At 36.1% G+C, this 62650-nt stretch overlaps 2 protein-coding genes across 2 annotated transcripts; one reads left to right on the top strand and one right to left on the bottom strand.

The window, feature by feature from the left end:
- Positions 1 to 4956: 4956 nt before the first annotated feature.
- Positions 4957 to 10761, top strand: rnf146 (ring finger protein 146). Its single transcript, XM_088908037.1, has 3 exons — positions 4957 to 5043; positions 7365 to 7425; positions 8824 to 10761. The coding sequence occupies exon 3, from the start codon at positions 8825 to 8827 to the stop codon at positions 9920 to 9922; it is 1098 nt and encodes a 365-aa protein (XP_088764163.1). The 5' UTR covers positions 4957 to 5043; positions 7365 to 7425; position 8824; the 3' UTR covers positions 9923 to 10761.
- A 5562-nt stretch (positions 10762 to 16323) lies between these two features.
- echdc1 (enoyl CoA hydratase domain containing 1) lies at positions 16324 to 32875 on the bottom strand. Its single transcript, XM_088909497.1, has 6 exons — positions 32828 to 32875; positions 29039 to 29268; positions 28459 to 28601; positions 20936 to 20988; positions 20318 to 20398; positions 16324 to 19139 (listed from the first exon to the last, which is right to left on the bottom strand). Exons 2-6 carry the CDS (start codon positions 29265 to 29267, stop codon positions 18734 to 18736), a joined length of 912 nt encoding a protein of 303 aa, XP_088765623.1. The 5' UTR covers position 29268; positions 32828 to 32875; the 3' UTR covers positions 16324 to 18733.
- Between the last annotated feature and the right edge of the window lie 29775 nt (positions 32876 to 62650).

Raw genomic sequence — 62650 nt, 5'->3', positions numbered from 1 at the left:
TCTGATGTATGAGAGACCACCGAAACTAAAATTATTCTGCAGCTAGGATCATACCTTCTCCCTTCCCTTAACGACAGACTACTGTTCTTTTAAATTTTCTCCATTCATTGGAAGTTTCATTTCACACCTCTCTGCACCCATTCTGACTTCACACCTCTTGATTGGCCTCTCTTTCTGTCCCCTGCTCCCGCCTCTCACTCCTCCTCCCTCCCAACCTTTGTTCTCCCGCTACTTTACCTTTGCCTACTGCCCTGTCTCTCTCACACCTGAAGAAGGCTCCATGGCCGAAACGTTGTGTTCTCTTTCTTCTTTTTTTTCAGCATGGAATAAACCTATTACTTGTTAAATTTAATTTAATCACATTAAATGTACTGGAGGGTGGCATGATGGAGCAGTAGCTAGCATTGATGCCTTAGAGCACTATGGCCCTGGGTTCTAAACCTTACCTTTTCTGAGTTTGTATGTTCTCCCATTTTCAACGTCAGCTTTTGCCAAGTGCTCCAGTTTCATCCAACAATCCAAAGATATCCATCTATCCATTTTCTAGCCACTTCCATCAATTCAGAGTCGTGGGGGAGCTGGAACCCATCCCGGCAAGCAACGTTTACAAGGCAGGGTACACCCTGGATGGGACGAGGGGCACACAAAGACACAGACATGCACACTCTCACACCACATTCAATTTTCCCATTCCGTCCAGGGTCTATCCTGCCTTGCGCCTGTTGCCTGCTGTGATAAGACTCTGGCTCTCCCATGACCCTGAATTGAAGGAAGTGGCTAGAAAATGTACTGGAGATCCTGTATATACTGTATATAAGTAAAGACATTTTCTTTCTAAACTGTTTAACCTTTTTTCTACAAATGTCCTGAGCAAATACAAGCTGCACATCTGTGATGCATATTTTGCTCTAGATAGAAGATGTTGTGGGATTCTGTCTTTTTATAAACAAATGTATGGACTGACACGTGCCTCTTTATTCACTTCATTACAAATGCTCCACTAGAGCCCAGGTATGACATGCAAGGGAATTCATGGCATAACTGCCATACTTTCATGAGGACATGTGCTGTCTTGCTGTCCTTGATTCATCCCTAAAGTGGACTTGACTCTGTTGAGTCAGTCTGAAGTATTGCTCCAACACATGTATGACACAAAGACATTCTCTTGATAAGCATATTGGTTAAAATACTTTTCTTTCTTGATTTTCACTAAGATCACAGTCAGTCATGAATTATCAGTTTATCAAAATGACACCAAACATTTTCTCCATCTTCAATAACCTTATTTTTCTAAAAATATACATGCAGACATTGAGTGAAAACAATTAAACATTTTGATGATCTTTAGTATAGACTGAATATTTAATTCAGAGTATTATGCACAGGTAGAAAAAACATAAGTTACTGTATATATGCTGTAAAATTGGAAATCACTAAGTTTGAAGAGGTTAGTGAAGATAAGACTTCATGAAAAAGGTGTCCATGGTGACATATTATTTATGTTTTCTAGACATTGTGGAGAAGAAATAAAAGATAAACAAATATGAATTAAAGGACGCAAGTGCAAACTACACAGATGTTTATTTTAAACAGAACAGGAAGCACTTCGCATTATGAGTTTTGGGAGTATGTAAAAAGCTATATACAGTAGTACAGTATGATGTTGAATGTAATTTCCTGGCTACTTTCAAGAAATGCCTGAATGAGATCTTTGGACCAGATAGCTAATAACTACTAAGTGGGCTACATGGCTCAATTATCAAATTGCCTTTAAGAACTTTATGTTCTTATCTTTTTCCTCTTCTTCGCATTTCCCCACTTATGTGGGGTCTGCTTGTTTGCACCGATTTTTCCACTTCGTATGGTCTGTGGCGTCTCGGCAGGTGACTTTTGTGAGGCGCATGTCGTCTTTCAGCCGATCCAGCCAGCGTGTAAATGATCGTCCACGGGGCCGGCGGTCTTCCACATTTAATTCGAGGGCGGTCTTTGTCATTGATGTGTCATTGCTGCGGAGCACGTGTCCATACCATCGCAAGCGCGATTCCCTCATTTTCTCAGTGATTGGGGCGACTTTGAGTGTTTTTCGCACCTCTTCGTTCATGGCATGGTCTAGTCTTGTCAAGCCTAGGGTCCATCGCAGCATCTTCATTTTCCATCGTATGGAGTGCCTGTTCATGTTTCTTTGTCGTTGGCCAGCATTCAGTTCCATATAACTTTATGTTCTTATAAATTCCTTTATATAATCTGTCTATATATTGTTATGACTATCAAGGTTTGTCAGGGCCTATAGTAGAAACAATGGACAGAGGTCAAGGCAGTTGCTGAGCTCTATGGGGTCTGAGAGACATTGATCAAAATGAATCGTTTACCTTGGTTAATTTACATTAAGAGTCTTCCACACTCCAGAAACACAGGATAAAAGACAAGCAGAAACAAAAAGAAACACAGAAAAAGGAACAGACAGAGGAGACGAAACATGCTACAGTAGGTGACTTACTTTGTTCAAATGTGTCTTAACGACCAGATTCTAGAAAAAAGTATTTGAACTTTTTTTCAGAGAGCTTGTCATTCTGTTATTTTAAATAACTCTAATTTCCTAAAAAACAAGAGGAATTTTCCTAAACATTCCTTGCATTCCTTTTCCCAGGCTGTTCTCTTCTGGTTAATACTGTATATTCTGTACATGTTTTAGAACAGGGAGGTAGATTCCCATTCACTCTGGGAGCTTTCTAATCTATGGCAAGATAAATTTAGCTTTGGGTTGTAATCTGTTTTATTTAGGATGCAGGTTTATCTCTTGTGTTGGTCTGATATAGGTATGATAGAGAATTTCTGAATACAGGGTTAGCAGTTTGGGTTTTTCTAGTTGGTCAGGATGCAGACCTCTGAAAGGCCTTGTTTGTTAATAGGGTAACTTGTATTTTCTATGTTGTATGTGTTGTCTAGTTATTGTTATTGTTAATAAATATTAGTTCATAGCTGTTTGCCTCTTATTCATTACTCTTTAACCAGGAGTGTGTAAGAGAAGAAACACATTAGGTGCCTCTTACTATACGAACTGCTTGGGTATATTCTTGGCATATTTTTACAATATAATAATAACAATAATTGATTGGTTACACGTATACAGCGCTTTTCTGGACACTCCACTCAAAGCACTTTACAGGTACTGGGGACTCCCTTCTACTACCACCAATAGTGCGACGGCAGCCATAGTGTGCCAGAACGCTCAACACATACTGTATCAGCTATCAGTGGGGAGGAGAACAGAGTAATGAAGCCAATTCATAGATGGGGATTATTAGGAGGCCATGATTGATAAAGACTAGTGGGAAATTTGGCCAGGAAACCCAGGTAACACTCCTACTCTTCTTAAGAAAAGCCCTGGGATTTTTAATGACCACTAAGAGTAAGGACCTTGGTTTTACGTCTCATTTGAAGGATGGTGCATTTTAACAGTATAATTTACAGGGGGTGACCGCCCCTGCTGGCCCCATTAACACCTCTTCCAGCAGAACCTTAGTTTTTCCCAGGAGTTCTCCCATCTAGGTACTAACCAAGCTCAAACCTGCTTAGCTTCAGTGAGTTGCCAGGTGTGAGTTGCAGGGTGATCTGGCTGCTTGGATTATATAATCTTGGAAAGTTCATATGCTCAGGCCTCACAAGACAGCTAAAGACAGGATGACCTATCACAATTATTTTTAAGAGAATGATATTATAGAAGTTGTATAGCTCAAAGGTACTGCAACTGTTCAGCTAATATCATTGTAATACTCAAAATGGTGTTTTATATGGTAATGAGTGAGATGCACAAACAGAATGTTTACATAGACTGTACTGCATGTATTGATTTATGCATGGCACTTACTTTTGTTTACGACACCAAGTTATTACACAAAAGTCCTGTGTATAGTGCTATGGTGTTAAAGAATAATGTAAAAAAGAAACAAGGCGCTGTGGACTGTGTCAAATCAATTCTACTGGTAGGCATCAGAGGACAGTTTATGTCTCCTCTCTCCTGAGCCGTAAATGAGTCACTGCTGGAGTGTTAAGTCCTAAAATGTCAATGATTAAAATATTTCAAGGAGATAAAAGCTAAACTGAAAAAAAATAGGTAAATGTAAAAATAATGTCTTAAAATAAATCAGGATGTACATCAGTCTTCTTCCTTTTTGTGATTACAAGGCTCATTTAGGCCTCATTGTTGCAATGTAGTTTAAAAATACAGCCTTTTAGTGCTCTGGAAAAGCTAAACCCTACTTCTATTGACTCAACATACATGAGAATGAACGTGACAACAAACTCTGTAATATGCAGTACAAATGTTTATCATATAAAATGGTTTTATCTTTTTATTCAAGATGCATTTTTTTAATAAAACATGTTTATTTCATTCTTTATGTAGATGACACCCTAAACATTCCTACGTCAGAACTCTTCTATTACATTTGCGATCGTTACTTTTATCAACGTATTACTAAACCATAAAACAACTTAACGTTCGCTTTTTTAAATAAGTACTAATTCAAACAGTAAATAAACATTATTTACTTATCAAATGGATCAGTGTTCACCTTTAAAAGTATATAGCGAACGGGAAAGAGAACAAAAATAATGGATTATGTAGTTCAGGTGGGTAGCTGCGTTAGTATGCGTAGGCTGCAAAGGATCAAGCACAACAGGACAATGCTTCCTGTACGTTATCAATTATGTTAATACAAAACTCATTAATTAAAAATATCCAAACCAAACTCACGAAATGTTTAAGCGTTTCAACCCCCCCCAAAAAAAAAAAAAACACTGAAATATTTCAGAGACTACCACACAATAAGCACAACTTTTCTTTCGCCTTTTATTTCCAGGTGACTTTTTTAAATTTTATTTTATTTCCAGGTGACTGGAACACCCGGATGCTCCGCCTTTATGCATTCTGTATCTACGTAATGACGTCAAAACGCCCTAATCGTCAGCACGCTGAGGATGATGCGTATTGTTGGTGGCTTCGGCGTCTTGTGAAGGAGCTGGAGGAGAAAAAAAGGGCCGGTGAGCGTTTTGAGAAATCTGTAAATAGGGCAAATGATAATTTTGAATTTGTTATAAGATGGTGGGGCGTTGTTTTAGACAGAATTGCTCAGCCGATGAGTAGAAGCCCTTTGATTTACGGTCTTGGAAGCGGCCGGGCGAAGGCTATGGTCTGCGCTGCTTGGCCGGGCTATTACCAGCGGCTGTCATCACCCTGACCAGACAACATATCTTATTGTTGTTGTGGTGGGCCCTGGGAGTGGTCGTTGGACGATATCTAGCAATCCTAAACGACACCTGTCTTTTTAACCACTTCTGCCTTCCCGATGATACTACCCGCCTGCGTGAAGGCCTCATGAAATGTAATTATTTCAAGTTTAACCTGTCGGGCCTCCGTCGTGTTTAATGGTCAGCCTACGGTTTCCTCACGTCCTTTTGTAGCCACCTTAAAAAATGAAGAGTGTCGGCGAGCCTTTGAATCTCACGGGCAGTGGCTTCAGAGAGAATGCAGTTTAGTCCTTCAAGCTGTCGGGAACTGGGTGGCTGAGTTCTGTTGAAAATCCGTTGTTGTTAGGGAAGACCTCGTTACTGTAAAGATTGTGTTTGTAACAGCGTAGTTTACGTTTTAATAACAATGCTGAGCCTGAGTCTCGATTCTGTGTATATATAAATGCAGATCGTTACCGTAGGGTGTGAACACATTAAGAAATGGAGCAGCACAGTAGTGATAGATAATTCTGCACATATCCGATTGATAGCTAGAGAACGTGGTATTAACTCCGCTACCGTTTGGTGTGGGAACTAAAAATACAGGTGGTTGAGCTCATCCTAAACAACTTAATTTGCAAAACACAGTATTCCTTATAAAGAGGACTTGAAAGAAACTGCTTTGGTTTACCAACTTAAAAAGAATGTTGAAACAATGACGTATTTACTTTTAACTATTCTATATAATTGATAAAATACATGTTTTGTGGAAATTACGTTTTTAATGTTCTGTTGATAGAGTGTGTAAAGATAACATGTTTTATTTAATATTCAGATATGAAATATTCAAAGTTACAGACAATTCATTTCTGTAGGAAGAAAACAGTTTAAACAGTTTCACATTTCCTCTGAATGCTTTTCTCCCTCCTCATAAGAAGAACTTACAGTGCTTAGGAACAAGTAATAGATTTATACCATGCTGAAAAAAAAGAAGAAAGAGAACACAACGTTTCGGCCGTGGAGCCTTCTTCAGGTGTGCTGAAGAAGCCTGAAGAAGGCTCCATGGCCGAAACGTTGTGTTCTCTTTCTTCTTTATTTCAGCATAGAATAAACCTATTACTTGTTCCTTTGCAGCCTACACATGCTGACGCAGCTACCCACCTGAACTTATAGTTCTTATACATGTATATCATATAGTAGGTTTGATAGTGGTGATTAGATTAATTTACTTGTTCATCTATATATGACCTCTTTGTTACTACATTTAGTAAAGTCCTCTAAAACGGGCGTCACGAATTTGAAGAAAATGTAGTTATATATTAAGAAAATGACACCATGCAGACAGTTACTACAGAATGTGTTAATATGCAGGGCAGAAAAAAAAAAACATTGTATGGCCTTATCAGTACATACATGTATATTTAATTAAGTTCTGTTAGGTTAATGCTTGGGTGAAACAGAGTATATTCTTTTCTGTCAGGTACACATTTGTACCCAGTGAATGCTAGATGAGTAAAACCTAAACAAAGGAAGGCCTATTTTAGTAATTTTTAAAGCAATTTCTTAAGTGGGGTAGCACCTTGAGAGAAACTGAAGATAGTGACACTACATGTGGAATGTTTAGTAAGAAATAAACATACCCAAGATCAGGGATTCCAAGGTATTCATATCTGTGTGACAGATGTTAATTTGCATGTACAGCAGGAGGCAATGGAGAAAAAAAAACTAATTTGTTTAATATCATGAACTAAGTAGTGGGAGATGATTGATAAAGAATAACTTGCAGGTTTATGAAAAATATTAATAACCTGAAAGATTATTGAAAGGTGTTAGTTTTCTTCACCAATGTGTTTCTAAACATAATACACCATGATAATTGTCTAAACTTTTTCATTTTGATTTTTTGTTTCAGATAGGTGTCGATAGGCTTGATTATTGTTTAGCCTACCATTTTTTATGTGATAAGGATTTTAAAAGGGTGGATTGATAATTGCTTATATTTGTGTATATACATGCATTTCATATCTTTATATAGTTATCCTTGGTTTAGAGGGTAGGTCTCAAGTTGTCTAACTAGTGGGATGCATGAAAAAATCAGTTTCATGTTATAGGTTTTAACATTTTTCTTTTATCAGGGAGAATCTTAAAGAAGAAAAATATCCTCTTGATGAAAGTGCTGTAACTACCGTGTATATCGTAAGTTCTGCATCTGTCTTTCTTTAGTCATATTTTATGGGATATTATGCTCTTTACATGAAAAAAATCAACAATTTGCTTCATAAGTAAAAAAACAAAACATTGCATATTACGAAATGAACAAAAAGAAATCAAGTCAGTTTCAATACATAAAAATTAACAATTTTGACATTATTAAAGTTATTAATCACTTTTAGCATCCTAACCCATGGCATTGTAAGCCCCCAAACATATGCAAACATTTATATATTTGTGAGGTAAATAAAATATGGACTATGATTTGGGCATACCAAGATTAACAATTTGGAATTTAATTAACTAGAAGAAAACACCAGGCATAATTACAAATAAGACAAAACCAGGTTGGCCAAGGGAATCATCTGCAGCTGATAACACAAAAATGATCAGTACTGTATAAGAAAATCCTACAAGAGCTGGTAGTGAAATCATCATCAACTTTTAGATGGTGGGACCAAGTTTAATCTTTTCATTACGCTGGTAGAACTTTTAAGTGTGGAGAAAGGAACTGCAAATGTTTTAAAGAATATCACCTTATCTGTGAAGCGTGGTGGAGATGAAGACATGTCCTCCTCTTCTGCAACCGGCTCAATGAAATGTATTGTTGATGTATCTAATAATAAGAAAAGCAGAATGAATTCTGAAGTTTACAGAAACACACTTAATGGACCATCACTTTACCATGCAGTTTAATGGTCACCCAAAATATATGGCCAATGCAACCAAGTTTATTAGGAAAGAAATTGAAAATCATAGATTAGACAAATCAAACTCCAGATTAAGATCCACTTCAGCATGTATTTTACATGCTGAATAAAAAAAACCCAAGAATATTCAAGAAAGTGCAGTTACTGTGATGAAGCATCTCTGATAATTACACCATTATTGGTGAGCTCAGTGTGTCGCAAATTATTAAGCATTGTTTTAAAAGCATATTCAGTCTAGTACTGACATTTCTCTCTAAGGTTTACTGAATGTGTTCCAGTATATACAGTCAACTCAAAATAGAGTTGAATGCCAAATATGTTATTGTTCTTTATGATGAAATGTTTATATTGAATTACTTAAAATAAAACATGTTGTTTCTAACGTATGTATTAGTGCAATGATAACAAATATCAATTGCTTGACTGTAATGCAAAAAATATATTCCTATTTTAAAATGTAAATACATTTGAAGGGCACCTATAACATCTGTCTATGACAAAGCTTTGTTTTCTCATCACAGAATTGAACAGTAGAGGAAAAATCTAGATGAAAATGAGAGTGAAGCAATCTTCATAACAAATGCCTGTTATTCAGTTTTGTTTATGTGTGAGAAAGCAGTTTTCAATGTGTCTGTGCTTTTTTATGTCTTTTTTTATTTGTTTTTTTCTGCAGGATGGCTAGCTGTGGTGAGGTTGACCATACATTGAATATGCTTCCCTCTAACAGGAAGGTGAATGAGCCTTGTTCAAGTACATCCCCTGCGCTCTCAGTCCCTGAATGTGCTATATGCTTACAAACCTGTGTTCATCCTGTCCGACTCCCTTGTAGACATATTTTTTGTTATCTTTGTGTAAAAGGAGCATCTTGGCAAAGCAAGCGCTGTGCGCTGTGTCGACAAGAAATTCCTGAAGACTTTCTTGAAAAGCCTACTCTGCTGTCCCCAGAGGAGCTCAAAGCAGCAGGAAGAGGCAATGGAGAGTATGCTTGGTACTATGAAGGTAGGAATGGCTGGTGGCAGTATGATGAGCGCACAAGCAGAGAGCTAGAAGATGCTTTTTCAAAAGGTAAAAAGACTACCGAGATGCTCATAGCAGGATTTTTGTATGTGGCAGACTTGGAGAATATGGTTCAGTACAGAAGAAATGAGCATGGGCGCCGCAGAAAAATGAAAAGAGACATTGCTGATATCCCCAAAAAGGGTGTTGCTGGACTTCGGTTGGACACTGACTCCAGTGCTTTGGCTGTGGCTCGTGAAAATTCAGCAGATGGGGCTGATACAACAGCAGTTCAGGGGGCTGCATCTGCATCTATACGTACAGCCAATTCTGTGAGGCCTCCTACATCTCTTGGTGGCCAGCCAACAAGTCCTTCAACCCCATCTCCTGATGCCAGCAGCTCTATAGAGAACTCCTTTGCCCAAATGCAGATTAGTCATCAAAGCAGTGATGACAGAGGGCAAAATGGAGAGGGGGAGGAGGTGGAAGAGGATACAGCACTGTCTCATGGTTCATCTGCTCCAAACACATCTGTGGATGAATCAGACTCAGAATCCAGTAGTGAAGAGGAAGAGGAGGAAGGAGGGGATGATGCAGACGAAGTGACTGGTGACCAGCTGCAGTATGTGTCACGTACAAGGCAAAGACTCCTTCCACATGACCGGGTTAGGGAGAGCCAGGCACAGAGGCCATCTCCAGGAGGTGAGTCTGCCAGTAGCAGCAACAGTGTGAGATCAAGAAGGCCTGATGGACAGTGTACAGTTACTGAAGTTTAAACTGAGCTTTTTTTTTTTTATTTGTACTGGAATAGGAGCTGAGGTTCTCGGCCAATATTGCACTCAGAACTAGATCATTTCTCATTTCTATCTTTATTGGTAAATTTGAAGGGCACTCAATTTGCAGTGGAAAAAAACATCTGGAGGCCTGGTCTGGATGTAGCTTACCTCCCAACAAAATATAAAATTTATTAATAAGGCTGATTTTATCAGCTTTTTTCTATAAAACACTGAAAAAAAGATATTTTCCCCGATTACTTGTTCAGGCCCAAATAAGCATTCTAAATTGGTGTGTTTCATAATCAGAGCATGGTCTTTCAGTGTTAAATTCATATTTCATCATAATATGCTTGTCTTTACCATTACTTGTGCATGTGTTATTGTAAGAGAGGGTACTAAACACTAATGTCAGAAAGATGAAAAGTTTTGGTTTTAGAATTAGTTTGGTTAACTTTATTGGCGTCTTTTTGTGTACCTAGCAGACTGTTTTTTTGCAAAATGACAAGGTCAGATGTCATGTACAGGCTGCTTAACTGAAACATTATGGGTTGTCTCTTGCATTTCAGTGTAATGACTTTTACATTCATCAGATTTCATTGTCATGTGTCCCTTTCATTCTGCTTTTTAAAACTTTTAAAAATCTTAACATTTTTTGCTGTATTTTGCTTTATTGTAATTTGTTACAGGATTTGTAAGTTAAAAATAAAGTATTTGTCAATTTATCAACCCAAAATAAAAGATTTCTAGCCTCTTTAAGATGTAATTTAAAAGTGTAATAAGCATAACATTGTGATCACTTTCATTTGGGTGCCAAGGCATTAATAAATTCTTTATCATAATATCTATAGTAGAGTGTATGCTGTTTATCTAGACTTTTGTCAAGGCTGGTATCAACTTTTTCACAGCATGTCAAATGAATAATGTAATTAATTTAAACAATATAAGGAATGGACTACTGAAAATTTTGTTTGTGAAGTGTTAAATCCTGATGGTATTTTTCCCACAAATATGTAGGGCTATAATCAAGAAGGATAAGAAATTGTGAAAAATATTGCAATAATTAGGTAAAACGTATTACTCATGAAGAAAGCTGCTGATAAAGTACTTTGCAGATGTTTTGTGAGTTATACCAACTAAAAGTATACTCTTATAGGAGTTAGAGGAAAGAAGCACAATTTGTGGACTCTTGCATTACCTCTTTCAGATAATTTTCCTAAACTATTTTGTCAATTCATTGTATTACAAATATTGTACTTTTGCTGATAGGTAATCTAAATATTCCCTTTTCCCAAAGACGTGCTGTTAGGTTAATTGGTATCTCTCAATTGTCCTTTTGTCGGTGTGTACCAGGGATACAATCCTGATCTTAGACGGCTGGTGTGCCATGCAGGTTTTCCAGATGTCTTAAAAACACTATTACCTGAATAAGTGGTAACAATATAGGTTAAGAGCTGAGCTGAAATGGAAAACCTTCACATTCAGTGACCCATGAGGACCAGGATTGCCAAAGCCTGGTGTGTGTGCTATAGTGGATAAGCATCCCATCCATCGTGTAGTCCCGTCTTGCATCCTGTGCTTGTAGATTGTTGCACTTGTTACTAGGAATCAGCAGAATTCTGATACTGGATGATGTACTGTATATGTAGTTCATTAAAGCAAAATTCCAGTCTTAAAACTGTCCTTAAAATTTTCCGTTCTAAAAGTTACAAAATGTCATGTAAAAGTCAGTCGTGCTGGTCTGAACACTCAAAACACTTTACAGGTAATGGGGATTCTCCTCCACTGCCACCAATGTGCAGCATCCAGCTGCAGTCACAGTGTTCCAGTACGCTCACCATACATCAGCTGTCAGTGGAGATGAAGCCAGTTAATAGATCGGGATTATTAGGAGGCCATGATTGATTGGTAAAGGCCAATGGGAAATTTGGCCAGGATGCCAGGGTAACACCCCTACTCTTCTTGAGAAACACTCTGGGATTTTTAATGACAACAGAGTCGGGACCTTGGTTTTATATCTCATCCAAAGGACGGTGGCTTTTCACAGTATAGTTTCCCTGTGACTGTACTGGTGCATTAGGACCCACGGGGACTGCATGATAAGTGGCCCTTCTCGTTCCAATACCACTTTCAGCAGCAACCTTAGGTTTTCCTAAGAGGTCTCTCATCCAGGTACTGACCAGGCTCAAATCTACTTAACTTCACTGGGTTTTCAGTTGAGTTGCGGGGTTATATGGCTGCTATAAATGCATATAACTGCAGCACAACTGTATTGTAACAGATTATTCCAGCACAGTTATAACAGACAAGAAAGTAAATTAATGGTACAGAATTTCACATACAATAAAATTCGAGACATCTTGCATCCAGGGGCTGGTCATAAAAGACGTTTTGTTGGATGGAGATGGGGGGTGGGGTGGGAATTGAGAGGTACCAGTAGCTACTCCCTTCCTATTCTAGCATTTCACTCTCCTGTGGTTTGTTTAATTATCTTTCTTATAATTTCTTATGTTACCTTTTCTGCAAAACAAAAACTTTACACCTTTATAACTTTAGTGATCACATAGGTTTTTTTTTAAACTTATTTCACAGCACAACATTCACATACAGGCATTACTCATTACTTCATATATGGCAAATTACACTCAGGAAAAAAACAGGATAATAGGTAATATTTAAGAAAAATGGAAAAGTCATGATTATGTACAGTACTTACTCAAACCATTTGCTGTGGTAAATACAAATTTAGATATACAAAGTTACTTCAGTAGGCCACACAATTACTTGAGGGCCCCTTTGGAGTAAGTGTTTTTATTCTGAAATTACAAGGTTGCGAGGTTCCTAGCAAGCAAAACCTCTATCACAAAGACTAAGGAGCTTGCAATGGAAGCCAGGGAGAATTCATTGAAAAGCACAGAGCAGGAGAAGGATCCAAACATCCCTGACCATCCCCGTGAGCACAGCCTACTTAATCATTAAGTAATGGAAGGTGTATTGTACTAACCAGACACTGCTTAGTGACTCCAGATTGAACAGCCAGGTAAGGCAGCAACTGGTGATGGATGCCACTGTGGGGTCAAAGACTTCTAATGATCAAGCAGGAAAGCTTGCTAAGATTGAAGAAAAAAATGGTCTATGCAAATAGAGGAAATTCAGTTTCAGTCTGCTGTACACATGAAACGGGGGTGAAAATTCAGCATTCAGAAGGACAATTATCCAAACCATAAAGCCAAAGCTGCCTTGAGTGGCTTAAGAATAAGAAAGAATGTCCTTAAGTGGCCCAGTCAAAGTCTTGACTTAAATCCTATTGGGAATCTATGCAAAGACTTGAAAACCACTTTCCATAAGTGATTCCCAAGCTTTAGAGAGCTTGAAATTCTTCAAATAGAGTTCACATGGTTTTAAAACTTAAACAATCAACATATTTCATTTATTCTACTTAGCTTTGGTTGATACTGTCACTTCTTGCACTTTCAAGTCTTTAGTTTGAGCATTCAGGTTTTGAATAAAGTTTAAAAACGTGTTTACATTATTTTGGTATTTTATTAAATGGGACAACATAGGATGGGAATAATTGTTGTAGGCACTATAGATCTGAATCATATATGCAGAGACTGCATTATGCAATTCAGTCCTGTTTTACTACAAGTTTTTTTAGAAACTTGCCAGATTTACTAACAGGACAGAATGGATGTATTTCCTAGTACATTTTTAATTTGTATTCCAGGCATGTACAGTTCAACAGAAACTGCATTCATTGCCATTTTCATTTATTCCAGAACTAGTGCCTGATGTGCTGCCAAGGTCTTAAATGACCTTTGCTGCTGGAAAGACAGATAAAAGAGCAGACGTTCTTCAAAACTGTAGCTTCACTCTAAAAATCCATTTTTTTTTGCAGACAATCCAAGCTGCATAAGTAATGATGAATGAGCATTAAATGGTTGACTTTTAGCAATCACAAAATAAAAGTGCTGATTATGATTGCCATGATTTTAAACCAGTATGCACAATCATTTTTTATTCATATTTCTTTGCATGCGAAATACATTTAAATCTCTCCCTAACCCAGCTGACATAAAATGAATAGGACCCTGTCTCCCTATTTTAAAATGTACCCACAAAGCAGAAGTTGCAGTTTTAAACCAAGGGATACCTCACTCAAGAACTCCAACTTCCTTAAAAGCAGCAGAATAGCAAGTTCTTAGCAAGTAGGAAATATGTAACTCTAGATTTTCTAGACAATCATTAAGAAGGGACTCTTGCCTAGTACCAGCTTCAAGTTCCATGTGTTCCAGTTGTTTCTCTCCTCTCTCTCATCTAGTCTGAACATATTTTTCCCTTTAATCTCTTATTCATTTTTTCATCTGACTGAGCCTGTAACAATGCCTACTCATGTAATATTATTAATATCTGAATTAATGAATTGTAAAAGATTGAAGATATTTTACATGCTAAACTATCTTTATTTTTGTGTTTAAAACTAAAGAAAATAAGTTTAGCCAAACTTTACTGGAAATTATAATGATCACATGAAAACAAATCAATAATTGCATATTTTCTATGTCATTTCAGAAAGAGGTTGAAAAAAAAAGCAATGGCACAAAACTGAAACCCATTCCCACTAGATGCATTGAAAATACCTGTTTACAGGTATTAAACTTGATTCTGAGTGATTGGGAGTCAGTTGCGGACTTCTTTGAACCCAGTTTTCTAAAGCAGGGATTTGGAAATTTGTTTCAACAGTGTCCGAGGTAGGGTTAGGGTTAGTGTTGCAGCAACACCCAGACATTTTCTAATGCATCTGCCATGCTTTAGGATGTATTTGCAGTGCAGGAAAGGTGTGGTTTTGTTGTTTCCGTGAAAAACAAATTTGGACCAATTTTGACGTTTTTGCTAATCCGCGTGGCTGTCAAAAATGATGGGAAATCAAAATTCTGAAACTACACTTTCTATGTGACAAACTTTCTTCTTTTCTGTGTTTAAAACTAAAGGAAATAAGTTTAGCCAAACTTTACTGGAAATTGTAATGCTCACATGAAAACAAATCAATACTTCCAGGGTGGGTCAGCCTGTGGAGGCCTCAGAAGGCCAAACCTAACCCCACCTCAAGGTTTATTTATAGAGATGGGAAAAACCACATGCATGTGAAGAGAGGGCAATGTTATTGTTTGTATTGTTTATTTCTGTATTGTTTATTTGAACCAGGATCAAAAGAACTGTGTTGTTAAGATATGTGATGTTCTTTGGTTAGAAAGGAATTAATTATGAATGTATAATTTGTGAAATTATAAATTTGGATAAATGGTTTGTTCCAGAGGGGGAGGGGCTTACATGCTATTTAAACTGGCTCCTCAGCCTTGGTGGGAGTTGTTGTTGATGGTTGGTGAGTCATGTAGTGTGACTTAAATCAGAGAGAAAGTAATAAGAAAAGGAGGACTGGTCTATTTGAAGAATTATTTTTGTTCCTTTTTTGGGGTTTTGTTTTTCTGGTGTGTGGGACTGGGAGCATTGTAAATAAGCTGCACTTATTATACTTGAGTGCTTTGCAGTGGAGGCATTCTTTTATAAAACATACCTACTTTGGCCTTCCTCAGGCCATTGTGTGACAGGGTTAGTGTTGGAACAACACCTACACATTTTATAATGAATTTGCTGTGCTTTAGGATGTATTCACAGTGCAGGAAAGGTATTGTTTTACTGTTTCCTTGAAAAACTAATTCGGACATACTGTATTTTGCCGTTTTTACTATGTGTGCCTGTAAAAAATGGTAGAAAAATACAAATTTTCAAACCACACTTTCTACGTGCTATTTGCTACCCTATTCCTTGCTTGTGTATTTTCTTCTGTATTACCCTTTTTGCCATAATCGTGCAATTATTTCACTTGTGTTGTGTTATTGTTAACTGTGAACTTGTTGTACACCAGGGGAAAAGGTATAGGTAAGGTTTGTTTCTGTCTTGACACACTGGCTTAGGGGCGAGTGCCACCTTTGTATTTCTCTGGTTCTGGTTAGTCAGTGTAGGGAAGTTAGGGCATGTGAAGACCTTTTGTTTTGTGGTTTTGGTTAGTTAGGTCAGATCTCACCGTCACTCTATTAACTGGTGCAGTTTTGTTACTTTTCTTTTCTTTGGCACCACTCAATTTCCTTTTCCCTGTGTGTTCTTTGTGTCCTGTTATACGTACCAGTCACTTATTCACTTTTTTATTTTGTAAATAAATCACTTTTGCCCTGAAATTTTGTTGTCACACTTCCCAAGTCCCTCACCTGAAACCCACCTGCATCCAAACCCATCCTGAATGTTACACCCCTTTACCCCTAGACACCTGGGGTCGTAACAATATTGAAAAGAATGTCAGTGTCAATGTCACATAATTAAATAAATACACATAATGCACACAGATTTAATATCAACTGATTATAAGGATCATCATTTAACTGTTTTTAATCTGATATTTTTTTTCATTATTATTTTAAGAACCACATTGTGAAAATACTCTTCTAAGGTTGAAATGAGAAGCCTAGATAATCAGAAATGTGTTGGAAAAGCAGCTGATTAAATAGTGTTTCTAACTCTGTACTACAGATTGCAAAATATGAACACATCTGTATCAAGGTCCTGCCAACTACCAATAAAGTGAATAAACTTCATCAAACATCTTGAGAAAGCATATTGAGGAGCTGTGAGCAGTCACTGTTCTTTTTTCACAGCCTTTGATAAATGTTGGCAGTCAACTTCAAAGGGTGAAGCTGTTGTTTCATTAAATGCTTTCAACATTGATTTTTACAGCTACATTCTAGACATCATCTTTATTAAAATCAACATTAATATCCTTTAGTTGTTTTATCATTATTTAAATAATCAATACACAGAAACATTAATACTTGATTTGCAATAACTGCTTCACACGCCTTCAAAGATGTTTAAGTTATCTATAGTGGAGCTAGAAAGTTTGTGAATCCTTTAGAATTGTCTAAATTTCTGCATACATTTTACATAAAATGTGATCAGATCTTCATCAAAGTCATAAAAATAGAGAACCCAATAAAACAAATATTACACAAAAGGATATACTTTTTCATTCACTTATTGATCAAAATGATCCAGCATTAAATGTGTTTGTCTGAAAAAGTATGTGAACCTCTAGGATGATCAGTTCAGTTAAGGGGATAATTAGAATCAGAAGTGTCAATTAATGGGATGACAATCAGGTGTGAGTTTGGGTGGCCCTGCCCTATTTAAAAAAAAAATAAACCTGTCTTCATTTCCAAAGTCTGGTCTTCACCACACAGGTTTGTGAACGCATGCCATGCCTCGATCAAAGGAAATTTCTGAGGACCTCAGAAAAAAAGTTGTTGATGGTCATCAGGCTGGAAAAAGGTTACAAAACGATTTCTAAAGACTTTGGGCTTCACCAATCCACTGTCGTTGCAGATAGTGTACAAATGGAGAAAATTTAACACCATTGTTTCTCTCTCCAGAAGTGTTCATCCAACACAAATCACTCCAAGAGCAAGGCGTATAATTTTCCGGGAGATCACAAAGAACCCTGGAGTAATGTCTAAGGATCTGCAGGCCTCTTGCACTGGCTAATGTTGGTGTTCAAAGGTCCACCATCAGGCACTGAACAAGAACAGTGTGCATGGTAGGAGAGCAAGGAGGAAGCCACTACTCCCAAAGAAGAACATTGCTGCCCATATAAAGTTTGTTAAAGACCACCTGGATGAGCCAGAAGACTACTGGAAGAATGTTCTATGGACGGATGAGTCAAAAATAGAACCTTTTGGCTTAAATGAGAAATGTTATGTTTCAAGAAAACCAAATACTGCACATTCCAACATAAGAACCTCATCCCAACCGTGAAACACGGTGGTGGCAGTATCATGGTTTGGGGCCGTTTTGCTGCCATGGGACCAGGACGGCTTGCCATCATTGACAGAACTATGAATTCTGAATTGTACCAGCAAATTCTACAGGAGAATGTCAGAGTATCTGTCCGTGAACTAAAGCTCAACAGAAGGTGGGTCTTTCTACCAAAGAAAGGCTGAAGCAGAAGTCAAAGTCCAGACCTTAATCCAATAGAAATGTTGTGGCAGGACATGAAGCGGGGAGTTCATGCAAGAAAGCCCACCAGTATCACTGAGTTAAAACAGTGCTGTAAGGAGGAATGCCAAAGGAGGACAAAATTCCTCCAAGCTGATGTGCAGGACTGATCAACAGTTACCGTAAACGTTTGGTTGAAGTAATTGCTGCTCAAGGGGGTCACACCAGTTACTGAAAGCATAGGTTCACATACTTTTTCTGACAAAGACATTTAATGTTGGATCATTTTGATCAACAAATGAATGAAAAAGTATTTTCTTTTGTGTGTTATTTATTTTATTCGGTTCTCTTCATCTATTTTTATGACTTAGATGAATATCTGATCACATTTTAGGTCACATTTATGCAGAAATTCAGAAAATTCTAAAGGGTTCACAAACTTTCTAGCACCACTGTATGCTGACAACAATATAGATACTGTATACAAATGTTTAATATTTTTAATACAAGGGCCAGTAATAGGGTCAGTAGGTTTCATTGAATGATGACACAGGTCCACTTTCCCGATACGGAATACAGAGCAGAGAAGAAAGAGGGTACACAGAGAGCACATTTCAGGTGAGTTTTCCATTGTGTTTTATGATTTCAACTAGATGGGTATCACATCTTTTGCCTTACTACAACACATTATTTCCTTTATCAAAGCCAAAATAAATTCAATTCCAGAGCACTTAAATATTTGTCAAGCTGGTTTTAATCATTTGGTTCATGTCACTTGTGTTTTGGACGTTGTGCTAAAGCTTCAAGGTTGGCAGGTCCACCCCACACACTTCCAAAGACCTCTTTTTCTGTTTTTAAGGCCTCATCACTGGTCAGTTCTCTCCCAGACAGCACCACTTTTTTAACTGATCTGATCACAGCTGCTGGTCCCTTGGTGAAATCACTTAACCACTTCAATGCATCTTCCAAGGGTCTTCCCTCTTCATTAGATACCAGAATTCCATCTGCTAATCTTGTCTGAAGTGCCAAATCTGGATCCACTTTACATGCCGTACTCAACATTTTTAGGGCATTTTGGCTTCCAACAATGCGGACTAACCTAGCTCCTCCTCCCCAGCCAGGGACTAAACCCATGTGCTTATGAACAAATCGAATTTCACTCCTGGGTGCCATCAGCCTATGAAAGAAAACATTGGGTCCATTATAAAAAAAAATATACCAACATATTTTAATTTTCTATATTACCACTATGCTCTACTGTACAAAATAAACTAAATGCACACATTAATTTTCAAATACTACTGATATTCACAAAAAACAAAGTTATCTATTGAACAGCACTATATAATGATACTTAATGAGAATTATACTATAGTATTAGTACTTAATTCTGTGAAATGTTTCTCTTTTGATAAGTTCAAACAAACTTTTTAGAAACAGTAAAAAACCCTTACAGTACCTAGTATAACAGTTTAAAATCAGAGATTTACTAAAGTTCATGCAAGTGTTACCAACTTTAACCAATCAAAGTGCCTCCTGTTCTCATTTTTAAAAGTACTTCTCGTACTTTCCAATAGAAATGCTGATGAGAATGGAATTCAAAAGGATTTAACAGACATCCAAATCACTGTTTCCCATTTTATATTTGTGCTACCTTCTTGTAACACTCTGTGCCTGCCTATATTAAACCACAATTAAAACATCCATCAGGTGTTTTCTTGGTCTTAAATTTTGCATTTTTTAATTTCTATTGCAGCTTCTCCAGTGTTTGCCAATCATCCTGTTTTGGTTTCATCTGCACACTTCACCAGTTTATTGGTTGCATCAGAAAAATCAATATATATTAGCAAGAACGTTTTTTTAATGGTCTATAAATATTTATATATTTTTTGTTTAATTGGTAAAATATCATCAATTAATCTTAAGTGTTTCTAGTAGCTCTGCCTCTCTAATGCAAATATTATGCAAGTTAGAGTTTTGTCTTTCTTTAGACTGAAAGTGTTAACAAAATCTTCTTTCGTGAGTGAAATATTTAACACATCAGCCTTTTCTTTCTCAATATCTAAAACTTCCCATAATTATCTCTGAGACACTTCATCAAAGGAGGTTTTACTAAGTAATGTCTGACTTAGTACCACCTGACTTGCCCAAACTTTTGAACATGCCACATTCACTCTTTTATTTTTTCAATCTGTTCAATTCAGCAAATAAATAGTAATTGTGTATTAAAATTTGCAGAAATATGACATTTCATTTTTGTGCACTGCAGAGGTTATGTTAACTACTTTTCACTTAGAGATATGGTGAAACATGCAATTTTTATGTAACACTTGTAAAAAGGGATTCTGGTCTTACCTAAAATCACAGGCTGTAGTGAGTTCTGCTCCACCACCTAATGCTTTTCCCTCCACTAGAGCCACACTTATTAGAGGCAGTCTGCACTAGAAAAAAATATTGGTAGCATGTAATTCCTTAAATGGTAACTGAAATACAGTAGAACAATATAGTTAAACATTACACCATTTCTTGAATCAGTCACATTATTGATTAGGCAATATTATATTGTTTCTTCCATCCTACCTACAATCAATTCTCATTCTGTTTTTCCTTCACGTTAAAATCAAATCCCATTGAAATGGATTTGTGTTTTCCCAAAGATAAGAACACAGGGCCAAAAACATCTATTCCCCGTTTAACACTTCTGCTGTTTTGAATAATTTAACATCTAAACTCTACTAGGTAAAAACAGAACATGATGATTTTAAAGAGTGTGTTAAAGTAGAAAATAAACTGTGTTTGCACTACAGAATCCGTTATAACTGAACATTTGTGCGTAAAAATGTGATAGCATAAAGTTTGGTCCTTTTATAGCACTCCATAAGATTTGATTACAAAAATATCAAAACGGAAAAAGTATTTTTACAAAAAACTTTAAAAGAGACTGTTATCCAAACTTGCAACCCAGCATTTTACCTCAGAAGTTGTGTCAACGTGTTCTGCATGAACATGCACATCTTCATTCCATCCTACAAGATTTTAAGAAAAAAAATTCAATTCTTGCAATGCTTAATATGTCAGTTTTCTTTTATATGTAAAATGTAATTTGTCTTAAGCATTCCATCTAAAACTCCAGAAAGCAGCAAGAAAAGAACATCTTGCTTTGTTAAGACTGGTGGATAGCATGAATAAAATAAACCCACGCCACATGTTCAAAAGATTAACATTGCACATTCTTTGTCAGGCGTCTCCAACTCTGGGTCTGGAAGGCCCTAGTAAAGGTTCTCTGGGTAGCCTTTGAATAATCAATTTAGAGAGACCTGCACCTATTTGCCTAAGATCAATTTAGCAGGTAATGTGTTCACTTAAGTAATTTAGAAATTATTTGGAATAAAAATCAGAATATTATATAGCCGTTAAGGACTACTGTCACCTTCATTGAAACATAACTTGTTTAATCAAATGCTTAAAGAAGTGATTTAGGGTGATTTAAACCAGTGGTTCTCAAACTGTGGTACGCGTACCAGGAGTGGTACGCGGAGCGCCGCCAGCTGGTACGCCATATGACCCTGGAACTTTGTTGTGTGCGCTGAAAAATCTGGATGGGTTTTCATATTTTCTATTTTAAAATGTGTCGAATACGCAACCTACCTAACATACTACGATACAGCGCGCGCTAATACTTGAGTGGACACAGAGCTACAATGTAATTCTATACCATTGTATAGGAATGTGTGCTACTAACGCAAGTGATCAATTGTATTTAAAAAAACTTATCTCCAGCAAACAGAGTCAGGAGAATGTGCATGATTTTGGAACAATGCCAATGTTGTAAACACAATAATGCATAGAAATGCGTGCTAGGAACGCTGGCAATCTTGTGAGCACAGGAAAGCACGATAACAGAAAAATATTTAAGAACTGTTCTAGGTTAATTTGAGAAAAACACACTGAGTGTCTCTGTGTTTCGCTCCTATGCGCATGAAATAAAAACTTCTTTTAACTTCTGAGACAGACTCCTGAAACGGAAACGGGGAAAAATGCAAACTTGCGGATTGCTAAGGCAGGTAAGCCCTACACTATTTTTGAAGAACCTTATTTACTGTTGGCAAAAGAGCTGACACATATTATGTGTGGAGAAAAAGCTGCTAAACAGTTCGACCTGCTGCCCCATCTGAAAGACACAGTCACTCAGAATTACGGAAATGGCGGATAATATCAAAAGTACGCTGGTAGCGCGCGTTAAGATGAGCAGATGCTTTTCACTGCAATTAGATGAGTCTGTAGTTTATTTGGCCAATTTGCTTGTTTACGTTAGATACTGTACGAGTTTGAGGGTACAGATGCAGCCATTCAAAACAAGCGGGGTATGCTGCGGTATAACACGATGGGCGTGTCGCAGTATACCGCATCATACCGTATTCAAATTAGATTATGTTAATAGTATCCGGAATCACCTTGTAAAACCGCCAGCTGGAGCTAATAAAGGTTAACCTCTCCTGTACAGCATTTGAGCTGTCACCAGAAAACGTTGGTTTCGAATCCCGATCACTGCTGAAGGACAATCTTTATTCAATTAAGAATTTAAGTTGTATACTTTTTAGACTTTTAAATTTAAACAGTGTATTACAGCATGTTAATCATTAAACATTAAAAAGGCGGTATATTTTATAAAAGCAAGATTGTTCTGTTGGACAAAAGTACACAACCTACCACCTTTATCATAAATATTTTAATTATGCAGGAATAATTTATGTATCAAAGTCTTTACCGAAGATATTACTAATAGTATTAATAATGAATGACCTTGGACAAGCTGTAAGCTCAAAGTATTACCCTGGTCCACATTCTTTGGAACTGTCTTTGTAAATGAAAAGAGTTTATTTTTTCATTGACAAAAAGTAACACCACAGCATTTAGTTGATCCGATCACGTTCCTTTCCAATCATACAAAGTAATTCTTGAGAATCTCTGATTCACCATGCCTTTCACATGCTCATAAACTATATTAATTTAGGAACATAAACATATTACTGTATGTAAACTGTACTGTATATTGCTGGTCTTGGTAGCTTAAGAAAAAATACACACCAGTATTCCATTTCTCCCTAAACATTTTAAGCATCAAAGTCTTACATGTTGTTATTTGGGAAACGTTTTTACGTGCTCCTTCTGACCATATTAGGATTATATACTTTGTGAAATGTGATAGTCTTTTAAAATTCACAATCTGAAAATGAAAACCGCGGTAAAGTCACCTTGAATTTAAAAAAACGATTTTGGCACGCCTGTAGCATTTTCATGAAACCTCCTGGAGTTGTGAGAACACTTGCTTTGTGTATAAAGTACATTGTGAATATTTTCACAGCCTTCACTTTGTCGTTTTTATGCCATTTTTTTGACCACGCACGAATATTCCTATGTCCGTATCTTCTCAAGGGAATCAGTGCGAATTTTAATACTAATTAAATGACCGCGGGCACTTTCCACCCCCTCTACACTCTCAGAGTAGAACAGACTAACCTTCTAATGAAAGACGGTCCACCCCCCCACGGACAGGAAAAGTGCCCACAGGCACTTAAACTTAATATGGTCAGTAACAGTAAACAGTAACATGGTCAGAAGGAGCATGTACAAACGTTTCCGAAATAACCACATGTAAGACTCTGATGCTTAAAATGTTTAGGGAGAAAGTGGAATACTGGTGTGTATTTTTTCTTTAAACTACCAATACCAGCCATATACAGTCTGTAACGTAGGAATTTCTATATGTCTTTATTTAGTGGTTACATTAGTGACAAAGGCTTAACTTTTAGCTTCAGTAACGCATACGCCGTATGGCATACATGTTTGTTTTGGGTTTTGCTTGTTCACATATCTCCCCTTTTTATAAAACGACATGGTTGAAAACTGTTCCAGAGCCACTGTTGTTTCATCAGTGAAACGTACATCATGAAATGCCTCTCTCTGTTCAATCCACTGGAAAAAAGAAAAGGAGCATAAAGCGTCTGATGGTCATAAACGATATTCATTTAGGAACAGCATCAGAGATATGTTTTTAACTGCACTGCATCGGAGAGAATACCATAGTGTGTTTTTTTTTACTCCCTGGCGGAAACTGGCTTCCATAAGAATCAGTATAGCTTCTGGGAAATACATTTTTCCTGCATTAAAGTTGAACTCGTTCAGAGCGCCCTACATTACAAACTCCAAGCGTTTCATTTTGAACTGAAGACTCTCACACCTGAAGAAGGATTCACAGCCGAAACGTTGCAGGCTGACGCGGCTACCCACCAAAGTAAATGTATTGCAGTAAATGTTTATATTATTATATCAAATTTTTAATTTTTTATTTCTTTGAAAAAATAAAACGTTTCCCTGTCTCAGAGATTAAATAAAACTTCACTCGCACCAAACAAATTTATATTTCTAAATATCACAACATGATCGAATTTAAGTCATTTTAATAACAATGAATAGTCACCTATGCGTAACAATATCAACATTTATATTGATTTAAATTGCGTTTAAATCGCCTTTTTGTTTAAAACCCATAAATAAAGCTGATACTGTTTAGACTTTTAATTATTTAAAACTGTATTACAGCAGCACAATGCACAATGCAACGTAAATCGCTATCTTTGTCTTCTGCTTAATAATGTTCACCTCTCTGTCCAGCAAACTAACAATTAGTAATAATAATGAACTTTATTGTATATGGCGCCTTTAAAGGTGGCTCCTCAAAGCGCTTTACAGGATAAAAACAATAACAACAATACTGTTAGGCTGGGCAAACGATTTTTTTTTTAAGAAATACAAAATGAGATATAATGATGTGTTCCGGCTTAGACATTAACGAAGAGCATAACACGTGGGCGGCGTAGCGGTCGGCTCTAGCAACTTTATACCGATACACTGCAAGTACAACCCCCCTCTCTGCAGGAGTGCTGGCTGTGACGAATTAAACCGGTTTCACAGGTATTTTCAAAGTAGAAGGGGGTGAGATTTCCAGCGAAAGACACCTCCCCCCTCAAAAACCCAGTAAGTACAGTACTTACTAGTTAAGAAAGCTAGGCTCCTCAATGAAATCGCTTTAACATGCTAATGCGTTGGTGTAACAGTCCGGGCGTGGCAAGCTTCTAATGTCAACCCTACTACGGCGAAAGGAACCCTTCTTTCATTGGAAGACAATGAACATATTCTAGCCCTAAATGAATTAATAGCAAACATGGTTTACATAAAAGACATTTTTCCAAGAAAGTTTAGCCTTTGTCACTAATGAAACCACTAAATAAAGACATAAATATAGAAATCTTAAGATTTTTAAAATATGACTTTGCTAAAATTTATTTAAAAATAAAAACGATTACAAACGCCAGCGGAGAAAGAGAACAGGGGAGGGGTGTTGGTTTTGCATAAGGGGCGGGGCTATGGAAATGAGGTCTATTTGGGAATGTGGAGTTACATGTTCTGGCTGTTTGTGAATTATCGTTGTTGAGTATGGAGTGTTGAGGTATTGATTTTGTGTAATGCTTTATGTTGAAAATTGAGGTGGATTTTGTTTATGATGAGGAGGATAAACTGGGATGAGAGGAGGGTTTGGTTTTGCATAAGGGGCGGGATTATGATAATTGGAGGAATTTGAGAGAGTTTAATGGTTTGATATATTTGATTTTGTATTGTGGTTGTTATCTATGTTTTTGGTTGGTATTATGTTTATATGGCTTATATGAGCCTAAATAAAAAGAAAAAGCATTTTCAGAGAGCAATTACGCTGTGTTTATGTAGAATAAGTGATTAGGTTTATGAGCAATCTAATTACTTATTCGTTTAAAACGCTATATAAAATAAAGTTTATTATTAATTTGCTGGACAGAGTGGTGAACATTATTATGCATAAGACAAAGATAACTATTTACGTTAAAAGACATTTAATTAAACACGGGTTTGTGATTTAAATGGGAATGGGGGTGACGGGAACTCTTAATCTAAATAAAAATAAAATAAATAAAACAGGTTTCGATAGTCAATAACCACTTTTTATGCACGAAACACGGGTGATTTTTCTTCCTCCTGATTAGTTTAGAAATCTGTGTACGTTGTAAGGTTTTTACTTCTTAATTAAACTTTTAAGATACACGTTTCGAATAGAAAGAAATCCTCTTCCTGGTACAGTATGTATAGCAGACCAACACGTCTTTTTTCTCCAATCAGAGGGGTGTCAGATGGTGTCAGCCAATCACCATTCTGAAGCCCTACCATAATCTCTGGTATAGGGAGAACCCAGAATTCTGTCCCATAGTTTAGATACTGTAGATGATAGATACTTTTATTGATCCCGTGAGTAAATCATTTTCATTTTAGGAAATTATTAAACGCTCAGTTAAAAGCAAAGGAGATTGTCTGTTATAGTGGACATAAAAACAAGAGTTTGCTGCGGCGTTATTGGAAACGCATATTTAACAAAAAATCGCTGGCATTATATCCTAGAAGACACAGACCGGCGCCAGACTGGGAGAATGCCCGCAGCGTAAAAGAAAATGCCTGATGAAATAGGGATTGGACAGTTTCCAAGTGCTTGTACAATCGATGGAAATGTTCAAATAAATGTGCAAAAGAAATAAACAAAATAATCATTTATTTCTTTATCATATTGGCTAGCTAATGTCCTCTCTTTGCTAGTTAGTGGCTGTGTTGCTGCGTTGGGTAGCAACGGGTGACTGTTCTCAGGCGGAAGATGTAAACAGCTTAATTTTCGTGTTAAATAATTTTTTAAAATTAAAATTCATTCTATACAGCAATCGCATATTTGGGTACCGTTTCATAAAACTTTCATGCTTAAAATGTTTAGGGAGAAATGGAAGACTGGTGTCTATTTTTTCTTTAAACTACCAAGACCAGCCATACACAGTACAGTTTACATACAGTAATGTTTATGTTCCTAAATTAATATCGTTTATGACCTTCAGATGCGTTATGCTCCTCTTCTTTTTATGCTCAGCTACTAAAATTTCCCTTTAGTGGTAAAATTCCATATAAATATTCAATACTAAGCGGATTAAAATGTGCACAGTAAAGAGATTAAATGATTAAATCTTTTCACTACCAACCAATGCACCACGAGTGCCCCTGTCGGTCATTTTGGCCAGCCAATCACTTACCGTGGTGTCCTGCGGTGGCTTGTGGGTAGTTTACCGTACCGGGGGTTTGTACCGTGCATTTTGAATGGCTGCATCTGTACGTCCCATGAGGACTTTCTGTTCCTGTAGTACCAACAGGAACTACAGGAGAGCACATATTTCAGCTTCTGAATGAATTTATCGAAGAGAATGGCATCGACTGGATAAAATGCATCAGAGTTTGTACAGACAGTGCTAGAGCGATGATAAGCCGACACAGCGGTGTAGTTGAATGAATTAGAGAGGTTGCTCCAGAAATTAATGGACGCATTGCAACATCCACCGCGAGACCTTTGCTGTCAAGAAAATGCCTGATGATTTAAAATCTGTTAGACTGTTGTGAATTGTATCAAGGCTCAAAAAATAAATTCACGTCTGCTTTGCTCGACTAAACAGGCTCACCCCTCTCACAGAAATGGTGCTTTTTTATTGTTTATTTTTATGTTGTTGTTCCTGTTTTTTTTTCTGTAAAGCGCTGTGAGAAGCCACCTTTAAAGGTGCTATATCAAATATAGTTTATTATTATAATATTTATCATATGTGTATGTGAGTGTGTGCGCGCAATTGTTAAAAGGAAATATCTTTACATGTTTAAGAGCTGAAAATGATTTTTAAAAATCACATTTAACCTAATGATAAAAAAATCAAATTAAACCTATCATTAAGGTACACAGCTGAAAGCATTAAGTTTGTTCATGCTGGAACCCCTGCTCTTGATTAGTTTTAATTCTTGTTGCACTGAAGCAAGGCTTATAAGTCTACAATTATATGTTACCACCCTTTGATAATGTTTTTTAGATCTTTTGTATGGATGGACATTACTTTAGCAAATGTGATACAATAAAAATATACATTATTTTAAATTAGAAATGAAACCACTGCCCTGTGACTTTTTTAACATCCATAAAACCATGAGAAACATTACCAACATTACCAATGACTGACTGACATTCAGCCTAGCTCACGTAGCTAATTGATCTGAGGCTGTAATCACTCATTGAAACAGGTAAGGGCATCAGCTTAAGTAACTTGTTCCAGGCTCCCACAATTAAATTGTTGAAACAATTTCTCAGTTTTCTACATGATCTGTTGGTGCTGGATGAAGTAGGCGCAGTTCTATATTTAAAATGCTTTAGAAGCTTTTGGGATGAAAAGTGCTGTATAAATGCAATTAATATTAGCATTAATACCATTAATATTGTAATATTTTTCAGATAATGTTCACAATTGTAAGGCATAATGTAAACTAAAAACTGTTTATTGCTTTGTTTATTGTTCAACAAGCACTGTTACACAAGGAATGTAAAAAATAAGTCCTACCTGACAACTGGATAGTGCTCTGACTGCATTTAAATCTGAACCTGAACAGAAAGTATTGGCTGTTCCCTGTACAATAAGACCTTTTCCCTCTGTCCATTGTTCAAGTTGATCAATTCTGTCCTTCAGCTGTATCATCATTGTACCTGTCAAAGTAAAGAACATGGTTTCTGAAATCTTTCATTCCTGAAAGTTGCTGCACTAACTGGAACAGGCCTCACAAAATAAGCACTTTATTCCTTATCTCTCCAATACATACTGCTGGGTATTTATGAAAAAAGCAGTATGTACTGTATGGTGTTATACAGTCTCAAAACTTTCCAAAACTCTACAAAGCATTGAGTGTCCTCTCCTTTATACTGTATGATTTTACTACTGTAATATGCATAATTGTTTTAGTTAATCTGTAACTAAATTCAATATGAAAATATTTTCTCTGAACTTCTCTTCTTCACTTTTAATATTTATAGTATGTATCAAATACACAAGTCACAGAAAATGAAATATAAATTGACAGAATGCAAATTAACTTTATTTATAATACAATTTTAAATGAGAAATGATCAAACAAAAACATTGATACCTGTGAATGCATTCTTGTGATTGGGGTTGTTTATAGTAAGAACTGCAATGCCACTGTCCTGCTTGATGAGGTCAATTGAGCCTCCTGGGAATGCCTGAAGCTTTTCTTTGATCTCTTCTTCATTAAAACAACTGGCATTTGTGTAGATGGCCTTGCTCCTTTTCTGAAACACTACTAATACATTCTGTGTTTTCTGAAGGAGGCGAATACCAATATTCTGCAGTGCCATTCTGAAATAATAAATTAATATGAGAGAGGAGAACTTGATGAAAAAAACTATATGTTTTATATAACTGATCCAAATTCAAAATGCATTATGAGATTAAATTGTTACTAACTTAACAGTTAGGATATTAAGTCCCAGTTCTTCTGGAACATTTTAAAAAGGTAACAGCATCATTGATCATTTTACAAAATTAAATCTAACACTATTTACAAACTAGGCATCCCAGAGGCCTGCTTTCCTATTTTCCATGAAAACCTAGATTGCTAACCCTGTAATTTAAACCCTATGAAGCTAAAGAACCCTATAAATTCAGGTGCTCCAATATGAATGGGAATGCATGCACTAACCAGGAGGGAACGTCTTTAGTCTGGTGATTTCACATGAAGAAAATCAGACTTTTCTAAAACAACAAGACAGCAAGCTCTCAATGTTCAAATACATAGCTAGAATTAAGGTTGCTCAGAACAAGGTTATTCTTCTGATTCTTCTCTCTCTCTGCTCCCTTTCTTTCTTCTTCTCTTCTCCTCTTTCATGTCTCTCTTTTCCCCATTTCTGCCTAACTTTTATTCTGTGTTTCTAGACTGTACTCTTAATGATTTACCAATTCATTAATCAACTGGGGTAAACTAGTTTCATTATTGTCCCTTGAATCGCCTACAAGATAGTAAATACATTTTCTCCTACCGATTGTTTCTTATCTTTAGTGATCACTGTAATAGTATTTTAATGTTTTTAATTTGCACAATCGAACAGCAAATACTATGAGGTGCCGTTAAGGCCATTATTCAAACTTTACCTCTCATATACACCCAAATTGCTTTCACATACACACAAAAAGCTCTCACATTTACTAGTTTTACCTCTTACATACACATAAAACACTCTCACATTCACTAGTTTTACATCGCACATATACATAAAACACTCCTCCACAATGTGAACGCGAGAGGCAAAACTAGTGAATGTGATGCATTTTATGTGTATGTGAGGTAAAATGGAGAGTGTGAGAGCATTTTATGTGTATGTAAGAGGTCAAATGGAGAGTGTAAGAGCATTTTATATGAATGTGAGAGTTAAAATGGAGAGTTTGAGAGCATTTTGTGTGTGAGAGCAATTTGTGTGTGTATGAGAGGTAAAGTTTGAATAATGGCCTAAACGGCACCTCATAAAATACTGCAATAACATACATTTATGTCAAACACTTATCCACTAATCTGTGTATTTCTATGCAATAAGAACATAAAACAAAACTAAAAAAAATGATCCATTCATACCATCTAGCTCATTTGCAAGCTAGTAATTTTTTTCACTATAGGATTTTGTCAAATCATTTCTAAAAGAGGACAGGGTCAAAGTCAATTGAAAAAAACAGTCTTCTGGTTTCAGTTGTAAATGCACTTACATGTAGTTTTCGCTTGTGCACTTTGATTTGTTTTACTGCTGATCAATCCAATTACATTGACTTGGTCAATGATTTTGAGTATTCTAAATATTAGAATAAGGTCATTTTGCATTATTCTCTGTTCAGGATTTAAGCCTGTAAGTGTTTTGTTTTGTTTTTTTAATCCTGAAATGCATTTGGTTACCCTTCTTTGAACAGAGCAGAAATATTTTTTGTAACATGATGATCAAACTTGACACAATATTCTAAATTTAGTCATACTAGTAAATTGTAATTTTTAACATAATCCATTTAATTTTCTGTTTTAATTTCTTCCCCACATTATCTAGAGCAAGAGATGTAAATGACATTTCAACATAAATTATTTTTAGTTTCTTATCTTACATAATTATTTCTACCTACAGTATAACCAGTTTTGAAAAGTTATTTTTGAATTTATTAAGCTGTTTCTACAGTGCCTTCTAATCATTGTATACTGGTAATTTTTGCAATCTTAAATAGTTAATTAACTATCCCATAATTTAAATAATTTTGTAATTAGGAAGAGCAGTGAGCCTAATGAAGATCTCCGATAATTATCACCTTAATTTGAGCATTCACTACTAATCTACTATCTGTTTACTATCCATTAACCCATTCTTGATCCAAAGACATGCTTCAGACACCTACTGTATCATCTGCAATTTGCCTATTTTATTTGAATTAAACCTTTTTGAGGGACCTTATCAAAAGCCTTTTCAAAATCAAAATATTCCACACCATGCACTATTTGTATACATTAATGCTGTTCTTGTTCAAAGGATTCTGGCAAGGTAGTTAAGCAAGACATACCTCTACTGTATCTAGTGTACCTATTACCATACACATGATCTATAAAAGTTTTCATGAGTATTATCAGCTCCTTAACCTTACATGTACACATGTATTTTACTAAAGTTTTATATATTTCCCATTTTAGATATCTTAATGAATCAGACATAATATCAGAGGATACTTATATATAGTAAAGAAAGAAATCCCAACTACCACAATTGTACACATCATGACAGGGATAAGCCTGCATGCCTTTTAATTAATATCCTAAACAAGTACTCTTATTTTTTTCAGCACACCTGCATACCCGGGTATCAATTAAATTAGACCCTTCTAATTACCCTATAATACCTTGGTTTGGTTTTGTCAAAGTTTTTTTACAAAGTTCTTGACTGACTGCTCAGACTATTTTGTTAATGACATAAATAACACCTTCCTTAAGTGGTAGAATATCATCAGGATCTAGAGATTTATCTTAAATACTTATAATACCTGTAACGTGTGTTTATACAGAATTTTTTTTTCCTTTGGCCTAAACATACTGTTGGTGTCTTTTGTTGCAATGTTATTATCCCTTTATTGGCCTTTTTGTTATATCTTTTTTACTTGTGTTTGCAATTGATTCTACTTTTCTTCAACAGAATGGTGTTATCTCCTAAAGAACATTTTTCATTTTCTAACTTGCTTTCCTTCTCCTTATATTCTCATATGAGGCTCACTTATCCGCCAGGGATAAAGGGCAAGGTTTAAAGAAGTTGAAGACCATTATTCATTTTATTGTTGTTGTTTCATCAGGCTCACGAACGCAGGAATTAATGTACATCCCATCTCTCTGGGCCACAGCTGTCAATTAATTTATGAAAACTAACTAAAGATATTAAATATTAAATATAAATGAAATATTTAAAAGGGCAAAGCATGATTTTCTCCTCTAAACAATCAACATGACGGATGTGTTTTTGCAAAATAGTACATAATTTATAGGCGTACGAATACAGAATGGAGCATAACATAAACACCCATAAATGTACAGTATAATTACCATCAGACAGTATGGGGCAGTAGTGAACAATAACCTTTCCAATAACTTTCCTTCCACGATACTTTTACTATGACAGCAAAGAAGAATAAAGTGTTACTTTTTTGCTAAAGTACATTCCATTTAGAGTATTGTAGTACGATATTCCTAAAAGAGGTATCTTAATTCGCAACTTCGTGAATTGATTATGTAGAAAGTACTTTTATTCTTCCGGATACTTTATGACTTGATGTCAAATATCTCAGAAATTTGAATATTTTAATATCAATTGTAATAGTCAGAACGTGTTCTCAACAACCTTCTACTAACCTGAAACGTTCGCAAGATTTCCGCCGGTCCTGTGTAACAGAAAACTCAAACCCCCAAGAAACAAGTCTAAATTGATAATTTCCTACTGGAGGTGCATTAATCCGGTTTAGCGAGACAGGGAGAGTTAAGACTTTTTCCGAATCAGTGAATATAAATTCTGATTATGTAAGAAAGATATCTTTATAAAAGCACGTTGGAGTCGTGTAGAGATCTCATAAATTTTAGTACTACCCACAGAATAAAACCGGCAGATTCAGTTTGCTGTGCACGTACTGTAGCTACACAAACTACAGGTAGCGTTGCGTCTAACGTGGCATGTCATTTACAAATGTTTTTTTTTACAATAACTAGTTAAATAAAACCGATATATTTTATCTGTTACCAGTTGATTTCAACATTGAAATAACCGATGATCACATCAGTTATAAGCTTTATGTTGCATTTATGCTTAATATAGTTTCTTCGCATTATTATAAAGTATCCCTAGCCACTCGATATATTTATGTTCAATATTTTTTTCTGTGACTCGTAAAAGGGGCAATATACTGTACAACCATTAAACAAACGTGCTCAATGACTTTTCTACTAGGTACAGATCACAAAATATTTTTTAAACAATTACTTAGTGTTTCTTAATATATTGAACAAATGATGAGTCCGACTTAATAGGTTGACCTTCAAATGTATATATACTTTATATCCATCCATTTTCTAACCTCTTTAACCAATTCAGGGATGCGGGGGAGCCAGGGCCAAGCCCTGCAAGCAGGATACACCCTGGGCAGGATATCACAGGGTACCCAGGAAGTGCACACTCTTACACCAGGGCCAGTGTTCCCAGAAACTAATTAACCTACTAATACTGTATGTCTTTGCTCAGGGGGGAGAAACCAGGGCACATGTTGGAAACCTGCGCACAGACATGGAGAATAAACAAACTCCATGCAGATAGCACCTTAAGTCTGAAACTGAACGCAGGGCCTCACTGTAACCACTAATAACCACTGTGCCACTATGCTCCCCGTGTACAGTATATACTGTACTTTATTGAAGTACTGTATTGGTCATATACTATGGTAATTATTAATTTTGTCTTTTACCTACCAAAGAGAAAAATGGGACTGGTTGTGGTGCCAATAGCTGTACCGGAGGAAATTAAAGAGAAATTAACATTTAGGATCTTACATCACAGCTACAGTATCTTAAGATGTCAGTTGTTCATATTAATTTTATACCTACAATTTAACTGTTATTGTGTCTTCAATGTCTGAGAGTATTTATATATTTTATAATCATTGAACATACAGTATATGACCTCTAATAAAGTTCTGTTCAGCAGCTTACAGAAAAATGAATTATAACATTGACCAGATATTACAGATTGAACTTTTGTTCCATACTGTATGTTTCAATACAATAATGTAATTGCACGCTGTATGAATAATATACTGTTTGAATTTTTTGGGCTGCAAATTATTTCTTATAGAGTCTTAGAAACTGAGCTTTGGGGATGTATTTGCAAAGAAACGTTGAAAGTTTGTTCCTTGTAGTGTACTTTTGTTTAAAAAAGGGTTTTGCAGTGTTTTTCTGCTATAGAGTGCTACTTGAGCTGTCACTTGAGTGGTGACTCTTATTTTTTTTAATTTAAAAGCATACAGAATGATAAGTAGGGCCAAACATTAGTGGTAATTGTAATAATAATCTTTTTAATCTTTTCACAACACATAAAACATTGAATTTGAATAGCATTTCAGCTATTGTTACAAAAAAAGAAAATGGGGAAAAACTCAAACAGGTTCTTATTGCAACCTATACATTTCCAATACTTTATGTCTGGTATTCCAAAAGACTCTACACAATGTGTACAATAATCCAAAAACTCAGGGACTCCAAAATGATTCTATTTGTTCAAATATCTAATGCCATGAAAATATAGCATAAGCTCCATTCAGTGATATTTAAACATTACCTTGTGTACTGTAAAATTACTTTTATATTTCACATTACCTTTCTATAAAATAATATAGGGTTAGTCAACATGTTGTCGACAAGTATAAATGCCCATTATTTTACCAAGTTAAAGTTTAAGTTTTGTTTTCTCCTCCACAGGTGGAGCTGCAGTCGTACAGTATCCACAATAGCATCACCTGTGGAGAAATCATTTTGTGTTCTCTATTATCATGAAACAAAATCAAGTGTTTCCGTGCAGTGATCGTTCCAAACTAAATTTCACAAACATCCACCAATGTGAGACTCCATCATTAAGTGGTACAGGCAGTTTGTGGGGCGTGGACGCATCTGCATGGGCAAAAGCACAGGTTGTCCTTGCACAGATGACGTGACTGTGGGCCATGTTAGAAACTTTGAAATTTATGCTTTTGTTTGAAACCTTTTTTGTCACAGTTACCCATGTAATTAATTTGTAATAAACTGTCAAAGTTGTCGACAGCATTTTCACTAAACCTGTATTTTACAGTGACCAATATAAATACAAATTGTTTACCTCAGATTTTACTTCTTTGCAGTACCTCTGTAACCTATTAAAATAGTACGTTTTTTCTATAACTATATATAGGTATTTATCTGTGATCTCTGAAGTATTATTTATTTTCTTACTTATTGAAGAATGCAAGTTTCAGCAAATTAAGATGAAAATGAGAAATACCTCTTTCCTTCTCTTTCTTTTAATATAATATTTTTGTGATTTTATTAACACATAATCTGAAAATAATTCACATTTGATGTAATTGGTTTGAACCACTGGAGGGCAGTGTTTAGCTGGTGACTGATTTCTAAAAATATTTTGATTATGTGTTTCTGAAATTGCTCCTGAAACATTTATAAAAACAAATGAAGCAGTTTTCCTAATTGTTTTTTTTCTATTACCTTGTGTCCCTAAATATTATTAGTATATAAGAAAATTGAAAACTCAGGTAGATACTTTTATGAGTTTCCATTCTATCATTGATTAGTTTTTTCTCTGATATGAACTACTCAGATATAGTTAGACATATAGATATTCTATTCCTGGAAATTCTGAGAAAGAGTGGGAGTAACTGAATATGCAACACTTACAGTAGCAAGTGAAAACAGTGCAAAGTCAGGGCCACTTAGGTTATTATACATATAAATGGACTGTGCTGCAGTTTTATAATTTGTCAGGATATATCAGCCTGTGTAGAGCACATCCTGCTGTATCAGCACTTGACTGTTCATCTTTTTAAAAATATTTTTCCTTTAGGCTTTTATTCTACAGCAGTCTCTTTCAGACTAGCCTGTTTTCAACAATCCTCTTTTGACACAGTACCCTCCAGTTATGTCATAAGAACATAAGAAAACACATAAAAAATGTTAACAAATGAGAGGATACCATTCAGCTTATCTGTCCCAGTTGGAGGTAATAGTTAATTAATACTATAATCTCATTCAGCCATTTCATAAAAGAAAACAGGGTTTCGGCTTCAATATCATATGGCTTGGCACCTTGTTTCATATTCCCACAACACTTTGAATAAAGGCATGCCTCTACTTATGCCCTCTGGCTCATGTTTCACTATTTATTCTGAACCTGCTAGATTGACTTTGTCAATGTCTTTGATTATCTTGAAGAATTATATCAGACGCCCTTGTAGCCTTCTTTGTTCAAAACTGAAAGGGTTCAGTTTATTCAGGCTGTCAGTATAGGACATCTCCTTAAGCCTCAGAATGTATGTGATTGTTTTTATCTTGATTGATTCTATATGACTTCTACAATGTGATGACTGTACACAATATTCTAAATGAGGCCTTTCTAGCGTGTTCTGCAAATTCAACAAAAAATCCCGTTATTTAAATTCTACACTTTTAACTATATTTCCTAGAAGAATGGCTGCCTTTTTAATTTATTTTTTGACATTGTCTAGTAGGTGTAAAAAAATAAGCCTTTTTCATAAGCAGCTTTTGTTAACTCAGCTTTCCAGCTCTTTCCAGTTAACTGCATGCAAATACCCTACAGTTGTCTACATTTAATGTCATATGAAAATGAGTTTGTACAGTCTTGTTTTTTTCGATATCTTTTTATATTTTATTTGTCTTAAACTGACTAACAAATAAATTGATAAACTTGACTAGTTTATCACTATTATTTTAAAATCCAGATTTTTTATGTTAATTCTATTATGTCCCAGTACAGATCCCTGCATTACTCTGCTAGTAATAATCCCAATTTGAGTATTCACATCTTATCTTTATTTTCTATTTAATAACTAGTTTTGAAACCAAGCACTCATGTTTCCCTGAACACCTACCAATTTAAAAAATAAGTCGTTTATCCAAACTTTCTCAAAAGTCTCCTGAAAATCTCATTACACTATGGGGCTGTTTCAGAAAGCAAAATTACTCAGTAACCGAATAACATTAGTAAACATGTCAACAAAAGTCTGGATTTTTGGTTTCTCGAAGCAGGTAAATTGTATCTGGATAAGTAACTACAGCAACATACAGTACTGTATCCTCTATTCTTATCATGCTCCAGGGTAAGGTAAATCTTTATGGATAACAACTAGATTCACATACCAATCAATCCCATGAAGAAAACATCACTGTTCTCTAGAGATCCAGTTGATATTTAAGCCTTACAGAGAGAATTAAGTTTAGAGATAGCCAAAACCCTTTACAGTTTGCTGATAATTTGTATCTGAAAGAAACAGTAGCATTTCAGCAGACAGGGTACACTTTACATTCACAATCTCTTAAGCTCATACATTAATATTGCTTGTCGTAGTTTAGCATTAAAAGAAACCCATACTCTTTTCTTAGGAGTACAATTCCTCATGACCAGTCCAGTTATTTACTGTGTTGTAACTCAGAGTGCTTCAGTAAAGTGACAGTGTGTCATGCAATGAGGAAACTGGAGTTTTCACTCAAACAGTTTTAGCATTCTTAACCTTTCCCAGCCATGGATTAGTAAATGCTATCAAACAGGGGTTCCATGAAATAATAATCTCATACTGTATGTACTGTAGTTTTATCCACTGTAAATGTATCTTCTGTTCTCTGTGTAACAGTGTGGAATTCTGGCTGCCTTTTCACCGGCGGAAGTTTGATACCTCTGGTTGAGGTAGAGAGCCAATGTGTAGTTACTCTGAGTTGTCTTCTTTCAGCCTGCAAGAAATAATGAATGGTGAGAATCTACATGAGTGTAGAGAATTCCCTAAATAAAGAAAAGGGCTTCCGCAGCCTTTCAGCTGGTGCCGTGGTTCTAAGGGTGAACACCAGGAGATCGCATGAGAATGTAATTTAGGCTTTCTAACGAAGACCCCAGGTGGTGCTGATATACGTTCTCATGCAGAATTAGCTAGAGAGGGGACAGTTAGAGGGCCCTCTAGTGGTGCCCAGTGGGAAGTCCCTTCCCACTTTCACATCTGTAACTATATGTCATAATCTAAACATTTGTTGCAGCATTTCCTAATGTAACAAATGCCCTGGACTACACAGACATCCTCATTAGCCCCCACAAGGCCAAACTGTCAAATGGCCTTTTTTTAACAGAAAATCAATTCACAGCATCAATGTACAGTTAAAAAATAAAATTCCAGCCTTAAACAATATGAACATTGATTGCACAAAAGACAAAAAAAACTATCAATCAGTTCTATCAAAAGAAGCTTTTAGTTGTGTTGACCTTAAGCAGGTGTTACCTAGCCTTAGGCATTCATAATGTACAGTTTCCATCATTACATTGTTTCCTGTTTAATCAAATGATCTATGATGCATGGTGTCACATCAGCAACATGCCTAAGGGTATCCCCAATAATTGGTAAGACATCATTAGGCCCTGGAGATTGATTAGTTTTGAGTGCTTCTAGTACCCAAATACTTTTCATTCTTCTGTGTGTAGAAAATCCGCACTCTCAGTCAGGTTTGTTTGTGAGAAAGGCGCAGTGAGTTTATTATGTACAGTATGTACTGTATACAGGAATTGATCAGCCACAGGAGCCACAGTCAATTCATAGTACGAGCTGGTACTTTCCCATTTATATAGTAAAGCAGTTACACAAAAACAAGCACAGAGGAGGAAGTGTTTCCTGAGGAGTGATACCACTCCAAGTGAGTAGTTAACATATTTGTGCAATAAGGCATTAAGCAAAGATATCGCAGAACAAAGACAGCTTATTTACAACTCCAGATATCCACTCCCCACTAGTCCTTGAACATTATTTTTAAGTCCGGAGCAATTTCAGCGCCGCAAATCTTATGTGACAACTTCTGTTACTCCCCAGGCAGTTTTTCTGCCAAACAGCTAAGAGCTCCAATATGCTCTTAACCCTTTCCTTCTTATGCAGATACTATCTAAAACAGAACTTTATCCTTCCACTGCCTAAGGTACAGTATATTGCCATATTGTTGACTTCTTCATAAATGAAGAAAATAACCTAAGTAGTGCAGTAAAATAGGTCATAAGTACATCAACCATTTTCTATTCTGTTTAGACATTACCCATTTGTATCCTGGATATATTTTACTTTATCTTTAATGTTTGTTTTGTATGACAGGTACCATGCTACTTTTCCACTACTTGCCTGCATATGGCTTTCAATCAAAATTTACTTTTGAAAAGTATACTTTATAAAGTTCTGTATATCAAAAATAATTTTAATATATACTGTAACTTGTAAACAATTAACAAATAACAGACACATACTGCAATAAATAAACATAAAAGAAGATAAATAGCTGCAAATTCTATTTGAAACTTTTACTAAAAGATACTGTTAGGGTGCTGTCCCCCAGATTGGTTGAGAGGGACCTGTGTTCTTCAGATTTGAAGATAAAGAGAAGAAAAATGTTTAGCAAAAATTGTTAAAGAAAAACTGAAATTGAAAAAATAGAGGAGGTAAACAAAATCTCCAGTTATTGATGAGGTTATACCCCTATACAAAAACAATGGTCACAAAAAGTATCTGAAAAAATTAGTTTAAAAAAATCCATAATGGCAATTAATGTACCAGAATGTATTGTTTCTCAGCTCTCATCACCTACTGAGATTAACCCTTCAGTCAATAAAGGATTTGATTCAAGTTCTCTTTAATCTCTCTTCCCCAAATGACTGCAGTTAAGGTGATTAAATCCCTACTTGCTCTGTGTGGAAGATATTATTGTATCCCAAATGACGGGGCTGAAGCACTATCGAACAACATGGTTTCTTTCCTAAGGAAAGGAGGTGTGCTTTTCAACCAAGGTACAGTATAACTTACCTCAAAAGGGTGTGAAATGAATAATACACAAATATACCCTTAAACATGTCCAAAACTCAACATAAACTATAATGACTTAAGAACACATGCTCTATACTTGATGACATGGTTCAAGCGCCGACCATAAAAGAAACTGTAACTGGGTGTGTACAAGATTTTAAATACAATTTGTCCATAGTTCAAACTGAAAACATGCCCAACCACACCTTAATGTAAGATCATATTTGAATATTTTTATAGACTATTTAGGGACATGTGCCAATTCATCACAGATGTTAATTATGGCATTTTTTAAATTGGCACTTGAAATTCAAAGTCTAATGATTTCAAACATCAATAAAAAAATGCACCAAAATTATTTTTCACTACAGCAATTTATGTATTACTTTATATGTTGTCATGAGTTCCAATAACAGCTTGCCTAATAGCTTGTTCATGCTAGATTATCTCATATCCCTTTAGAAAGAATATAACGCTATCCGGTCATAGTGAAGGAACCACAGATCATTAACTCCATTATATTACTGTACAGCATATCATAAATGCAGGCTAGAAGCACAGACAAATCAAGTCAGCAGAAACACGCTGTGTGGAAAATTGATTGTCAATTCAACACCATAGCATGTTGATCTGCAGTTTTATTTTCTGTACAAAAACTGTGCCTTTTACAGAGAGAGGTTATGGATCATAGTATTTTAATACAATTTTACCAGAGTGGGGTCTTAAATCCAGTAATGATCAGCCATAAAGTACAGTATGGCTATCCCTTAGTACAGTACAGCATGTGAAATATCCCTGCAGGTTTATTGACTGGCTCTTTAGAAATACAAAAGAAGTCAGACATTTTTGTTTATTATATATTCTTATAATAATAATAAACTTTATTTTATATAGCGCCTTTTTTGGCTTCGCAAAGCGCTTTACAGAATGACAACAACAATAAATAAAAAGAATACACAAGATAAAACACAATTACAATACACAGAGGAGACCGTGGATGGAGGTACTAAGTATAGTAGGAGCAGAAGGGTAAAGAATGGAACCAGTTAAGTAAAGGCTCTTCTGAAGAAGAAGGTTTTGAGTCTGTATTTGAAGGAGTTTAGAGAAGGTGACTCTCTGATATCCTTGGGGAGAGAGTTCCAGAGCATGGGGGCATAACAGGAGAAGACCCTGTCACCCATAGAATGTAGATGGGCCTGGGGGACAGTTAGGAGACAGAATTAGAAGAACGAAGGTTGTGAGGTGGGAAGTAGGGTGATAATATTTCAGACAGGTACTGAGGTGCCAAGGCATGCAGAGCCTTATAGGTGAGCATGAGGATTTTAAAGATGGTGTGTGCTTCTGACCATATTCTCAGCCAAGGTATTAGTCTTTCTAAAATGAGAATTACTTTAGAAAAAATGTTGCACACCGATCTTTAAATACTAAACGTATGGCTTTACAAAATGAGATTTATATGCTTTTTTTCATAGAAATAAAATACTCTGTATACCTGAAGTGGTAAAACATCTGTGTGACATACAGACCCTACGACAGACAGGCCCTACATGTACCACACAAAATCTTATTCTGGACCTGCAGCACAATTTTCTCTACACTATTATCATTCTATCCACATTATTTACTCTTGCACTATCACATTCTGCAACACAATATTTTCTATATTTCACACAATATTGTCTAGACACACTTGTCTCCCACTTACACTGTGGACTCTTTTGGCCCTGCATGTTAAAGCTGCCTAGACATATAAGCAAAGGAGTGGACCCTGTGCAGGTTTCAACTGATATGGATGTCTAATAGACACAGTGCACAACTGAAATCTAGAAACAGACTGAAATAGAGAACCAGGTAGACAATCCTAGAATAAATAAAACACCCACAGCAAAAGACGGAAAACAAGGAGAAACCTGGAGGTAAACGCATGAAAAAAAAGGACAAAGAACAATGCTGAACTGAACAAGAGAAGGAACAGAGGCAAAAAGCAGAATACTAGAAACAGCGGAAAATCGGCAGAAGTAACCAACACTGAAAGGACTGAGAGCACAGCTTATATAAGGCTGAGTAGGGGAGGTGTGGAGCCCCAGGTACACTACGTGATTGGTAATAGCCGTCTGCCTGGTCTGCGCCTCTGCTGCGGGCCAGCAACCACTGCTGTAGGCACCTTCTGGCAGTGAGACAATGGAATTGTAACACTGCAGTGGAAACATGCCAAACTTCCATTTAGCACCAGTGGATTCAGGAGCCAAGAACCCTTCAGGTAGCATCTTCTAATCTCTGCTCTCTTTAACACTAACCCTATTCAGCATCATTATACTGTAAACTTTCTCAATAATCACAATGCTATCACAATGGTTTCTCACAATATTCTCATATAAAACTTTCTTTTGTGCAAAAATTGCACTGACCATTCACTCATTCCCAGACATAACCACACAGGTGTTGTTACAGTTAAGTACATTCTTGAACTTGCACCAGACCCCTAGTGTGTTTATTCTAGACTCACTCCTGACAAAGAAATGCCTTCTGGAGCAGAATCATTACATATATTTCAATAGTCATTGAAATGGCTAACCCATGTCCACTACTTCACTTTCTAGTTGAAAATCTATTTTATTTAATCAGCTTTTAAAATAAACCTAAGTACATTTTTCAGGCTTGAGAAGTTAATAGTTCAAATTGTATTCCTTTTAATGTTCCTTGACCTGTCCATAATCTAACAATGCCTTTACAATTTTATGTTGCATTTGATTCAACACGACAAAGTTTTTTCTTTCAGTATGTTCTTAAAACTTTAACCTGTATTGTCCATTAGCACAGTCACTTACTTCAAAACAAACTAGATTACTTTTGAGGATTCAATCTTCATTCAAGCAGCAGTTTTCAAATGTTCAGTAACATTCCCTGTAGAATGTTTTTTTCATCATGACAGCTGAACACAAAAATCAAGCTGAAATTGCACACACAATAGGGGTAACCAATTTAAGCTTTTATCCACAATCTTAACATTGCCTGTTTCTGTGTATCACTAATGTTTACACAAGGTCAATACATTTCTGAGCTACTGCAGTCTCAAGAGATTACATCACCTGGTACCACAATTGTTAAGGAGAACATTTTTGTTCCACTAGAAAGGAGTATCATTGAATGTGCTTATGTACAGTTTATGGTAAGATATATTGTGTAAGATGTATGAGCAAATACATGTTTTAACAATTGTTTTTAATTTATAATATTTTTCCTATCATCTTATCTTTGGGTGTAATGGTGGTGCAGTGTTTGCTGTGACCTTGTGTTTAGGTTCTGGGTTTAGGTTTAGGTTACAGTATGTGTGTGGAGTTTGTACGTTCTTTTCATTTTGCATGGATTTTCTTTAGATGTTTCAGTTTCCTTGCACAGTCAAAAGACAGGTTGGGTAATGAGGTTCTGTAAAAATGGCCCTGTTTATGGTGCAAGTGTGTACATGTTTGTATTGTTTGTGTAGTCCCTGCGATGGACTGGTGCCCAGTGCTTCATGGAATTGGAATTGACCATGACTCTGAATTGGATAAGTGGTTATTGAAAGAGATGTGATGACATTAAGTATTTAATTAAGAATGTTTGGATTTAATTCCTTTATTACCATTTATATATTGTTACAGCTTTAGATGACTGAGATAAAGCTGATAAAGTTTGTGACACTTGAAAGGGAAAACACTTCAAACTTCAAAGGAGAAAGGATGTTTGCTGAGGTCTAGGGGGTCCCTTGAGCAGAAACAATTGTAAAGTTTATCTTAGTTTATCTTATTATACCTACTGTAGGTAAGGTGTGGGTTAATGATTGCAAAGGAGCAGGACAGAAACAGACAATATAAGATCACATGAAGAGCACAAGAACAAAAAAGAGGAAAGGGGAAAGGACGAAGGGACAAGAAGCAGGCAACAAGGAGAGAAGAGAGAAGTCCTAAGGAGTTAGGACTTGCAATATAGGTGAGAAATAAAGGGTATAAGAAATAAAAGTATTAATAGGCAATGGAAAGTAATAAATATGCAGATAATATAACTCTAGAGCATTAGTATAGCTGTAACTTTGACCTTTCCCACAGGACACCATCAGTATGACTCATTCAGCCCTTATGAGCCTACCTATGGGTTACAGAACATTGTAATTACTACTTCATTCCTGTAAGTCTTTCCTCTGACCTCAGGACATTTGGATTAGTAATATTGATTGGTGTCCACTTATGGCTAATTTGAAACACATAACTTAAAGCACTCACCATTTGAACTGATCCATTACACCTAAAAGAATTTCCCTCCAAACATAGCAGCATAACATGTTACATTTTCTCTTTCTATGTACATGTAAAGATGCAATACACTGGTCTAATATATGTAATCATATACTGTACTTTAAAGATATATATAAATGAAATAAAATGTTAATAACTACAGACCAAGTTTACAGCTTGGTAATGTATCAAACCTATCAAAATAAAACAGTTTTTATTGAGCACCAATTCTTTGACCTGGTCAGCCTCTGGAAAGACCATTGCTGGATGCTTACAAAGTCTTCCTTTGCTGCTGCAGCCAACTGATGAAGGTTGGCCAGTTATAGCTTTCTTATGTTAATGAGATTGAAAAATTGGTCCCACAGGTATTTTACTGGGCTCAGGTAAGTAATAAAATGGCCTTTGCAAGATTTGAATACCTTTCCAGAATAATTTACTCTTGAAATTGTGCTATTGTAGTTCTTTAAAAGTATAATTTTTGTGGTGGAAAACTTTGTTTTTTGTTACTTTTAAGAGGTTAAATATGATTGCTCTCTATGTTCACTAAAGGCATTATTTTCTTACATAATGTAATTCTAATAGTTCAAAATGTGCAGTCAGAAGATTATTATGGATGGCATTTTCCTCTCAACACAAGAGGTATTGTATATTTTGCTGTGTTAGTTAATTTAGTAATGGGAGCCTTATCGTACTGTAAAGTATTAAGGGTATCACTGTTCAAATTTTAAGTACTCCTTTATTTAAAAGTAAAACAGGCAGCATAGGGAACATTCACTATCCAAAGATGTATACAGAGGTCTTTATCTGATTAAATCATTGAAGCAATGGACATGCCTTGGAATTTTTTTGTACTAATTTTTAACTGAGAGTAATCCAATACTTAGTTGCTATTTGTGGTACCAATCTCTTGTTTTGTAGGAAAAAAAGGTTCCCATTCATTTAGTACTTATTACAGAGAATGTGACAAACTGGGTGTGTCGTTAAAGGATCTTTAAAATAAGTACTGTAGGTACAGGCCAACAGCCAGACAGAACACAGAACTGTAATGTTCAAAACACCTGTGCCTTTTATTGTACAGTGATTGGAAAACTGCTAAATGGCCTCCATAAAAATAAAGTCTCTTCCACACTCTTTAAACAAAACTTCCAAAATGTTAAAACTCACAGGTTCCTTTTTCTTCAGTCACTGGTCAGTATTGATGAGTGGTGCAAATGCTCTTGGAAGACAGCCTGGTGTCTTCTTTCCTGAGTCCAATGCTGTAACTGGTCTTGTAAACCTTCTGTTCTCTGCTGACAGGGGCTTTTGAAGGCTTTTCAAGAGGGTGGTAGTGTCCCTGTAATGTTTTGGGTGTGAACATTACTAACTGCCCAGGGCGTGTTCAAGAAATGGCTGAACAAATGGCCAGATGTAATGCATTGTTCAATTGCACCCTGCCCTTCCTAAGAACCCCCCCCCCCCCAATTGCAGGTTGAGTCAAGCCTGTTTGTCACACCACATGGTTAACTTTGAATGGTGTGGTAATTTCCCAGCATCGGTGTTAAGCCTTTGATCAGGGAAGCAAATGGTGAGGATAAGGCATGAAACTGCATCAACATTAGGGTGTCACTAGCCCATAATTGCATCTTAATATCCATACAGCCTTCGACACCTTGTTCCCCAACATCCACCCTTTTTGCTCATGACTCCACAAGTTCCTTTGTCTTCAGTCATCAGTCATGATTACCTGATTATTATTTTGTTGCATATGATACTTATATTCCCTGACAAAAGTGGGTTTATAATTCCATCCATCCATTTTATAGCTACTTTGTCCAATATACTGTAAAATCACTGGAGATACCACAACCTATCCCAGCAAGCTACGGGTGCAAGGAAACACCCTGTATTGGACACTCATTCATTGTAGAGGACACACACTCACACAGGGACCAATTTTCCTAGAAACCAATTAACCTACCATTATGTCTTTGGACTGTCAGAAGTAACTGGGACACCCCGAGGAAACCCACGTAAACACAGGGAGAACATACAATCTCCACACGGATAACGCCCCAGTTATTGAACCCAGCGTGTAAGGAATCCCCAATGAAGAGGTACGCGGATCCTATGCAGATGCAGGAGCTGGTAGATATCGAAACAGGCGTATAGTCCGAAACGTTAGGTGAGATCGTGGTCGAAAGGTGAAAGGTAGTTCAAAATCCAGGAGATACAAAGAGGCGTAAAATCCAAATCCGTCGGCGAGGATCAAAGTTGACAGGCAAAAGGGTAGTTCGGAAACTGGGATAAGTATAGTAAGCAAGGTACAAAAAAAGGCAAGATAGAGGTCTCTAAGAGAAGACTCAATACCGAGCAGCAGGAAGCGGGTTTGGATGGCTTAAATAGCGCTGCCTGCCTTGTTATTATCAACCCGCTGCTGGCAATGGTTAGCTCTTTTGTGGGATGATCTGGGCTTGCTGGCGGTCGTGACAGCGCTGTGCGGTAGCAATGTTAACCACTGCACCTGATGTCATAATTACATTTTTTTATTATTTGCATACTAAGCTTGAGTCAGGACCTTATATTGATTCTGAGTTGATTTTATATTTATTATTGTTAGAAAATAGGAGGGTCAGAAAAATAGAACAGTTAAGTAAAAGTATACCTGTGTCAAAAATGTACCCTGTGGTAAGCAACAATCTGAGGCACATGAGACCTTCGCATTCCCTTGCACAGTGAAAATTGGATAAGACAAAAAATAATAAAATAGCACAACTAAACAAGACAGAATGTTACACAACACACATCAATTCCACTTGATGTATCTCTGTCACCTACATTCTATAAATAAATGTTATATGTTCTGAGAAATAAAAGCTTTTTCTACTGAATTTTTTACATCCATGTTGTAGGATAGTAGATTTTGTCCTTGGTCATATTCTATTTCCCATTTTTTTCGATATAGCACCAAACCTAGAGATAATTTTTAGCCTGAGGATTCCACAACAAAATAAACAGAATTTCCTAAAATACGTCAGACAGTATGTAACAAGGTTCAAATTACTAGCATTTGATCTCCAAGACAGATCAGCTGAAATTGCTCAATCTTAGAGGAAGAGAAGGATGATGGTATTTAATTCTTCTCTTTGTGTCTTCCTGTATCTCTATCTTCCTTCTGTTCCACTATCTCTGTTTTTTTCTTTATGTTCTGTTCTGTTTGATGAAACCACTACTGATTTACTAAGAAGTTAATTAACAGCATAATTCATCATGAAATCCCCTTTGATTATCTGTGTTTATCTGTCTATAAGCTCACCTGTACTCTAGCTAGGAAAACACCTCAAATGAAACCCAATTGTTTTTAGGTTTTTTGGGATATAAAACCTTCAAAATGTGAATGGCAAATGTTAGAGATTTTATAACCCAACAACTGTAACATTTTATAATTCTAGCCCCCTTCCCTCTTTTGTTACAATGCTTTCACCTTTGCCTGCTTCTCAGACAGAAATGAATTGTCTCTGCAGTCAATAGTATTATTATATATTCTAATTTACTCTCACACAGGTTAGTTAATTGCTGTGTATCAGCACTATCAGCAGAAGCCTGTAAAATATTACCAGAGGTGATCTCTTGGGAAAGAAGATTAGTATTAAAATTGTAATGAGCTTTGCTTTGCAAAGCCCAGAGGTAATATTTTTACCACAATGTGTAGTCTTCTGTTCACATTCTTGGTTGTTAAATTGCTTGCTTTTTAATATTGAAAGTGTTTTTCTTCTGAATATAGAAGTTTTCTTGCTCATAAAAAAGATGACATGTAGAAGTCTCTTTAAAATATTAACAAGGAACAAGGGATCACCATAAATTATCAAAGTATGTAGAAACCTTCTCAATCAAATGCAGGACATTTTGGTCCTATTTTACTTTTGATGTTAAAATATTCTTCTTTCTCATCAATCTCAGATTCACAAACATTACCCAGGGCAGTCTTGTTTTGTGTGTGTTTTTTGGTCTCCTTATTTCCATATTAATGTTTGCATTCATGTTTTTCTCTTTCTTGTCAAACTCATACAGTACCTCAAGTTGCTTAAGGTCAAAATAATGACAGGACTGGCAAGACCACTGCAGATGTCAAAATGCAGATGTCTTCTTTGTAATATGCTATTTTAGTTTTGTCTGTCAGTATGTTTAATATTATTATTTTCCTGAAAAAACAAACCCTTTGTGTCCCTGAGGGTATTGCATGACATTGAAGTGCAAGGTTACTGAAATTCTGCTATAAGGATAAAATCACAGTGGACATTTGTGTTAAAGCTGTCAGCTTTGATTTAAGTCTTATTTAAACAAGTAGGGTCAGAAACAATGGTAAATAAGAAAGAGAAAGAGATGAACGTGTTACAGCGATATCTCAGAAACAAAATATTTTCATAGATTCATAGGGGAATACCTGGCATAATATCTTTGTATTATATTAAAAAGAATAATATTACCTAATTTGCTCAAATTGATCAAAGCTTTCATTTTGAATGGGACTTTTGGTGAGAAAAAGGTAGTACCACAATGTTTCTTGTGATTTAATGTTAAATAAATGTTGCTCTTGCTTAGATACAAACTTAAAATAAAAATAGGTTGTGTCCATGAAGAAGCTGTAGCGGCAATGCTTGTTAATAAGACAGAATTAAGTGTTGCTGGGCTTTCCCAAATGAGGCCCCATCTCTCTGTTCATCTCTGTGGTGCAGCCACAGAGAAGCTGTTCATGCAGGCTGATTTAAGGTTTCTTTTGATAAGGTTTCCTAGGACAGCTCCCAAAGGGGGATGCACTTAGCTAAGCCTGGCTATCATGATCAATGGTCATCCATTGGCGCCTATCTGTCTAGGGAGTGCCAGATGGACATCTGTACTGCATTCCTAGGTGTCAGGAGTAAGTGACTCATATCTCACCTTGATCAACCAATCAGGGACTGGTAGGGCCGAGTAACCCACGTGGGACTCTGATGCCCATGGAACTTTCAGCCAATCAACGAGCTGAAGTTCCTCCAGGTAAAAACAGGCAACACAGAGAGCCTGAGAGATTCAGGAGTGAGACTTCTGAGACAATTCTAAAGGGAATTCTAAAGGAGAATTCCAGGGCAGGACGGCCCAGGAGCAGAAGGCTCCCAAGGGCAGGACATTCTCGCAGCGCGCCTCCTGACCATCCTGAGACTCAGCCCGGACAACCACGGAACGGCCAGTGTGTCCGAGTGCCAGAACTTTCCTTTGTTCTAAGAGTCTAGAGCGGAGGTTGCCAGAGAGTAACCAGAGGATCCACCCGAGGTTAGCACCAGCAGCAGGCCTCGTGAACAGGTCGGAACTGTGGAAAGCTGAATCACTATTCAGAACTAGCGCTTCATCAGGAACGAACCGGTCCTCTTCCTGACTTGCTGGGACCCACAGTCATCTTTTCTCCTGTGCACAAACTGTGCTAGTTAAAGCCAACACTAACTAGCCGGTCAGTGAGCATCTGCAGCGCACCGTCGCAAGCCGCACAGCACAGCCTGGCACCGAGCCAGAGAGCGCGGATTGGACAGCAGCAGCCTGCAATTGTTTCTTTGTGCTCGCAGGAGATCTGAATCCCCAGAGATTGGATGAGTATTCAACTTCAATGCATTACAGCTCGAGAATTCAATTGTTATCCCAACCAGTTGATATCAATTTAATTCCTAAGAGTTATGTACTTGTTTCAAGTATCTAATGTAGAAGTTATAACCAAGTTCATTTATGAAACGGTCTAAATGAATGATATACTGAACGTATGTCCTCTTGATATGTGTAACACTTCGTAACTGATTGAATATATATCTTTTGTATTCTGATAACCCTCTCGATAAGATCTGTTAGGTTTATATGCATATTTTATGTATTAATAAATGTATCCTCGTGTATTAGTACCTGTGTGTGTGCGTTGTTTGAGTTATGTCGCATGGTTGGATTCTAAAGCCATCAAAAGAATCAACTTTGTGATTTACTGCTACAATTAATAATTGTCTCAGTAAATGCCCAAACCCTACAGAACTGGTGCCTTCAGAGAGCCACTACATTTACATTTTGGCTATGGCAACGTTACAAAGCACATAAAACAAAAATAATTTTGAAAAAAATTGTCTACTGTTCTTATCTTTTGACATGTTGCAAAATAATATACAATTGTAGCAATTGTAGAATCACCCAGAAGTTTGAGGAGAGGGCATTTGTATTTGTTTCCCTACCCTAGATAAAGAATTCACCAGCAGTTGTCAAAGAGCTGTTTGACATTAAATTGCTGAGATAATCTGTACAAGGTGGACCACTTCTTTAAGTCCTACTTGTGTTTTTGCTGAGTTGGCTTTGAAACCCCTTCTCTGGAGTGCAGTACAGACTGTGATCAGATGTTTGGCAAGAACATTAACATTTCCCAATAGCACAAAGTGGCTCATGGCAGGGTAGATATACAGTACACTGGTCTTAAACAATCATCTATTGCTCCATTGAACATGTGGGAGAGGTGTGTGATACACATGTCCAGCTGAATTGTCTTCTTCCACAGAAATTTATTCTGTGACTCCTTCACTAATGGTAAAGACCAAAAGCCATGAGCAATATTCAGTGCTGTGAAAATGGTATGTGGTAACATGTGAGTATGCTGTTTGTTGATTACAGCTCAGCATTCAACACCATCGTACCCTCAAGGCTTATTACCAAGCTCAGGGACCTAGTACTAAACTCGCCACTATGCAATTAGATCCTGGACTTTCTGACGAGCCAACCGCAGGTGGTGAGAGTGGGCACAAATACATCCTCCACCCTGACTCTGAACATCGGTGCCCCCCAATGCTGTGTACTCAGCCTCTCCTCTACTCCTTATTCACTCACGATTGTGTCGCCAAGAACAATACAAACTCTATCGTTAAGTTTGCGGACAACACAACAGTCATCTGTCTGATCACAAATGGTGATGAGACTGCGTACAGGGAGGATTTTGAATCCCTGGCAGCATGGTACCAGGACAACAACCTCTCTCTAAACACCAGCAAGACTAAGGAGTGGATCGTGGACTATGGAAAACATCAGAGAGCAGACCACGCTCCCATTTACATCAGCGGGTCTGCAGTGGAGAGGGTCAGCAGTTTTAAGTTCCTAGGTGCTAACATCACAGAGGACTTAACCTGGTCTCACCACACCAACATCATGGTCAAAACAGCACGGCAGCGCCTATTCTTCCTCCACAGGCTAAAGAAGTTAGGCATGCTGTCACATATCCAAGCCAACATCTACAGGTGCACTGTTGAGAGTATCCTGACTGGCTGCATCACTGCCTGGTATGGGAGTAGCTCCGCCCGGGATCGCAAAATACTGCAGAGGGTGGTGAAATCAGCACAGCTCATCACCGGCTGCGTGCTACCGGCCATCGAGGATATCTACTCTGTTAGATGCCTCAAGAAAGCCAGGTCTATACTCAAGGACCCCAGTCACCCAAACCACAATCTGTTTTCCCTACTACCATCTGGATAACGAAACCAAAGCCTACAGACAAAGACCAGCACATTTCAAACAGCTTTTCCCCTACGGCAATAAGATTGCTGATCAGCCAGCCACAGCAGCCACCAGCAATTACCCAAACGACCACTGATAAATAGTCAATCCACAACTTTTTTTCTTTCCCCTGCGTTTTTTTCTCACCTCCGTTTTTTTTCCGCCTGCATTTTTTTTGTTGTGTAATCTTGTAAATTGTTACTGTATAATTTATTATATTCTTCTTGTAACCTTCTATCAAATTCTGTCATCTCTCTCCTTGGTGAGTTTGTGGAAAATGCATTTCACTGCCGACAACCACAGCTGTACGCTGTATTGTTGTGCATTGATAAATAAACCTTGATTGATTGATTGATTACTAGGCTGCAATGCAGTCTGTGCCTCTCCCTGGATATTGGATATTGTATAGATATGTTTACAGCTTTAGGTGACTAGGAAATGTCTCTTAGAGTTTAGATAAAGTTTGTGACACCTGATAGTATAAACACTTCAAGCTTCAAAGCAGAGGAAATGTTTGCTGAGATGTCATCAAAAATGTGATCAAAACAATCAAAACACATCTCGATCAAAATGATTTGTGATCAAAAACAATAGTGAAGTTTAACTTTGGTATACCTACATAATTAAGTTGTGGGTTAATGATTGTCAATGAGCAGCACAGAAATGCACCATATAAGATCATATTAAGACCACAGAGAAGACAACAAGAAGAATGGAGAGGAAGAGAGTAGACAGAGAAGGTCAGGCCACAAGAGAGAGAAGCATTATGAATCCCCATACTCCCTTTGTTTCCCAATTTTTCACAATGGGTTTGAGTTCATGTATCTGCTAACTGTCCTGTGGATTAAACTTGGAGATCCACAGCAGTGAGGCTCCCCGCATAACTCCCAATTATTTTTCTTTAACACAAATGTTCAGTTTACAACTTTTCCATAATATGAGCTCCTAATATTGTCAGTGTTGGGGCTACTCTAAAAGTGGACTTATCAAACTGGGCCTCTCTCATTAAATTGTAGGGGTAACAATTGTGTGGCCCTGGCCTCAGTGGCTGTCCCATTTCAGAAAATTGTTTCTGGTGTGGTGGGAAAATCAAGATCAGTTATTAAAACTGAGGCACTTTTATCTCTCAAAGAAATGCAGTGCCAACCTCCCAACTCTGCCTCAAAATAACAACCATCATCAAAATTTGGCTCTATTCAAGTACCACTAGCCCATTTACTGCACATTATTTCTTTTGCAGACATTTAGATTCACTAAGCACTCTATTGTCTGCCATAAAATGAAATGACACAGGCCACTTTCCAATCCATACCCTGTGAAAATCATTATTTTATCATCAGGAAGGAATTCCACTTCTATTCAAAATCAGAAAGGTTTGTTAGGTTGGTCTTAAGCATCCAGTTGTGTGGTAACGTCAGATCTGTGACTGCTTAACAGTCTGGGAAGGATTGAAAAGCCAATATACTGTATCAAACTACTGTATATGAGCCCAATTATTCCATGGTAAATAATAAATTACTTATTCCAGATAATCTTTTTGAATAAATATAAGAAAATTTACAAATGGAGAAAATTCAAGAGTGTTGCCAATCTACCATCCTTTGCCATCCTGCCAAATTCTCTCCGAGATCTGATTGTAAGATGCACCTAGAAGTCTAAAAAAAACTCAAGGTTACATGTAAGGATCTACAGGCCTTTCTCTCTATGGTAAATGTCAGAGTTTATGAGTCCACCATCAGGAAAAGATTGAATAATAAAGCCAGAACAAAAGTCCTGCCCTCCCAACAACACACACTGCTGCATGGCTTAAGTATGCAAAACAACACTTGAATAAAAAAAAAAAAACAACAATGTGCTTTGGACAAATGAGTCAAAAATGGAGTTGTGTGGCCAAAATGTTTAATGCAAAATGTTACATTTAATGCAAAACATGGTGGTGGGGGATGATGGTTTGGTCCTGTTTTGCTGCCTCAGGACCTGAATAATCTACCTATCATTGAATCTACCATGAATTCCACACTATATCAGAGTATTGTAGAGTAAAATGTGAAATCATCCATACAACAATTATAGCTGGACCAAAAGCGAATTATGGAACAAGACAATGATCCAAAACACAAGCAAATATATGACAGAATGGCTCAAAACAAAGAAAGTCCAAGTCAAAATCCTGACCTATACCCAGTAAAGATGCGGTGGCAGGACCTAATGTGCATTAAACATGGGCCAGAATTCCTCCTACGCAATATGAAAGTATGATCAACTCTTACAGGAAATGTTTGACTCAAGTTAATGTTTTTAAAGGGGATTCCACAAATTACTGAATAAAGGAGTGCCCTTACTTTTTTACACAAAGATATTGAGTTTTGTCTGATTTTAAAACAATAATGACAATAATGAATTATGTCTGATTTAAAAAAAAATAATGACAAAGAAGAATTTTTTAGTGTTCTTTCTCAAATGAAGTTAGTTTTATCTACTTTTACTTTTAGTAAATATGTTAAACTTTAGTTTAAGGCAGTGAAATCACATTTTTATTACAGTGTAATTGGATCACAACTAATGAGGTAGACATTAACAAATGTTCCAGTCTTAATCTGAAATTAATGTTTATCTTTGTAATCCCTGAACAAGCTATCAACTCTTTGTTTCACAACAGATTGAAATATTTATACAAATATACAGTGCCTATAGAAAGTCTACACCCCCTTGGACTTTTTCACATTTTATTGTGTTACAGCATGGAACCATTATGTATTTAACTGAGAATTTTTGCCACTCTTAAACAAAAGGTATTCTATAATGTCAAAGTGAAAAAACATGTTACTAAATTACTTAAAAATTCTCAGTTAAATACATCATGATTCCATGCTGAAACAAAATATAATGTGAAAAAGTCCAAGGGGGTGTAGATTTTCTATAGGCACTGTAATTACTCTTTTTGTTGTGCTACTGTATGTATGTTTTTTGGTCCTGTATTAATATTATATGGTATATTAAGGTATACTGTATGGTATATTTAGTGTATAAGGGTGTTTGTTAATATGTTAGATTGGTTCCTAACAGCCCTCACACCACTCTATCAATTTACTGTTCCAATTTCTAATTAGTTCAGTAAATTAAAATCCTCATATCATCACTTCAGAAAAGACCGCAGGAACATAAGAAATAAATGAAAAGTGCTGTTCATCTGGCTAAGGCAGTAAAAGGTTACAACAAGCACTGCAGTGTTAATGAGACAACACAGGTTCATAATTGGAATTATTTCATTTTAAAAGGGCTATCATTCAGGATAGACGATAGAAACCATTTCTTACACGTGTTGTGGGTATCTTGAATGACACAAAAAGTTTTGTTTGGCATAAAAACTGTTCCATTGCAATGTGACTTTAATGTGACAGAACTATTTCTTGAACTTCAAAACTAATTTCTAAAATATTTTCCAAAGGTATTACTTAGTGTTCTTTTTATATATTTTAATATTTGAATACATTATTGTATTTTTATATTTCATAGGAATATAAATAACACTTTAAAATAAAAGTAATTGTTATTATTCATATGGAATATAGGACTCCTGGTGAAAAATGGCACTTTATTTCTATTAAGTTTTGAATGAAGAGCAATAAAATCAAATTTGGTCAAGACAGGCAAATAAATATCCAATAGCAATAAAGTAACAACTAAACAAGAAAAAATGTTACACAACATAAAACAGTTACACTCTAACACGCATCTCAGAGGTCTACATTCTATAGACTCAGAATCCTAAATACTACCCTGTGACCTGAAGCATTATGCAATGCTAAATCAAGACTAGTTTGAAACAATTATTATGAGATAATATACAGTAGCATTATATACTTCTATAATGCTCATCACCTCTAGTTAAACACCCAATTGCTGAGCTTACGCCAAAGAAAACTGTGATTTTTAAAAGAAAAACAATAAAATGTATGTATTTATACATTTGGATGTAGCCCAAAAAATAAACCAAATAAAGGACTACAACTTGGGTCTAAAGCTCCCATCCTACAACACGAATGCCCAAAAATGAACGTAAATTTTTTACCTTATTAACCTTAAAATGCAGTAACAAATTAATAGAGGATGTTTTTTCCTAAGGATTTCACAAGAAAGGAAATCAGAATTTTCTTAAATTCAAGACAGCAAGCTTTCTAAAACAAAGTTCCAGTTATGAAGTCAAAATCTGGTCTCCATGATTAATTAGAACAAGGTCCCCATGCGTGGCACAAATATATAGAGAAGAAGCACCATCACCCATCTCTTGCTTTGTCTCTCTCTCTGTCTTCCTGCCTCTTCTTTGTCTCCTCCTGTATCCCTTTCTGTCTTTTCATCCTGTGATTCTGTGTGTTAATGAAGACTCTAATAATTTACCAAGAAGTCAATTAATCAGAGTAAACCAGAATATTCTCCTAACTTCTTTGTATATTGCTACAAATAGGGGTTATGCATATTGTGAAAATCATGAATTGACCGAGCGATTTAGTCAACACATACTGTAATTATTCATAACCCCCAAGTTGTAAGTGCTTTTTCCAGAATATACCCGAGCAAGTGGTATAATTACAGGCATGCAAATTCTTTATTCTCTGGCACAGCTTTGGTAAAAAGAATAATGATCTAGGCACACTTTGTTAAACACGTATTTATTATTATTATAGATGACAAGACACAAACTACACTACACACAACAAAACATACAACACACAAAGTTACAAAATTTACACTATGTACATTACAAACAAGGTGTTTCAGTGGCCTAAAATACACTTGATTTACTGCAAGAACGTACTCGATAGTTTAAATCAAGAAAGCCAGAGAGCACTGGAATGTTGTGGATTAGAACTACCTCAACTTCTACTCTGGAGCTTCTCTTTTTAACTCACAGAAGCAGCTGTGCCTGATTAAAATGACCAAAAGCATTATCCCTTATAATTATCCCTCTAATAAACACGTGGAATTGCTATACAATGCTTAAAGGGTTTGAGTAATACAGTAGGTACTCTCCTGTTGTTTTGAACAGAATTATATGCTGCCCTGCCACAGTAACCACTAGCAGAACTGGCAGTGTGGTGGCAGTGAGGATATTTGTTGTGGTATGGGGGATCCTTTGACCAAAAACAATTGTAAAGTTTACCTGAATACTTACTGTAGGTAAGTTGTGGGGTAATGATTGATAATGAGCAGGACAGAAACACATCATGTAAGATCACATTAAGACCACATAGGGAACAGGGTTGTGTTAGTTTCCACAATCTTTCCTATTCTGCTTCATTGACCATGCCTTGTGAGGTACCTTTTAGGGTACTGAACCTCTTTTTGAGTACTATATTAACCAGATGTATTCTTTGTTATATGTGTCTCCCTATTACCCCTATGTAGTGTACTGTACAACATAATTCTTTAAAAAAAATAAAAATGTGTAAGATCTGTTGTCAATAGCCTGCCTTTGTGCTAGACTGAGAGAAGAGATGAAAGAAAGGAACTATGGCAAACAGGTTTCCAGAAAAAAAGAATTACTTAAGATTAAGATCTTTGGATTTAGATCTCAAAATCACTCTTTCTTTCTGCTTCCTTCATGCAAGTGCTGGTCATTTATCTGAGTGTGCTTCTATTCTGTATGCTTTATTTATCCATTTTTGACATGCTTTATCTGATATACAGTTGCGGAGTGGCTGGAGCCTATCCCAGCACGTAACATGCACAAAGCAGGGTACAGCCTAGATGAGATGCTAGTCCAATATTGGGCTGAACATTTTCCCAGAAGTCAATTCATCTACTAGTATGTCTTGGGACTGTGGAAGGAAACAGGGGCACCCAGAGGAAACTCACGTGAACACAGGGAGAACATTCAAACTCTACACAATCAGCACCCCAGGCCCAAAATTGAACCCAGGTTCACATTGCTGTGAAGCAGCAATGCTAACATGTACTCCCCTGGGCTGCCATCTACATGCATCTACAAATTTACTTTTTTTTTTTCATTCATTAATGTTTTGATAATGTAGAGCTGACACATTTTCATATAGCCAGCACAAAACTGAAAGCTATTAAAGCTTATGCAACTAGGACTAGATGTTTTGTGACATTGTTGATTTAAAAAAAGAAGTTTTAAAACGTTTACCTTCTTAAACGTTCCAAATTACTTTTTCCAAATAACACAACCTACTCGAACTGTAATTCACATTTTATTTGCTGGTAAAAATAATAAAAAACCTCCTCTATATAGAATTTGATTGATCTGGAGCAGATCCTAAATTTGAAACTAACATTTAATGTTAGTCCTTAAATAGAGTTTTGACATTTTGTCAATCAAATGAAATATAACATATTGTTGATGTCTGAATCTACCAGGTTGGCTTTTCCTTAACACTACATAACAGAAGTCAACAAGGGGTAGTACAAATGAGTTATTGACCATTTAAATTTTTGTAAGTATCTTTGGAATTTAAATGAAAATGTTCTTTAAATTCATTGGAAAGACTAGGCTTTATGAATTTTGGATTAAGACTGCCTGTGATCCAAGTGCCTTTTCAACTGAGAATTCAGTGAATTCAGAATTCAAACATGCAGGAAAATTGATGCCTTTTGAATAATACGTATGCCATTATGCACACTTTATATCGTTAAATCATTCAGCAGTCTCTTTGTCAGGATCAAGAAAAAAAACTTTCTAATAATTCAACTGTTTTCTACCAATAAGCTCCCTACAGATATTCACACTGGACATGCTTCCATTTCATAATATATAATTGATGTGAAATAGTTTGTGTTACTGCAACATTGGAAATAAATGTCAACTTTTAAACATCACCTGGTTATCTAGAACTACTTAATCAGATAGACATTGACCATGAAAGTGGCACCTTGGTAAGATAAAACAACAAATATTAAACTTTCAGACAGAAGTCAGACAGTTATTTATTACTCACATAGTAGACAAGTCTGTAGAGCACCAAATGACAGGCAAGGAGGAATACAACCTGCTATATATACGATTGAATAACCTGATGAAAAAATGTAGGTTACTATCCATTTACAGTAGATATTTTACTTGACTTATTTGTGAATAACAATTGAATTATGATATTATTGTTTTACTAATGATTAATTGGTCATTGCAAATGTTAATGAAATCTTTGGGTTTTATAAGACCTATCCAATCTAGTTGTATTGAGCAACTAATCTTTTCTGACAGTTTTCAAGCCATATTATATATTTTTTTTACTTTTGATTGTTTATCCTTCACTTTTATAAAATGATTTGGAAAGCTTTTAAAAGTCAAATCTGAATTTGAAATTATTGCAAGTACCGTTGAATCAAAACTTACTGCTGCAAGAAAACCTCATCTTCAAATAACTGGTACTTACTAACATAGAAAAAACTCATTTGTTGTTGTTTTTATTGGACTAAGAGCATAGTATTATTTATTTTTGGGAACTGACATAATTATTAATTCCTAATACTAAATATCAAAACAAAACAAAATACTGAAATGGAACAGTTGGTTTTGATTGTATAACAGTATACAGTATTGTTATGAAGAACTATTTTCATATAAACGTTAACCTATATTTTGTACTGTGCTTAGAATTAGAAACCTCTCTGGTTAAAATAGTAACTTACTATTTTATATGATATAGCACGGTTTCTGTTTACTTCCCATTATTTTTTTATTAATTTTATACTATCTCATTTTGAATTATAACTGTTGGTTTGCTTTGGTACAATACTGCAATGCCAGTACCAGCAGTAGTCTCTGTCCCTAAATGTGCCCTGTTATGCTGCTTGTAATTACACATGGTTCAAGCTCCATGGTGACTTACAGGAGAGTCTCCATTAGCTGGAGGAGTGAAGGATCTCTCTCTGATTATCTCTCTCATACCAAAATCTTAGAAACAAAAAAGAATGAGGAAACCTGATTCAAGTATTCATTAAGTAAGTGAATCCTACAGACTTCTTCAGAATTAACAATGAAACACAAACTAGATGATAAAAATAGAATATACTGTAAAGAAGAATGCATTCACAATGAATAGGAGGCACTTCTTTACATGAAGGGTTGTTAGAGTCTAGAACAAATTATCCTTAACCTTACCTTTAATACTCTAGCTTCATTCAAAAAATGGATATAAAAGATTCTTGAATTAATTAACAACTAATACTTTTGGGTCACCAGCTCATGCAGATTTCATGTTTTAAGTCAACAAATCTCTAAATCAAGGTATTGTCTGGTCGAATTCTGTTAAAAACCTAGGGGTGATTTTTAACTCAACCCTATTTATTGAATCATATGTTTGCAAAGTCTGCAGCTCAATGTTCTTCCAAAATATACAAAACTTATCCTGTTTAAAACCAAATCTCTTTTTTCCCTTATTGATGCTGAGAAATGTTTGTATATCATCAAGGCTAGACTATTTTAGTAACCTGTTAACTGGTTCATTCAAGAAATTACAGCAAAAATTACAGTATATACAGAACTGTGGTGCTGAACAAGTTGGAAAAATGTAACATATTTCTCCTGTGCTGAAGGAAATGCACTGGCTACCGATCTCTTATAGGACAGAATTACAGGATGAGCTATCTTCTGGATACCTCCACAGGTCCCAATTTGGTCATTTAATTTGGGTTTATCTAGGCTTCTATTTCATATGCCTTATTTTACATTAGTGAGCTGAGCTTTTTCAATAGTAGCCTCTTGTCTCTGGAATACACTTCCTGACCATATTAAAAATGAAGCTTTTGTTGATGTTTTAAAATCTCATAGTAAAATGTACACCGAAATGATGTGCTAATGATATGGCTTAGATTTGAACTATAATGGAACATTGGATGGCAGGGAGTCTGTATGGACTCTCACAGTCCAAATACATACTGATAGGTTAATTGGCTTCTAGGAAAACTGACCCTGGTGTGAGTGCTTGTGTCTGTGAGTGCCCCATGATGGACTGACATCCCATCCAGGATGTATCCAACCTTGCACCCGGTGCTTGCCTGTTTATTTTCCAACTTCCCCACAACCCTGTATTGGATGAAGTGGTTAGAAAGTGACACTGGTAACTATACTCTTGTCAACAGGAGGTCATCTGTGTTTTAAACAAGCATTCATTCTGGCTGAATCCCCTGAGTTACTCTAGGAGCTCTGTAGTACTAAACATTTATTAACTAATTGCAGTATCACAATCATCTTTTGAAACTGTCAAAATGATTATGTCACCTAAAATACAGAACATGAACTATTTCTATATTACGTTTAAGCAGAAATGACAGACCAATTGCAGTGTTTAAAGATTTTGGTAATATGGACAACCAAACTAATTATTGTGAAGGAGTTTGTGCTTGCAACAGTGGTCTTATTACATTAAGATCTAGTTTCTTCTCTAAAGGCCTGATGGAAATGATTAATTTCCACGGACCAATTTCAGAATGTCTTTTACATCATGTACTCTGTCAGATATGGTCATGTAGAGGATCGGTGAGAATTTCATGGAGAATAGGTGTAGTACAGTTTAAATTACAAAAGCATTTCCATTAGAATACAACCAAAAAATATTTAGTATGGTCGGTTTAAAATTAAAAAAATCAAATAAAACAGCATGTATTGAGAAAAGTGCACATTGTTCTCCTTTTTCAATGTTTAAATGTCTTTCATTTGGAAATACAAATGGAAATACTGTAGGACTGAGTGACTTTGTAGTAAATGGATATGCAAAAATAATAATCTGTCTTTCCTCACATGAATAGAAAAGCCTTACATTCGTCAACAAGCTTTTAAATGGATCAATGCTTCAAAAGTAATTTTTTCTTCAACAGAAAACAACCCACAAACTTTGTCCTTCAGAACCTACTATAAACTAGCTTCATTAAAAAAAAAAAACTTCATCTCTGCCTTGTGTAGATAAGAAAATCCTAAATCAATGCAAATTGGCATTGACTTTCTGTGGATAATAACTACAGAATTATTTCCAGGGATTCAGTGTAGTTTCAACTCACCATGATTTTTCCTGTTGTAATTGTTCTGGTGTTTTTAATTATTACACACCAGAAATGTTCATTCTGAAATATATTGTTCTACTGGACTGCATGTAATTGCTGTGCACTTCTTATAAGAAAAACACAAAAGTCCAAATGAATGGTAAAAAGGAAGGTTTTGAATATACAGTATATTGCCTTTTAAAGGGGAACTGCAGTCCCAATTTCTCAGACCAGTTATTAAAATAAAATAAATTATTGACAGTGTAGTGTTTCATAGCCGTTCAGGGACGCCAAATATGTAATCATAGTGGCTCTCTGAAGGCACCAGTTCTGTAGGGTTTGGGCATTTACTGTGACAATTATCAATTGTAGCAGTAAATCACAAAGTTGATTCTTTTGATGGCTTTAGAATCCAACCATGCGACATAACTCAAACAACGCACACACGCAGGTACTAATACACGAGGATACATTTATTAATACATAGAATATGCATATAAACCTAACAGATCTTATCGAGAGGGTTATCAGAATACAAAAGGTATATATTCAATCAGTTACGAAGTGTTACACATATCAAGAGGACATACGTTCAGTATATCATTCATTAAGACCGTTTCGTAAATGAACTTGGTTATAACTTCTACATTAGATACTCAAAACAAGTACATAACTCTTAGGAATTAAATTGATATCAACTGGTTGGGATAACAATTGAATTCTCGAGCTGTAATGCATTGAAGTTGAATACTCATCCAATTTCTGGGGATTCAGATCTCCTGCGGGCACAAAGAAAC

Source organism: Atractosteus spatula, chromosome 2 (assembly GCF_055471065.1).
Source record: "Atractosteus spatula isolate fAtrSpa1 chromosome 2, fAtrSpa1.hap1, whole genome shotgun sequence".
Lineage (NCBI taxonomy): Eukaryota > Metazoa > Chordata > Actinopteri > Semionotiformes > Lepisosteidae > Atractosteus > Atractosteus spatula.
Note: the sequence above shows the minus strand (reverse complement) of the source record. Positions and strands in the feature narration are given on the sequence as shown.

Coding starts and splice junctions, on each gene's coding strand:
- echdc1 (XM_088909497.1), bottom strand. CDS start 29,267: ATGGCACTGCAGAATATTGGTATTCGCCTCCTTCAGAAAACACAGAAT. Junction 20,989..28,458: donor GAGCACTATCCAGTTGTCAG/GTAGGACTTATT, acceptor AAAATCTTGTAG/GATGGAATGAAGATGTGCAT. Junction 20,399..20,935: donor ACGTTGACACAACTTCTGAG/GTAAAATGCTGG, acceptor TTTCTAGTGCAG/ACTGCCTCTAATAAGTGTGG.
- rnf146 (XM_088908037.1), top strand. CDS start 8,825: ATGGCTAGCTGTGGTGAGGTTGACCATACATTGAATATGCTTCCCTCT.